The sequence below is a fragment of the Benincasa hispida genome, chromosome 11 (genome assembly GCF_027475165.1).
Source record: "Benincasa hispida cultivar pf3 chromosome 11, pf3_genome.v1.1, whole genome shotgun sequence".
Classification (NCBI taxonomy): Eukaryota; Viridiplantae; Streptophyta; class Magnoliopsida; order Cucurbitales; family Cucurbitaceae; genus Benincasa; species Benincasa hispida.
Genome location: NC_143488.1, coordinates 74,157,433 through 74,229,521, shown reverse-complemented (window position 1 = coordinate 74,229,521; position 72,089 = coordinate 74,157,433). Strand labels below are relative to the sequence as shown.

The 72,089-nt window shown below is 33.7% G+C and overlaps 4 protein-coding genes and 1 non-coding gene across 6 annotated transcripts; 2 read left to right on the top strand and 3 right to left on the bottom strand.

The window, feature by feature from the left end:
• Nucleotides 1-27,076: 27,076 nt before the first annotated feature.
• Nucleotides 27,077-27,157, top strand: TRNAL-CAG (transfer RNA leucine (anticodon CAG)). Its single transcript has one exon. It is a non-coding gene; the product is annotated as a tRNA-Leu (tRNA).
• A 13,596-nt stretch (nt 27,158-40,753) lies between these two features.
• Nucleotides 40,754-41,629, bottom strand: LOC120090817 (zinc finger BED domain-containing protein RICESLEEPER 2-like). Its single transcript, XM_039048524.1, has one exon. The coding sequence runs from the start codon at nt 41,627-41,629 to the stop codon at nt 40,754-40,756; it is 876 nt and encodes a 291-aa protein (XP_038904452.1).
• Nucleotides 41,630-48,079: 6,450 nt separating this feature from the next.
• LOC120090969 (structural maintenance of chromosomes flexible hinge domain protein) lies at nt 48,080-52,205 on the top strand. The gene is made up of 4 exons (XM_039048710.2): nt 48,080-48,781; nt 49,531-49,686; nt 49,790-50,479; nt 50,803-52,205. Exons 1-4 carry the CDS (start codon nt 48,446-48,448, stop codon nt 51,901-51,903), a joined length of 2,283 nt encoding a protein of 760 aa, XP_038904638.1. The 5' UTR covers nt 48,080-48,445; the 3' UTR covers nt 51,904-52,205.
• A 3,831-nt stretch (nt 52,206-56,036) lies between these two features.
• Nucleotides 56,037-57,167, bottom strand: LOC120091784 (Glutaredoxin family protein). Its single transcript, XM_090306524.1, has one exon. The coding sequence runs from the start codon at nt 57,165-57,167 to the stop codon at nt 56,265-56,267; it is 903 nt and encodes a 300-aa protein (XP_090162650.1). The 3' UTR covers nt 56,037-56,264.
• On the bottom strand, nt 56,037-61,802 carry LOC120091785 (uncharacterized). Of its 2 annotated transcripts, XR_016524231.1 has the most exons (5): nt 61,409-61,802; nt 60,216-60,317; nt 58,887-59,047; nt 57,631-58,360; nt 56,037-57,305 (listed from the first exon to the last, which is right to left on the bottom strand). XR_016524231.1 is itself a non-coding variant. In XM_039049905.2 (4 exons), the coding sequence occupies exons 1-4, from the start codon at nt 61,503-61,505 to the stop codon at nt 58,253-58,255; spliced, it is 468 nt and encodes a 155-aa protein (XP_038905833.1). In that variant the 5' UTR covers nt 61,506-61,802; the 3' UTR covers nt 56,037-58,252. The 2 variants fall into 2 exon arrangements, 1 of the variants encoding a protein (XP_038905833.1); XM_039049905.2 differs by having other exon boundaries at nt 56,037-58,360.
• Nucleotides 61,803-72,089: the final 10,287 nt, after the last annotated feature.

The window sequence follows — 72,089 nt, the reverse complement described above, 5'->3', positions numbered from 1 at the left end:
GTAACCTTTTCCAGTAAAAGGTTGTTTGTTCATCTTGCATTCAAGAAATAATTCACATACCGACAAGGAGTTTTCTTCTAAACTCTTTAGAAGTCCACTTTTCACCAACTTCTCAGTCCTATTGAGGTTAATGTGACCTAACCTTAGATGCCAAAGATGGGCGTTTTTCTTAGGAGAAACCTTTGGTTTTTTAGCTGTTGTTGCCGTACTGGACATTTCAGTGTTAAACAAGGCTATTATGACTAACAACCTTAGTACATATAAGTTACTTTTCATTGAACCATAACCTATCTCTGTTCCATTCTTGAAAATAAACACTTTATTCTCAGAAAAGAAGACGGTATACCCTTGTTCAATGAGACAAGAAACTGAGATTAAGGTCCTCTTAATATGAGGAACTACAAAAACATTATCCAGTAACAGATAACGTTTTTTGTCAACAAATAACTTCAGCCTGCCTACAGCAACAGCTGTAACAACTTCACCAGTACCAACTCGTAAAGTCATCTCTCCCTGTGGCAATATTTGCCAAGAACTAAATCCTTGTAAGAGGAACTAACATGATTGGTAGCATTCGAATCTAAGATCCAGGCAGAACCACCATTCTCTACCAAACACGTCTCCAAGACCAATAAATCAAATTTCCTGTCTGGGATCAGTGTTAGAACAACTAACACTACTAGTTTCATCATCCATCCCTTTATTCTCGAAATTTAAAAACTGACATTCAAACAAATCTTGTAGTGAGTCCATGATCTCACGTGCAATGGCCATGTTCTCAACCCTTTTGGCCAAAAAGTTAGGTATGTTAGCCAAAATGTGAAGTGGGGCCAATGAATTAGCCTTCATCCACACCTCATATGCATTATGAATACTTCGTGGTGCATCAAGGGTCAGGACTTGAGGACACTCCTCAACCATAACCCTTTATACAAGTCAAGCTTTGAAGGTCTGTACCTTTCCAACTACATCTCTCTTTCTTTTATAGATCCATTTTCATCCTATGGGTTTTACCCCTTCGAGTGGGTCTACAAGCTCCCGTACTGAATTGGAGTACATAGACTACATTTATAGGTCCATGGCTTTGACCTATTGATCCTTGTCTATGTCATTCATTGCTTGTTTATAAGACAATGGATCCTCAACATCATCGTCTGCCATGACAACCAGAGTTTCAGTTAAACCCAAGTAGCGGTCAGGTTGTATCACAATCCTCCCACTATGTCGAGGCACTCTCAACGATTGAGAAAAATGAGATTGACCTGAAGTGCTGGCTTTTTCATTAATTATTGATGAAAGACCAGCTACATCAACAATCCTTGTTGATTCTCCATTAGCTTCACTTAATACTATTTTTCTTTGTGGTTCACGATCTCTTCAGTGGTCTTCCTAAAAAAATGTAGCATTTGTTGATACAAACACTTTATTTTCTTGAGGGTCATAGAACTGACCACCTCTCGTTTCCTTAGGAAAATAAAAAAAAAAAAATTGATATAATCTTCAACGAGGTTCCAACTTCTTAGGATTTTTCACTCACACATGTGTACGACAACCCGGATTATGAAGTAACATAAACTCGGTTTATGCCCCCTCCATAATGTTGGGTTATATGTTTAAAACTCGTAGTTTGTAAACTTTAAACATACTCCTATTTACAATAAAGTTGTTATTGAATATATAAATTGCATTCATAGATTCCTAAATCCAATAAACTAACGAACTCAAGGCTATAACATGAACACTTAAACTTTATGTAGAGACATAAATGAGGATCAAGTTTGAGTATATAGCCAAAATGTTCCATGAGTATATGGATAGGGTTGGGTACCTTATCCTAGAGACCCTATGGATACGGCCCGCTTTGTATATTGATACAAACGATGTGATCCCAAACTCGTTCATGTGAATGTGAGTGGGGCATCCTATACAAAATATGTTTGCATAAGACCGAACCACAAAATAGTCACTTTTCTTTATAACGATTATTTACTGCTAAAACTTACTATTTCAATTCGATGACCTGGGGTAACCTGATCTTAATCCCGAGCTAACTATGAACTCTTGTTTATTCGAGACTATCCTTTAATCTACATGGGTGAGAGTGGCTCGACATACCTGCTCAATAAGCCTCCCATTTTAAGGGTAATATATGATGGATAGTTGGGGATATAGTTCTGCAAGATGGAATTCACTCTCGTTGGGGTCGATGCCCTAAATCTCGTAGGGTCCTGTAGTTTGTAAACATTTGTATGAACAAACATTCTGTGACTTATAATATATGATATTTTATTCACATTGTCTATGAAATATATGATATTTTAGTTGCATTAACCACAAACCAATAAACTAAGATCCATGGTTACAATTGTAACTTAAACATGTATATGAAGACATACAGGTGGATCGTGTTTAACTGATAACCAAAATGGTCTGTAGTATATGGATAAGGCTTGGTACTTTATCCTGGTGACGCTAAAAGTATGGCCCGCTTTGTAGGTGCTACAAATGTTGTAAAATGCTATAAATGATCTGGTCCTAATCATTAATGTATTAGACATGCGAGCAGGGATATTCTATACAAAGCAGTTTGTATAAGATCAGACCACGAAATGTTTAATCTCGTTATATAATACCGTTCATAATTGAGACTTTCAATTCACTAGGATGACCATAGGTAACATGACTTTAATCCTAAGTGAGTTGTGAACTCATGCCTATAAGGGCGGTCCTTTGGTTGCATGGGTGAAAGTGGCTAGATCGCCGATTCAACAAGCCTACTATTTTGAGGATTCTTCTAATTGGGGAGCTGGGAACTTAGCTACACAAGATGGAATTAACTCCTTCCCCGAAGCGAGGGTAAGTAGATAAATTGTTCCCTTAAAGACTGATTCCGGGTCTTGAACAATGTGGCGCTATACCTTCTCTTGGCCCGAGAAGGGTTTAGTCATTGTGAGACTATGATCTAATATTCATTAAAGGGATCAGTGATACTTAAGAAGTTAGATGTAACTACAGGGGCCAAATGGTAATTTGGCCCAGCTATACTTACGAGCGATTTATGAAAGGATACGTAGTGTTGATTGGTTATGTCCAATGGACACAAAAATATATATCTAGTACGAAGAGTGCAGCTATCAGTCACCAACTTCTCAATACTATTGCGAAGTTCACTTTTCACCAACTTCTCAATCCTATTGAGATTGATGTGACCTAACCTAAGATGCCAAAAATGGGCATTTTCCTTAGGAGAAACCTTTGGTCTTTTAGCTGTTGTTGTCGTATTGAACATTTCAGTGTTAAACATGGCTTTTATGACTAACGGCCTTAGTGCATATAAGTTTCTTTCCATGAACCATAACCAATCTCTGTTCCATTCTTGAAAATAAATACTTTATTCTCAGAAAAGGAGACGGTATACCCTTGTTAAATGAGACAAGAAACCGAGATTAAGGTTCTCTTAATATGAGGAACTACAAAAACATAATCCAGTAACAGATAACATTTCTTGTCAACAAATAACTTCAGCCTGCCTACAGTAACAGCTTTAACAACCTCACCAATACCAACTCGTAGAGTCATCTCTCCCTGTGGCAATGTTTGCCAAGAACTGAATCCTTGTAAGAGAAACTGACATGATTGGTAGCATTCGAATCTAAATCTAGGCAGAATTATCATTCTCTACCAAACACGTCTCCAAGACCAATAAATCAGATTTACTATCTTGTCTCCTCTTTTGGAGAGTAGTGGGATCAGTGTTAGAACAACTGACACTACTGGTTTTGTCATCCATCCCTTTATGCTCAAAAAGTAAGAACTGACGTTCAAATAAATCTTGCAGTGAATCAATGATCTCGCGTGCAATGATCATGTTTTCAACCCTTTTGGCCAAAATATCAGGTATGTTAGCCAAAATGTGAAGTCGGGCCAACAAATTAGCCTTCATCCACACCTCATATGCATTGAGAACACTTCGCAGTGCATCAAGGGTCGGGACTTGAGGACACTTCTCAACCATGACAAAAACGAGGCCGTTTGCCACGAAATACGTTTCACACGATTCTTTCTACTATATGAAGTCAGTCATATTAAAGACACTAAAAGGAAATACTAACGAGTTACTGAAAAGAAAAACACATTGACCTACATTAGGTTTTAAGAAAATACCCGTTGTAAAACAAAACAACATCCAAAAAGGTTTTAGAAAAATTAACATGATCGCGTGTGACATCTAGTTTCGTAATGACGCTTCAAAGATTTAGGACAAAAGTCACCGAAGGGAGGTCAATTATCCCTCCTCTGAATTGAGAAGTTCTCAACCAGTCATTAATACCATAACAACTCTTGCTCCCATAACGACTAGCCATCATTGATTTGGCCAAGAGATCATTAACTTACTTAATAATCTCCCGTAAGTGTGACCCACCATTTTAGGCCCTAGAGATCCACCTCAAAAAGCCAATCCGAAGGGAAAAAATCCAATTGGGGAAAAACCTAAAGCAACCCTATCCATTTCTGGAGTTCACCTTGATCTTGACCAACTGCACAAAATCCATCCAAAGTGGGACGCTCAAAGGCGATGCGAGGGAGTACGGAATGATCTCACGGTGTGAACCAATGACAGAGACTATAGGATGTTTTGACACACACCCTTCACCCACTTACTATAAACACTCTCTCCTTTCATCTTAATATTGACTCATGCAAACACTATCCGAAGGGAGATGCTCCCAAGGCACCACTAGGCCAAGCATGAATCTCACGGTGTGAACATACAGAGAGAAACGTGAGTGGAATCATAGACATATCAGATACATCTCTTCCTCCCACTGAGTATTTTATAACCTAGGGTTTAGCTTACTTAGAAAAAAACATGGTTAAGGATTTTAACTAAGTTACTTTTAGGTTTTCCCAAGAGTAACTTTTACCTTAGATAGTTAAACAACTTTTTGATCATCATCCATTAAATTCTTTAACGGAGTCTTTGACCAAATAGTCGCATGCTTGTTGAAAATCTATCTAATTCACCTTTCCAGGTAGGTTCCCAGGTAGAGGTGTTACGTTTCCATCAACTTAAGAACCCCAGCCTAGCCAGAACCCGCCTTAGACAAAAGGTCCCTTATAGATAGATTTAAAAAAAATTTAGTCTTTTATACCAACCAATTTAATCCAATTAAACTGATTTTAAAAGATTAATCTAGCTTACTAAACTCTTTAGAATCATTTGAACTTAGGTCTACCTCAATCCAATTTTAAAACCCTTTTAAAAAATTTGAGTTCACCCGAAGTCCGCATGCAACTCTTGCTTGTTGATTTTAGGTGTAATTTCCTTTATAACACTTATAAACGGAAACCATAACCATAATGCTAAGCTAACACATGCAAGGCATTCATAATGATTAGAAACAGCCTACGTGTCATGCTCAATGCATTGACCATTCATTACTACTTCTTTTATAAAACACTTATACAAAATAGCAATGAAACAAGCAAAAACATGCTTCCATTCACCCTTATACTATAACGGTTATAATAAAAGGATGATGCATGATAATGCTCACTGCATGCAAAATATAACTCTTATATTTCATGATGCAGGCACATGCTTTCAAGTAATTTCTTCATGCTTGATTATAACAATTATAACACATGATACATGAATAATTACACAACCTAAGGTGGGTTTTAAACTAAATGTCAAACACTTTGTCATATAAGCACCATACATCACATGTATAAAAAATAAATATTGATGAACTGGGTAAAATTTCCTTAAAAGTACAAAATTAAAGCTAACTATTATAAAAACAAGGAGTCTCCAGTTCAAACAGACGAATCGGGTTTTGAACAGTCCGGGCGAAGCAACGCATCTCCAACCATCGTGTACTAAACTCCCAGCAATCGTCTACACGATAAAACAAACACTTTGCTCTATCGTTTACCAATGCTCCCAGAGCTAAACGATCGTTTAACAAATACTACACGATCGTGTACCTTTTACTAAGCGATGAAGCTAGAGGTACACGATCGCTTAGCGCACTCCGCACAATGCCCGACTTCCGCGATCATCTAAACGACTACAATGTCGCAAAGCACCATTGCCTAAGCAATCGCTTAGCCAGCACCTCTGTATCGTATACGCACGATCGTGTAGGTACTAACTAAGCAATGAGGCTTGCTAGCTACACGATCGTCGAGTGCACGCCTTTTACTAAACGATGAGCATCACATGCTCCCACTACGATCGTCTACCTCCAACGCCTAGGCGATCAGGCAACCAACACTACGCAATAGAGTAAACAATTTGCCCCATCGCTTAGCATTAGCTAAATGATCATGTAGTAAATACTACACGATCATATAGAAAAATCTACACGATCGCTTAGATAAATCCCAACGATCATTTACCTTAGGCTACACGATACGACCAATGCTTGGTCTTCTTCTTTGTTGAGAACCGCATCTCCATGCTTCAAAACCTTCATCATGAACGACTCGACTAACTCAAAATCTTTGAATTACAGACTCGAATGAAGGTTAATTACGCCCAAAAACACAAGGGCCCTTACAAATGAACTGTAACACACCGATTTTTTTTTTTAGTGTAATTTCAGTAATTTCTAGTATTAAAGGCATTTTTGGAATTTTTGAAAATTACGTGTAATTTTGGAAATTTATGTTACCCAAATTTAATTTAAAATTAATGCCAAGAATTAATTTCTTTTTAAGGGGATTAGTTAAATTCTTTTATATTTGGAAAAATTGTGAGGGAAAAAGGGTTTAGAAATTTAAGGAAAAGAATAAAATAATATGAGATAAAATATAATAGAATAAAATAAAGTATTTTATTTTATTTTATTATTTTATATATTATTTTTTTCCTTTTTATTTTCTCTCCCTCACCGCCCCCTCACGTTTCCCGAGTCTCTCCCTCACGCTTCCTCCTCCCCGAAACCGCAAACCTCCCAACCGTGCCTCCCAGCCAAAACCTCACAGTGTTCAGCTGCGCCGTCCATCGAATCCAGCTAACTACTCCCTCGTGCCGCCCGACGTCGCTTACCGTTCGTGGGGTACAGTCACACCATCGTGAGTTTCCTAGCCTCGTCAGCCGCCAGATCTAAGTCGAAGCTCCCCTAGCCACACTGCAGCCTTCAGTCGCTGCCCAGATCAAAAGTCGAACGTCTGTCGTGCGCCCCGCCTCTACTTAAACCCAGTTTCTCATGTTCGTGCCATCTTCGTCCGATTCTCCTCAGTCGCATCTCCGACCGTCGAACCCCGATGGTACCGCTCGTCAACCTGCACTGGTCTCCGTGGGTTGCAGGTCATCGCCCAAAGTCTCGAGTTCCATTGTCATTCGTGCCCATATCCAAAGAACCATACCCAGATGGCCACCATTATGCCTCACATTTGGGTCCCTCGCCGTTAGTCACGCAAGGGGTGCTTCGGATCCATCGTTTCTTGTCGTTTATGCTGCCGACAGTAAGGGTCATCGGAACTTGTAGATTTGGGGAAAGTTTATACTATTTTAATTGGATTTATTGGCTAATGGTGTTCTGCTTCAATCTATTGACACACATTTGTTTGGGCTTTAAAATCGAGTTTTGGAGAAGCTTTGAAGTTAAAAGTGTGCTATCAAGAGGCACGGTTGGGAGGTTTGCAGTTTCGGGGAGGAGGAAGCGTGAGGGAGTCAGGAAACGTGAGGGGGCGGTGTGCCTCCCAGCCAAAACCTCACAGTGTCCAGCTGCGCCGTCCATCGAATCCAGCTAACTGCACCCTCGTGCCGCCCGACGTTGCTTACCGTTCGTGGGGTACAGTCACACCATCGTGAGTTGCCTAGCCTCGTCAGCCGCCAGATCTGAGTCGAAGCTCCCCCAGCCACACTGCAGCCTTCAGTCGCTGCCCAGATCAAAAGTCGAACGTCTGTCGTGCGCCCCGCCTCTGCTTAAACCCAGTTTCTCATGTTCGTGCCATCTTCGTCCTATTCTCCTCAGTCGCATCTCCGACCATCGAACCCCGATGGTACCGCTCGTCAACCTGCACTGGTCTCCGTGGGTTGCAGGTTATCGCCCAAAGTCTCGAGTTCCATTGTCATTCGCGCCCATATCCAAATAACCATACCCAGATGGCCACCATTATGCCTCACATTTGGGTCCCTCGCCGTAAGTCACGCAAGGGGTGCTTCGGATCCATCGTTTCTTGTCATTTGTGCTGCCGACAGTAAGGGTCATCGGAACTTGTAGATTTGGGGAAAGTTTATACTATTTTAATTGGATTTATTGGCTAATGGTGTTCTGCTTCAATCTATTGACACACATTTGTTTGGGCTTTAAAATCGAGTTTTGGAGAAGCTTTGAAGTTAAAACTGTGCTGTCAAGAGGATTTGGATGTGGTTTCGACAAGCTTTTGAGTAAGTTTTGGGTCTTTGTTGATCATTTTTTTGATACCCACTAAGTAATGGCTTATTTATTGATTCAGTTGTGATATAAAAGGTTGGAATTGAAAGTTCAAAGCAACTGTCCATCGAGAGTAAAGGTTGCATTTGTGACTAGAGTTGTTGGGTTGTATTGATTTTGTAGCATGGGGTGATGTTCAGACCAACACACTTTGGGTAAGATTATTGGGAATTATTTGGTTAATTTGGTTAATTTGGTTATTGGAACTAAGCTATTTTTATTAATTGTAAATTTGGTTTATGTTTAGGCCTAATTCAAGATTCATCTAAGCTAGGAGGAAGATTATTTTTCTTGTCGCTTAGACATGATTTTGAGTAAGTAATCTTGCTACTGGAACTATCCACAGGTCAGACACTAGATATATGCTAGCATAATAGATGAATATCAGAACAGAACGATAGCATGATAAACGGATAGTATAGTATGACCGATATATGTTATTGTATGGGAATCTGAAAGATTTATTTGTGCACGTAGATACTTGCATGCTAGTAAGAGATGATACTTGATTCACTAAGGTTGTATTTGATATAAAGATATTGAGGCATATATGCATGTTGTATAGCCATGATATTGAGGTATATATGTATGTTATAAGCCATATTGTGATAATTGTGATGTTGAGACTGTGATAGTGTCTTTATTGATTAGTTAGATGTCCACTAGATATTGTATTTCCTTTAGGATACACAATATTGTGTTTCCTTCGGGATTCACCAGATTGTGTTTCCTTCGGGATTCACCAGATTGTGTTTCCTTCGAAATTCACCAGATATTGTGTTTCCTTCGAGATTCACTAGATTGTGTTTCCATCGGGATTCACCAGATATTGTGTTCCTTTCGGGATTCACCAGATTGTGTTTCCTTCGAGATTCACCAGATTGTGTTTCATTCGGGATTCACCAGAGGTAGTGGACATACTTAACTATAGTAGGATAGAAACTAGTTTTTCATGTATGTATGTGTCCCATGAGGACAAAAGCAGTTTTTACATTCCACTAGAGGTAGGCATCTAGAGGACATAGATGCCTAGTCCGACCCCAGTAGTGGGGTTACTTACTGAGTATTTTATATTCATTCTTGATCGAGCCACTGGGACCAGTTTTATGCTTCCGCTCATGAGATTTAGATTTCTTTTCATGTTTTTCTTAACTTCCAGTTTTGATGTTTGAAACTTACTATTAAGAATTGTTTTCAGACTTATTTATTATCATTTATGATTTATGGGTACCCCATTATTTGTTTTTAATATTTGAATTTAATGAAGAACTTTTGAACTTACCTTATTTATTTAGCATTTATTTCACCATAAAAGGGTGTCGTTTTAAGTTCCATGCATGCATGTATTTAGTAACAGCCTAACTTAAGTCCTAGGGGGTCAGATCGTTACATGAACACTTTGTAATTGAAGAAAGCTTTAACTAAAAGGCAATTAAACCCGAACCATTCATCAACTTTATCCATAAATGCACTTAACAATTAAGTACAAATGCAGAAACCCACCGAGACTGTAAAATGAAGTTCAAAACAGACTTGTAATTTGGAATATCAGAACCTAGCTCTGATACCAATTGAAGGAAATCGTACATGAGGATTTCCATGAGCAGCAAAAAGATCATTCCAAATTGCAATCATATATTAAACTTTACAATTACAGTCATAAATAGAAACAAACAATTATGCAATCAGTACAGAAATTATAACAAGAAACTACAAATGATCAAGAAGAAACTCTACACACATTTGTAGACTCATCTCCAGCTTCTTGATCACAAACGCTCAAATAACACGACCGCTACACAGCACGAACACCACGTACTCGAACTTAGCGATTGCCTCGATCACGAACTCCCAAACAGCACGAACGGTCTCCACAAAACCTCAAAGGTGTCGAGTTGAGTATGCCACCACCAAGAAGGCTACCTTGGTATTCTCGGTGTGAGAATCCAGAGGGTGGGCTCTGTGTGGACTTGGTTTGAGGCAGAAGACGAAGGATACAGCAATCGTGTAAACGATTGAGCACGTGGGAAAAGACTGAACCTATCGTATAGGTCGATGCCCAATCGTTTAACAAAAGCTAAGCGATCGTCTAGCAAAATCTAAGTGATTGTTTAGCTCATCGCTTAGTTCCGTGTTTATCGCCTAAAAAACACTACACGATCGTTTAGCTCGCTCCAAGTTGTCATTTAGTAAATCCTATTTACTTGACAACTTTCGTGAGATTTCGAGAGAGAAAAATCTTAAATCATAATTTTTTTTCAACATTAACATTACTAAAATTAGGAAAACAATTTTTCTTTTATCTCACGGTTACCATGAAAAACCACTAATAACCTCCTACTCAATTGGTTATTAGAGAAAAAGATTTAATTATCCAATAATTAATATTATTATAAATATAAATGATAACCAACTTACCATAATATATTGATAACCTATAGTTTTAATATTTCATCTCAAAAACATATAAACCATAGCTCTTTTTCTATTCCATGGCACTTAATATAAATCTATTTCACATTAATTCTCCACTAGATTTATCTCATACATCATACTGATTATATCATATATAATCAAATTACCTCTTGTCAATATGAACATTTCAAATCAACAAGAACTGATCCTCAACTAAATCCATTGAGCTACCAAGGGGACCTTATGAACTTGTAGCTCGAAGCTCCAACGGTACGTGAATAACTGACTAAACTCTTTAGCACGGGATCTACCATCTGTTAACTGCTAGGCACTCTGCTAAAGACCGACAGCTGAACGCTCCTTACTACAAATATATTATGTGTCCATCTTAACCAATCAACAGTGTGACAACCCTTCACAGATCGCTCGTAAGTACAACTCGGCCAATAACCATTATGCCTCTATAGTTACATCTAACTTCTTAATACCACTGGTCCCTCTAATGAACATAAGTCATAGTCCTACTATGATTGAGTCCTCTCTTCTAAAGAGAAGTTGTGGCCACTATGTTCAAGCCCTGGAATCAGCCCTTAAGGGAGCAATCTCTCTACTTATCACTGCTTCAGGAAATGATTGAAATCCATCTTGTGGATTAAGTTCCTAGCTCCCAGATCAGACAAGTTCACAAAAAGGTAGGCATGTTGAGTTAGCAATCTGGCCACTCTCACCCATACTAATCAAAAGACCGCTCTCAAAGACAGAAGTTCCCAAAACACTCAGGATTGAGGTCGTGTCACCTATGGTCGTTTAGGTGAGATGTAAGTCTCTAGTATCAATGGCGTTATATACAGAGTCTAGTCATCTCGTGGTCTGGTCTTATACAAGCTCTTTGTATAGGACACCCCCGGTTGCACGTCTCCACGTGAATGGTCAGGATCTACCATATGTAGTAGTTTACAACATCTGCAAACTTCTACAAAGTGGGCCGTATCCGTAATGTCACCAGGATCAGGTATCCAACCTTAATCCTTATACTATAGACTTATTTAGGTTATCACTTAAGTCATGATCCACTTGTATATCACATATACATGTTTAAGTTCACATAAGATAACCAAGGAGCTTTTTTTATTGAATATGAGTAAATGCCAGAATGAAATAACATTTATTTTATTCATCAAACAATGTGTATCATTACAAACAACGAGACTCCGGGTGAATTAGGACATCAATCCCAACAGAAAACTCCATTAATCCGCACATCCACAAACAATTTAACAATTAAACAGAGAGTAGACATGTTGTACCCACCGAGAATGTATATGCAATTCTTTGCATCAATGAAATTGGAATATCATAACCTGGCTTTGATACTAATTGAAGGAACTCTTAAACAAGAGTACCTATGAGCGGAAGCAGATCTTTCCGATTTCATTGTGACAGAACTTCCACACATACATTCTAACAAACAGATATGCATTGAAAACACTAATTATAGCATGCTTTAGCAATAAATACAAAAGACCAAGAGAACGTACCAGTTGAATACTTTCTTAAATAATACTCGTCCAGCAAGAAATCGCCTAACAGCACCAAGGTCGTCTACATGATCAGCAATGCAAGAACAATAAGTGAATGGGGATGACACCTGTCACACCCCACCCCGAGCTCGCACTCCTGATCCCGAGGTGAGGCATGATATTAACTGATGCTACTTTGGTTAACCTACTAGTTTCTTTCAATAACCTTACTTATAACAGCAGCGGAAAAATATTTCATGCTTTAATTAGAAACTATTTTACAAACTCAAGTTACATTTACATGAAAAACCTTATCCCGACAACCAATCTCATTTAATACTATTTTTAGACTTGTGGTAGACCTTGAACAACACCACAACCTGGACTCGTCAGCTACCTGCAAAAGAAACACAGAGACAAACCATGAGCTTTACAAAGCTCAATGAGTGGTAAAACAAATACAAGTCTTTTACAAGTATTATCACAAGGTTCCTACGTGAACCTCCACCATACCATGAAGCTTCCACAAACCTACCTACACACATGGTAGATGGTTTACATTTGATAACTAAAATATCAACCTATGTGCACATAGTTCTCCCTTTCATGGGCTCAGAAACTAAGCCCGTCGGCCCTCTGACCATCCCATTTCAATGTTTTTCCGTCCTACAGGCTCAGGCACTAGACTTCACGGTCTCCTGACCATTTTGTAAGGATTCATTCTAGGCTCAGGTTCTAGGTCCTTAGACCCCCTGAATATCCCAACGTCATGCACATCTTATAGCATAAACTACAGCATATTAATTCACAATATGCTTAAAAGAGCAAAGGAAGAAACCACTCACAGTGATTTTTTTGAGAACTCTCTTCGCAGTTCACTCGGTTTCCCTTATTCCTCCGCTGGACCCTATTTCAGGTTTAAATTTAAGCTTAGATTACTAATACTTTCAGGCCTTATCTCAAGACATTTCCTTCTTCAAAAATGTGTGAAAATGTCTTAACTATAATACCTTAAAGTTTTGCCTTGAAATTCCTTGGCAAAATTTCCAAGTCTCAAATTTATTCCTCCTGGCCCGACTGTCTCCTCACTGGTGAGCACCTCTCGGTTTTCCTGTCTCCTCACTGGTGACAACCTTAGATTTAGAATTGCATTAAGGCAGCCCTCATACTGAAACTACACTTAATCTAGAAACTTTTAGTCTAAAAATCATCTAATTTTCACGAGTAGTTTGGAAAATATTCTTGTTTGAATTTAACCTATGCGTCTGCCCGTACAACCCTACTCCCTTTGCACCTTTTCTTGCACCTCCGACCGAGCACTTCTTTCCCTTTTTTGAGTATCTCTTATTTTTTCCTTTCTTTGTGGTTTTTAAGTACTTAACTGATGTATGGGTTGAAGTGAGGCATTCTCCCTCTTTTATAGGCGTTCAACCCTTCTTCTTTGCCCGACACCTCTTCCCTTGAGCACATCCAAGTGTTTTCCTTAGCTTCTGCGAACTCCCAGCCTCTTCCACCTCCTGCTTGAGGTGTCTTCACCTCACACTATCAACGCAACCCTTACATCAATGCAATCTTAAGTGTCCTCCTCCTCCATAGCCAACACTTGATGTTTCACTTTGCATGTCTGCTCGTGCATCCACCTCTTTTTCTTAAGGCCTAAAACTCCTTCCTAGCAAGCCACATGTCTAGATGACGTCCTTAGATGCGTCCATCCTTCATATGTGTTCATCCTTCATGTGCGTCCATCCAACTTTATATGCGTTCAACTAGGATAATGACCAACACCCTTTCAATGCATACTACTAGCCTTGTCCTATGCGCCCACATGCCCTCAGATGTCCAATGCATAGCACATCACCAATGCATAGCAACCTTTGGGTCAACTTGGTTCTCAACTCAACACCTCAAGGCATAGCTCACCATCACCTAGGTTCTTGCTAACGCATCTCTTATGACCAACGCAACCCACCTCATGAACCTTGTTACGCAAGCCTTAACAACGCAAGGGCAAATCACTATGCGTCTATCTTAGCTCGTTCCTCGCCTAGCTCACACTTTAGCAAGGCCACCGCATCCATCGTATCCATCGCATGCATCGCCACAGGCCATCGCATACTACAAACCCATTCTTTCGGCCGCATCACGCATACCATAGGCCACATCACCGCATGCCCTCGGTCGCACACTCTCGCGTAGCAAGGCCGCCGCATGCCACCAACGCATAGCACTGCCGTATAACATCAATGCATAGCACCACTGCATGACATTAACACATAGCATTGCCGCATAGCATCGACGCATAGCACTGTCGCATGATGCCAACGCATGGTGTTGCCGATGGATGGCATGTGGCAATGGGACTATGCGTCGATGGTATACGACAGCACCATGCGTTAGCATCATACGACAGTGCTATGTGTCGATGCTATGCGGAAACGCTATGCGTTGATGACATGCGGCAGTGCTATGCGTTGATGTCATGCGACAGTGCTATGCGTTGGTGGTATGCAGCGGCCTTGCTATGAGAGAGTGTGCGGCCGAGGGCATACGATGATGCGGCCTATGGGATGCATATATACGGCCGAAGGAATGCGTTGGTAGTATGCGATGGCCTGCGGCGATGCATGCGATGGATGCACGGCCTTGCTAAGTGTGAGCTAGGCGATGGAACGAGCTAAGGTGGACGCATAGTGATTTACCCTTGCATTGTTAAGGCTTGCGGTAACAAGGTTCATGAGGTGAGTTGCATTGGTCATAAGAGATGCATTAGCAAAAACCTAGGTGATGATGAGCTATGCCTTGAGGTGTTGAGTTGAGAACCAAGTTGACCCAAATGTTGCTATGCGTTGGTGATGTGCTATGCGTTAGACATCCGAGGGCATGTGGATGCATAGGACAAGGCTAGTAGTATGCGTTGAAAGGGTGTTGGTCATTATCCTAGTTGAACGCATATGAAGTTGGATGGACGCACATGAAGGATGAACGCATCTAAGGACGTCATCCAGACATGTGTCTTGCTAGAAATGAGTCTTAGGCCTTAAGAAAAAGAGGTGGATGCACGAGTAGACATGCAAAGTGAAGCCTCAAGTGTTGGCTATGAAGGAGGAGGACACTTAAGATTGTGTTGATGTAAGGGTTGCGTTGATAGTGTGAGGTGAAGAAACCTCAAGCAGAAGGTGGAAGAGGCTGGGAGTCGGCAGAAGCTAAAGAAAACACTTGGATGTGCTCAACGGAAGAGGTGTCGGGCAAAGGAGACGGTTGAACGCCTATAAAAGGGGGAGAATGCCTCACTTCAACCCACACATCAGTTAAGTACTTAAAAACCACAAAGAAAGGAAAAAATAAGAGATACTTGAAGTAGGGAAAGCAATGCTCGGTCGGAGGTGCAAAGGGAGCAGGGTTGTATGGGCAGACGCATAGGTTAATTTCAAACAATAAGCATTTCCAAACTACTCGTGCAAATCAGATGATTTTTAAACCAAAAGTTTCTAAATTAAGTGTAGTTTCAGTGTAAGGGCTGCCTTAACGCAATTCTAAATCTAAGGCCCTCAAATTCAAGAAAAACTAAGAGGTGCTCACTAGTGAGGAGATAGTCGAGCCAGGAGGAATAAACTTGAGACTCGAAACTTTCGCCAAGAAATTTCAAGGAGAAATTTTAAGGTATTATAGTTAAGACATTTTCACACATTTTTGAAGAGGGGAGTGTCTTGAGATAAGACCCAAAAGAAATAGTAATATAAGCTTAAAGTTAAAGCTGAAATAGGGTCCAGAGGAGGAACAAGGAAAACTGAGTAAACTGCGAAGAAAGTTCTCAACAAATCACTGTGAGTGGTTTCTTCCTTTTCTCTTTTAAGCATATTGTAAATTAATATGTTGTAGTTTATGCTATAAGATATGTATGACATTGGGATAGTTGGGGGGTCTAAGGACCTAGAACCTGAGCCTAGAATGAATCCTTATAGGATGGTCAGGGGACCGAGGAGTCTAGTGCCTGAGCTTGTGGGACGGAAAAACCTTGAAATGGGATGGTCAGAGGGCCGACAAGCCTAGCTTCTGAGCCCATGAAAGGGAGAACTATGTGCACATAGGTTGATATTTTTGTTATGAAATGTTAACCATTTACCGTGTGTGTAGGTGGGTTTGTGGAAGCTTCATGGTATGGTGGAGGTTCGCGTGGGAACCTCGTGATAATACTTGTAAAAGACTTGTATTTGTTTTACCACTCACTGAGCTTTGTAAAGCTCATGGTTTGTTTTTGTGTTTCTCTTGCAAGTAGCTGACAAGTCCAGGTTGCGGTGTTGTTCAAGGTCTGCCACAAGTCTAGAAAAAGTATTAAATGAGATTGGTTGTCGAGATAAGGTTTTTCATGTAAATGTAACTTGATTTTGTAAAATATTTTCTAACAAAAGCATGTAATATTTTTTCGCTGCTGTTATAAGTAAGGTTATTGAAAGAAACTAGTAGGTTCACTAAAGTAGCATCAGTTAATATCATGCCTCACCTCGGGCTCAGAAGTGCGGGCTTGGGGCGGAGTGTGTCAACACCACTACTTGAAGCCCTCAGTATTCTCGGAGTGAGAATCCAAATGGTGGACTTTGATAGAAATTGTAGAGGTGAGGAGGAAAAGAGATCGTGTACTACGAACAAGCAAGTGGGAGAAAGAAGAAGACTATCGTATAGTCAGGTGTGCTTGATCGTTTAGAGCGGGGTACACAATCGTGTAGTAAATGCTAAGCGATCGTCTATTAAAAGGTAAGTGATCGTTTAATTACGCTCGGCACGCTAAGCGATCGTCTAGTAAACGGTAAGCGATCATTTAAGAAATCGCGGGTGATCGTTTAGTAAATGCGAGTGTGCGATCGTTTAGGAGGCGAGCACTATCGTATAGGCTCTCAACACTAAGCGATCGAAGGCATTCACACCATGAGCGATTTTCGAATCTCTCGCAAAATGAAAACTATTTTCATTTTTATTCTTCAATTACTAGAACTGAATTCAACTTCCCACTTTTGTACGAATCCGAAGAAAACTTCGGCCAATTATCTCATAACCGCCTAATTAATAAAATAATGAATATAATCATATTACATTTGTAACCTATAGTTTGATATCATATATCAACTATAGTGTTTTCTTCTCTACTTGATATAAATCATATTTACATCCAATTTCCTCCAAAATAATGTATCTTATACATTTAGTCAATCATATCATATATAATTAACCAGTTTAATTATATCATATATAATCGAACTCCCTTTTTTCAATTTGAACATTTCAAACTGACCCAAAAACTGATTCTCAACTTGTATCCAAGCTACCAAAGGGGCCTTATGGACCTATGGCTCGAAGCTCCAACGGTACGTGAATAGCTGACAAAACTCTTTAGTCACGAGATCCACCATCCATTAACTACCAGGAATTCCACTAAAGACCAATAACTGAACTCTTCTTTTCACATATATATTTCTATGTCCATTGGATATAACCAATCATGAGTACGATAACCCTTCACAGATGCTCGTAAGTACAGATGGGCCAATTTACCATTTTGCCTCTGTAGTTACATCTCACTTCTTAACTACCGTTGATCCCTCTAATGAACAATACAACATAGTCCAACTATGTGTGAACACCTCTCGAGCCAAGAGAAGGTGTGTGGCGCCACATCGTTCAAGCCCTGGAATCAGCCCTTAAAAGAGCTATCTATCTATTTACCCTTGCTTTGGGGAATGAGTGAATTCCATCTTGTGTAGCTGAGTTCCCAGCTCCTAAATCAGACGAATCCCCAAAGCGGTAGGTTTGAGTCAGTGGCCTGGCCACTACACCCATGCAAATCAAAAGACCGCCCTCAATGGCAAGAGTTCCCAACTCACTCAGGATTGAGGTCATGTTACCTATAGTCATCCTAGTGAAATGAAATCTCTGTCATGAACGGTGTTATATAACGAGACATTAACACTTCGTGGTCAGGTCTTATACAAACTCTTTGTATAGGATGCCCCCGCTCGCATGTCCCCTAAACGAATTATCAGGATCAGACCATCTGTGATAAGTCACAACACTTCTAACTATTCCACAAAGTGGGTCGCATCCGTAGCGTTACTAGGATAAGGTTTCTCTCCTATACCCATATACTACAGACCATTTTGGTTATCACTTAAGACATGATCCACTTGTATGTTACATAAAGACAACTAGGGATTTAAGTTTATTGGTTTGTGCTAAAGCAAATAAAACATTCAGATGAGCAAATCAAGAAGTGAAGTAAATATCATATATTATACATCACAAGAATTCGTACAAACTGTTTACAAACTACAGGACATGAAATTCCAGACTGATCTGGAAGTTGTTCCAGACAGGTCTAAGCTCATCACCCTTTATTGTGATAATAGTGGTATTATGGTGAATTCCCGTGAGCCTAGGAGTCATAAGCGTGACAAGCACATTGAGCGAAAATACCATTTAATTCGAGAGATTGTGCATCGAGGGGACGTGATTGTCAAGAAGATAGCTTCAGAGCAAAACGTTGTTGATCTGTTTACGAAGGCCCTCACGGTTATAGTCTTTGAGGGTCACCTGTAGAGTATGGGTCTATGGGACAGACCACGGTTGGACTAAGCAAATGGGAGATCTTGTATTGGGCTTATTGTGCCCTAGTTTATTGTTTTGTGTACTTGTAATTTGATTATCTTGTATGTCCCACTAGTTTTAGAACAAGTGGGAGATTGTTGGGGTTGATACTCTAAATCTCGTAGGGTCCTGTAGTTTGTAAACATTTATATGAACAAACATTCTGTGATTTATAATATATGATATTTTATTCACATTGTCTATGAAATATATGATATTTTAGTTGTATTAACCACAAACCAATAAACTAACATCCATGGTTATCATTGTAATTTAAACATGTTTGTGGAGACATACAGGTAGATCATGTTTATGTGATAATCTAAATGGTCTGTAGTATATGGATAAGGCTAGGTACCTTATCTTGGTGATGCTACGAGTATGGCCCGCTTTGTAGGTGTTACAAATGTTGTAAAGTGCTACAAATGGTCTAATCCTGATCATTCATATATTAGACATGCGAGCTGGGATATTCTATACAAAGGAGTTTGTATAAAACCAAACCACGAATCTTTAGTCTCATTATATAATGTCGTTCATAATTGAGACTTTCATTTCACTAGGATGACCATAGGTAACATGACTTTAATCCTGAGTGAGTTGTGAACTCATGCCTATAAGGGCGGTCCTTTGGTTGCATGGGTGAAAGTGGCTAGATCGCCGATTCAACAAGCCTACTATTTTGAGGATTCTTCTAATTGAGGAGCTGGGAACTTAGCTACACAAGATGGAATTAACTCCTTCCCCGAAGCAAGGGTAAGTAGATAAATTGTTCCCTTAAAGGCTGATTCCGGGTCTTGAACAATGTGGCGCCATACCTTCTCTTGGCCCAATAGGGGTTTAGTCATAGTGGGACTATGATCGATTGTGCATTAGAGAGATCAGTGGTACTTAAGAAGTTAGATGTAACTGCAGGGAAAACATGGTAATTTGGCCCAACTATACTTACGAGCGATTTGTGAAGGGTCATCGTACTGTTGATTGGTTATATCCAATAGATAAAGAAATATACTTATAGTGCAAATGGTGCAGTTATTGGTCTTCAGTGGAGTGCCCGCCAGTTAAAGGATGGTGGATAATGCTATTAAAGAGTTTAAACAGTTATTCACGTACCGTTAGAGCTTCAAGCTACAGGTCCATAAGGTCCCCTTGGTAGCTTAATGGATTTAAGTTGAGAAGTTTTTGGGTTAATTTGAAATGTCCAGATTAATAAGAGTGAATTTGAATATATATGATATAATTCAGTTAATTCAATTATATATGATATAATTGATATAATGTATTTGATACATTATTGTTTGATTGAAGGAACTAATATTTGAATATGATTCAAATATATTTTCTATGAATAAGATTCATAGTTATTGAGTTTAATATAAATATGATTTATATTAAATGTCATAAAATAGAGAAAAATGAATATGGTTTATATATTGTATATGATGTAATATTAAAACTATAGGTTATAAATATAATATTATAAGTTAGTTATCATATTTATTTATGATTTATTAATTATTTGATAATTAACTCTTTTTTCTCCATAACCACCCTTAGTGTGGAGTTATTCGGTTGTGTGGTAAAATGGGATAAATGAAAATTGGTTTTAAATTATTCTGGGTGATCGGAATTCACTATCGAAGTAAGCGATCGAGTAACTACACATTGAGAGCCTATGCGACAGACTCGTTTCATTAAACGATCAACAGACTTAGCTATATGATAGCTTGCTTCCTTGATCGTCTTCCTCCTCCAAACTCCAAACTCCCCTTCTAACCAAAATTAGCCAGAGCCCACCATTCCTGGATTCTCACACCGAGAATACCAAAGTCACTAAGTGGTAATGTTCCTATTTGGTTCGAGGATCGAGTTGCTGCTTACTACTATTCGAGGGAGTTCGTGACTTGTTCCACGTTTGTGAACGAGTACGATTGAGAAATTATCTTGAAGAATAATTCTTTAAATGTGTAATCTCTAAACTTTGTTTTTATTTCAAAAGCATGTTGTAATTTAAGTTTTATGCATAATATGTTCATGTATGACTGTAAATGTATGCGTTCAATTGAAATGGGATGGACGATCCGCTTCCGCTCAAAGGTTCTCTGTAAATAGAGTTCCTTCAACTCCTACCCTTTTAAAGGCCAATAGATAGGTTGTTCCCTTAAGTACTGATTCTTGGTCTTGAACAAAGGGGCTCTGCCCTCTCTATGGCTGAGAGGGACTCGATTTATTGGTAGAACCATAAACCAATTGTTCATTAGAGGATTAGTGGAGACTTAAGGAGCAGTATGTACTACAGGAGTAAAACGGTATTTCTAACCTAGTTGTAAATACAAACAACCTGTGAAGGATCGACTTATTGATTATGGTTAAATCAAGTGGACAAAAATATATCTACAGTGAGAAGAGTGCAACTACTGAGCTATAATGAAGTGTCTCGGTAGTTAACGAATATTGATTAATTCGGTTTAAAGAGTTTAACCAATTATTCTCAAATTGTCGGAGTTCATGATTTGTAGGTCCATTAGGTCACTCTACTAGCTCGTGAAAGGATAAAAACCTTAGAATAGTGTGTTGAGAGAATTTGAAATGTTCAAATTCGGTTTAGGGTTTGGATTATTATATTCAATATTATTAATGTTTAATTAACATAATTTTGGAGAGATGAAAATATTTAAATATTAGATATATGAATAAGGATTCATGTTTGGATTAGGTGTTTTATTACTTTAATATTTGATATTAAATTAAATAATTAAATTTGTTTAATCAATTATTTATTTAAAATAACATATTTTAAATAAATTTGAATTTGAAAATTCAAATTTAGAAATTAGGTTTTTTTTATAATTTAATTTGATTTTGAAAATTAAAATTAAATTAAAAGAATTTTTTAATTTAAAATTGGAAAATTGGGGTTTTCCCATTTTTCCCATTTTTCCCATTTCTTCTCCACCTAACCCACTTAATTAGTGGATGTTTAAGTGTCAAACTCTCATTCTCTTAAGATTTGCATGTTTGAATTGAATAAATACATGTTTTTTGAAGTAATTAGAAAAAATTGAAGAGGAAAAATTCTGTTTTTTTTTTCTACTTTTCAACTCTTATAATCCTCCCTGACCTCTTTCAATTTGGATCCCACAATCCAATCCAAGGCCTAAGAATAGTAGATAAGATCCTTGTGGTGGTCAATAACAAGTTGTTGAAGGGAATTCACGGGTAGATTGCATCAATTGGAGGATCATCAAAGGTCGTATTCTACAAACCTCTGATATTTTCTTGAACATGCTTACTAATTCACTAAACCTATTTTAATTAGAGTGTTTAAGATCCAAACCTATTCCGCATGTTGAATGTCAACTCCATCACATAACTCGAAAGGTGTTTCAAAAACACTTTTGGAGAGAACACTGTTCAAGACATGAATTGCAGTATCTACTGCATACCCCCAAAACGAGTTAGGCAATTGAGCATAGCTCATCATATAACAAACCATATCTAATAAGGTTATATTTCTCCTTTCTGATATACCGTTCTGTTGAGGTGTACCAGTTACTAAGAGTTGTGATTGAATTCCATGTTCTATCATTTAGTCCTGAAATGCTAAATCCATGTACTCTTCAGGAGTTACTATTTCGAGGTCAAGTCCTATACAAACTCATTGCATAGAATACCCCTACTCGCATGTCAACTACACGAATGCGTTAGATTATTGCGTTTGTATCGAATACAACATGGGTCGTATCCATAGTGTTACCAAGAGGATAGGTACCCAGTCTTATCCCTATACTATAAATCCTTTAGGCTGTATCTTGAATATTGATCTCTGTATATCTCCAATAAGGCAGCCTTGGATGTTAGTTTATTAGATTTATGGTCATTAAGACAAAAACATACAAACAACACAAACAATAACATTTATTGAATTAACACATATAACTCTTTATTAATGACGATCAATTAATAGCATTTACTATCTACGGGTTTTAGGGAATAAAACCCAACAAACTCCCATTTGAACTAAAACTCTAGTCAATGAGTTGTACACGATATCAGAATCTAAAAAGTGGGATTATTGGAAATAAATACAATAAACTGGGGCATCTATATACCTATTACACATTTCCCACTTGCCCTAGATTATACATGTACATATCTCGTAGATCTAGACTATCTAGATGGCCCCCAAACACTGCTGAGAAAGAGCCTTCGTAAATTGATCAGTAATGACTACTACCCCACTGTTGTCATAATATAAAGTGACGGGCTCCATATTTGGAACCACTTCCAAGTCGCTTGGGAACTTCCTGAACCAAATTTCTTCCTTTGCTGGTTTACAAGCAGCTACATACTCAGCTTCTATAGTGGAATCTGCAATACATCCTTGCTTTAATGCTAAACCATACTACACCTCTCCCGTTTAGGGCAAACACTGATCCTGACGTAGATTTTCTAAAATCCTTGTCAGTTTGAAATCAGAGTCGGTGTATCCATTAAGGATCAAATCCTTTGCTCTATACACCAACTTATAGTCCCTCGTTCTTCTAAAATACTTGAGGATGTTCTTAACTGCAGTCCAATGGTCTAACCCTGGATTGGACTAGTACATGCTGACTATTAATGTCAGTAAGGTACCATACATCATTTCCAATGAGTAGGATATTGTCCACATAAAGTACTAGAAAAATTGTTTTATCGTTGATGATTTTTTTGTAGATACAAGGTTTATCAACATTTTGATTAAAACCAAAAGATTTGATCGTTGTATCAAATCTAATGTTCCAAGATCTGGATTCCTGTTTCAACCCATAAATAGATCGATTCATCTTGCGAACTTTTTGCTCCTAAGCTTGGGTTATGTACCTCTCAGACTGAGACATAAAGATATTCTTTTCAAGATTGTCATTCAGAAAAAAGCAATCTTGACATCTATTTTTTATATCTCATAGTCATAATATATGGCTATGGACAAGAGAATTCTTATAGACTTGAGCATAGCAACAGGGGGAAAAGTTTCCTCATAGTCAACCCCTTCCCTCTGGGTATAACCCTTTGCTATAAGTCTAAATTTGAAGGTCTATACCTTTCTAGCTATATCTCTCTTTCTTTTATAGATCTATTTGCACCCTATGGGTTTTACCCTTTCAGGTGGATTGATTCATTATTTTATGAAGTGGAATTATGGATGAAATGCGATGATGAAAATACGTTGAGCACTCAAGTTTTCTCAGTGAAATCCAAGTGTAAACCCCACTGAGTTTCTTAGTAAGTTCAGGGTCGAACCCAGGGACTTAGGAAAACAATATGCGGTAGTAATTTCTCAGAAGACTTTGCGGTAACCAAATAAATCAAGTAGTTGTTGTGAATGTTGTTTGTGGTAATAAAAATAAACAAATGCGGCGGAGTTTCGAAAAGAGTTGATAAAACGAAAGATGCGATGAGTATGCGGTGAACAGGTTGAGAAGGGTTTTGGCTAACACTTCCTAGGATGCGTTCATGCTATGCGATCATGCAACACACATACAATAGTAAACCATCTCTCGATGTGAATGCTACGGCTTCTAATGCTAGAACGCATGCGATATATGTAATAAGTCTATAGGACCTACACATAAGCCTCTATTCTTATTTTGCACATAAATAAGGCGACCACATAATATCATACCTATCTCTAGGGTACATGCGATGTAGGTTGACAAACAGAGTTTATCTCTAAGTCTCTATCTCTTGTTTAAGCAGTTCTAATCTTGCTCTCTCGAGTCTAGATTCTAACCTAGCTCTCTCAAGTCTTAGGTTCTTTCTTTAGACTCTCTCTCGAGTAGCTCTAAAGGGATGTTGGGCACAGCATAAAATAAGATGTAGAATAAGAACTTCCTAGGTCATGTTAGCTTAGTTCTTCTCACCCATTCGATTAGTTTAGCTATTCATGCATGCTAAGAAAGCGAACAGATGTAGAATAAGAACTTCCTTTGTATAAATATAAAGTTGAAGTACAAAATAACAATGCAAGAAGAGAATAAAGAGTCTGGTAGCAATCTCTTGCTTCCCAGGCTTTTACACTGTCTTTTCTACTCGTATTCAAAAGATAATGTCGCTCTCGCGAGAGTCGGCCCGCTCTCTACTTTCTACGCCTCAGAGTTCTTTCTTGAGTTGCCTTGAGCGATCTTTTGGTGTCTCAGTTCTTCTCTTGCTCTGCCTTCAAATAAAAAAAAAATTATGGACAAGGCTAAACTATGAAGAAAATTATCTAAGTATCTAAACTGTTGAACTAGCTGAACGCCTTTTCTGAAGGATGCCTTCGGTATTTATAAAGCTTTGGGGTGAAAGGTGGCTTCTCTCTTATGATTTCACAAATGAGATGGCTTTAGTTCTCTGACTGATGCGTCGAATATTTGTTACCGAAAAGTTGAATGTACTTGTTATCGTTAGCGGCTTGTCAACTTAATTCGGATTCGACCGTCATTAGCTTTATTTCCCATCGTGATTAATTATGTCTTTCACCCAGATATGTCCACCAAGTTGCGCCGGCTCTATGCGGCAATCCTTCTTGAGCAGATGTTTGCGAGCAAAAATCACCGCAAAGCCTTGCGGTAATGCTGCGCTCGACCGTTGATTTCTTGTGATCGCGCTTCTCGCCTTGCGTCAACGCATATTCTGCATAAAAACACAAAAGTTGACTGTTTCTATGCGATAAACGCATGCGATTGCAATGTTATGAACTTAATACTCTTTGGACGCAATCTAACATATTTTATCAATGCAAGCCAACATTGTTTTAAAACTTAGCACTGTAATAACGTGCATTTCTGCCCGTTATCATGGATCTACAAGCTTCCATACTGAATTAGAGTACATAGACTTCATTTCAAGGTTTGTGGATTTGACCCATTGGTCCTTGTCTACGTCATTAATTACCTGTTTATAAAATAATGGATCATCAACACATCATCTAGCATGAAAACCTGTGTTTCAGTTAAACCCAAGTAGTAGTTAGGTTATATCACAACCTTCTCACTGTGTCGAGGCACTCTCAGCGATTGAGAAAAACGAAACTAACCTGAAGTGTTGGCTTCTTCATTAACTTTTGATAAAGGACCAGCTGCGTTAACAATCCTTGTTGATTCTTCAGTAGTTTCAATTAATACTTTTTTGCTTCGTGGTTTATGATCTATCATGTGGTCTTCCTAAAAAATGTAGCGTTTTTCGATACAAACACTTCATTTTATTGATGATCATAGAACAGACTACCTCTCGTTTCCTTAGGGTAACCAACAAATTGACATGATCTTGAATGATGTTCCAACTTCTTAGGATTTATAACTAACACATGTGCAGGACAACCTAGATTATGAAGTAACGTAAACTCGGTTTACGCCCTCTCCATAATTCAAAAGGTGTTTCGAAAACACTCTTCGACGGAACGTTGTTGAAGATGTGAATTGCAATCTCTACTGCATACCCCCAAAACGAGTTAGACAATGGAGCATAGCTCATCATGGAACGAACTATATCTAATAAGATTATATTTCTCATTTCTGATACACCATTCTATTGAGGTGTACCAGGTATTGAAAGTTAGGATTGAATTTCATGTTTTATCATATAGTCTTGGAATTCTAAATCCATGTACACTCTACCTCAATCAGATCGAAGTGTTTTAATTGCTTTACCTAATTATAATGAAAAGAGAAAAATCGAGGTACCTTTATGACCTATCTTTAGCGAGGAAATCGATAGAAGCTCATGCTAATAACGTGTTGAGAATTTGAAAATCACATTAACACACATTGATAACACAGATATGGAGAAAATATAATATAATATAAATATATAAATATATAAAATAAGTAACAAAAAGTAAATAAAATAACTAAGAATGGATTTCTCCACTTTCTCCAATCTTTTTTTATTTATCACCAATATGTGTGTGTTCTAAAACCCACAAAATGCCACTAGTTATAGGTAACTTGGCAAGTAGGAAATGGATTACATAGACACTTGAATATCATAATATTTATGATAATAATATATTTTAAGTTGTGTTCTTTCAATAGTGTCAAGATGGCCGAGTTGGTCTAAGGCGCCAGTTTCAGGTACTGGTCCGAAAGGGCATGGGTTCGAATCCCATTCTTGACAATTCTTTTTTATTAAACGAAATTTCAATCTGTAGAAAAATCAATAATTTATATTATTTTACAAAAACAAATTATAATTAATTTGAGGCATCTCGTGGAGATTCGAATATATTTAAAGAAAAAATGAATTTGACATAATTATAGAATTATAAAAGGAAATTTTTAAAAATAAAAATGAAGGAAAGTTATTTATCCAAAATAACAAAATTTAATTTTATTTGGTAGAGGTTGTAATATTTTTTAATTTTTCTTATTTCTATAAATAATTTGACATTTTTTTATCCATGAAAAATTTTTAATAAAAAATCATTATCCCATTTTAAAAAAACAATATTATTATATTTATTATTATGATATAGGTATATTTTGAGTAGTACATATTGCTTAATTTTTATTTAAACAATTAAAAGAAAATTAAGGCTTTTTTAAAAAAAAATCCAATAATTTGTGATTAATAATTCATATTGGTAATTTTGGACTAAAAAAATTATTATCCCGTTTAATACTATTATTTTAAAAAAATAAAATTAATGTTTAGGGCGGAAAAAACAAATAATCTGTTCGTAGTAATTTGGTACAAAAAAATTATAAAAATGCCGTTAATTCACAGGCTTTTATTGGGCCTTTGCACACGACGGCTCATCAGAAAAGCCCATTTAAAGGCCCGATTGACGTGGCCCAACTCATCTATGTGAGATTACGTTGATTCTTATAGCATTTTATTGTTAATAAAAGTAACATACGTCATGTTATTATTATAAATTATAAGTAAAATTTTGAACTTCCTACCTCAGAAAAAAGAGAGAATTTAATCGTTGATGTACTTAGTAGTCATATATGATTATAATTATCATCATTATTTACGATCTTTGATAAATAAAAGAATACTACATCGAAATTTTAAAGAAGAAAAAACCAAATGAAAAGTGACTAGGAAAGCCTCGAAGTTTCTATAAAAAAATCGAAACGTCGAAGTGATCTAACATTTTTTTTGTCAAATTATTGGTTTAGTCTTTAAAATTTTAGGTTAGTGTCTAATACATCATCTGATCTTAGAAAAACAAAATATCTAATATGTTAATGTACTTTCAATTTTATATTTGATAAATTTTTTATGTTTCAATTTTGTATCTAATTGACCCTCGACTTATTCATCAAAATTATTAGATCTGAACATAAGTTTTGTGTCCAATAGAATATTAAATTTTCGATCTTGTATCAATTAAAATTCTAAATTTTTAAAAATGTTAGGAAAAATTCAAAGAAATGTTTGGATATAAATTTTTATAATGTGTGTGGCGTTTTAGTGGTATTGGGTTCAGCATTTTGGTGGTTAAAAATTATTCAAATTTACAAGTAATTAAAGAGAAGAAAAAACGGCGACGTTTTTGGATGGGGTAATGGCGTGACAAAAAAGAAAGTTGTGTCCCCAATTTAAAAGGCAAACACTAATTATTTGGATTCCTATCTAAACCCATTTGAGGAACCACAAAATATTCAAAAGTGAAACATTAAAGTTTGTTTGTTACACACATCCACACCACACGAGTAATATGATGGTGGATTCTAAACCTTTCAAATACCTAATTCCCTTGCTATTGCATTACCATTACTTGTGAGCTCGAACATTTGCACGAAATTCAATGAACTAAAGTATTGCTCGAGTTTGAACTCGAAACTTCTTATTTAATATCACTCCAAAATATTTAAATTAAGATTTGAGATGTATTTTGGATAAAATTAGAAATCTTGTATCAACCAAAATAAAATGATAATCAAACACGTAGATTAAACAAAGTATATTTTTAAAATTTTATAACAAAACGAACCTAGAATGTGTTTGGAGTTGATTTCGGGAGGGATTGAAATGATTATAAAAGAACATTTACAATTTTGTGTTTGATAAAACATGTTAGGATAAAATCTATTAAAATCAGCTCTAAAATGCATGTTCATTTCACGACATTTTTAATAACAGTAGCTTTTAGAAAAATATCTATTTTAAATCATTATTTAATTATTATAAATTTAAAAAGATTAAGATCAATTTTAGTTAATATATACCTAAAGCATGATGATTTAGTATTTATTTACCAAACATTGCAATCAATTTGTTCATGTATAAACCTAAAATTTACCGAACACTAATACGCTTCCTATTATATCTAGTTTTACTAAAATAACAGTCGTTAGCAAGATTTTAAAAGTTACAATAATTCCAAATGAAGGCACAAATTATCTCTCTTAAAGTTGAAAGTTCAAATTTTCATATCTACTCACCATCATGAGTCTCTCTAGTGATAAATAGAGGTATATGACATTGATAAAAGGCTAAGAGGTCATAAGTTCAATCTACAGTGACTACCTATCTAAGATCTAATATCGTAGGAGTTTCCTTGACACCTAAATGTTGTAGGAATTGTAAGTTATCCTGTAAAATTAGTCGAAGTAGCATAAGCTGACCTGAATACACACGGAAAAATAAAAAGAATCCCATCTGCCAAAAAAAAAAAAACATGTTTTTTTAGGAATAAAACCAAAAACAAAATTGTATTGTAGTGAACCTAAATGAAACTAATGTGAAAGGTTGTGGAAATAGAGAGAGAGAGAAATGAAATGGGGAATTAAACCACAAACAAAAAGATATATCCAACTTTAGAGGGTCTTCTAGCTTATGCTTATGCCCTGGCATTTAGCTGGCAATTTCATTTGGTCCCCTAGTTTGTCTTCCCCCCTAACATTTCCACAAAATATCTTATTCATCCATTTCATTTTCTTTAAACCCTAATCTTTCTCTATCTCTTTTCTTTAACCAAACTATTTTAAGAAATAATCACAACAATAAACTTGTGGCTATAGAAACTACTCATCTTTTTTAGGTACTATTTTTTAAATTCTTCAAAAGATATCCATCGATTTTTTAAAATGAACAAGTAAGGAAAAAATAAAAAACACGACTCTAATGCTACTGGTAGAATTTGAAATAATTTAAAAGCTCCATTATTTTTTCAATTACTATCAAATGAACTTAGCTCAATAGCCACTATTTGTTTTGGTTACTATTTATAATTACAAAAAGTAAAAATAAAATATTTTTTAACTCACTATTATGTAAAGTAATAGTCTAGACTCCATCAATATATTGAGCTTAAATTATCTTTTAAGTAAGATGAAGGTTATCTGAGTTTAATCTATTTATCTAGATTAAAAAATTGTGAAAATATGAAAATTTGAACCTTTACCAATTATTGCTAGTTATTTATTTTATTAACTTTTCATAATATACATGGTGATGAATAGCAATTTCTTAGAAAAGTTAATAATACAATAGGAGGGATTTTTTTAAAAAAAAAAAACTATAATATTAATTGATGATCTATACAACAATTAAAATATTTTATATCATTCAATTATTATGTAATAATGTATTTGTCAAAGTGATTATAATGATTAGATCATCAATTGTCTAATGACAAATTGGTGTAAAACAGCAAAGTTAGTTGTTATAGTAATTGGCAGACTTCAATTAGTTGTAAATTTATACTTTTTTTTTCTTTTACAAAATATATATAAACATATATGACATAGCATTATAATATATATGAAGAGTTAGATTATTACCAAATTATTTATGACTTAGATTTCTAACCATTACATAGGTCACAAAAAAGACTAGGATAGAGTCTATAGGTTGAAAAAAGTCTATTAGATGGTGCATTATAATTAAGAAGATCCTTTACTTTTAATCTAAGAGATTTACGTGTACTAATTTGTATCATATATATAATCTATGTTTAGGTCATTTGTCACGCTACATTAGCATATTGTCGTGGCTAAATTAATAGAATGTCTAACCCATTGAAATAGACATGAATATTTATTTTTCAGGTTTTATCAGTTAGGTGATGAAAATACACAATATATGCCACGTGATAGTTTTTTTTTTTTTTTTTCTTTTCTAATTATGCATTGTAAAAATATATTTGGTCAAATTATAAACTTAGTTCTTATGGTTTATAAAAAGTTAGAATTTAATCCCTATAATTTATTAAACCTCATAAATAGTCTATACGGTTGGGATTATTTATGAAACTTTTATCAAATCACACGGATCAAGAATTAAAATCTAGTTATAAATCATGGAGGATTAAATTTTAATTTTCTTCATATTAAAGGGATCAAATCTGCAATTTAACTAATATATTATTAACTTTGAATGACGATATCAAGTAAATAGATAAGATAAGTATATAACATCTAAAGTTATTAGGATGAAGTTGACCATTTTATTTACATATTTAATTTAACTCGACTTCTTTTCTTAACATCATCAACAACAATTTTTTAATGGGAAAAAGGCCCACAAGGCAAAATTACACAAATCTTTTATTATTATTATTATTATTTGAGCAATTTGAAAAATCAATAAATATTAAAAGATTATAATTTATAGGTTAAAAATCACTTCTAGTTCTTATATTTTAAAGTTTGTTACATACTAAAGTTAAAGAATTAAATTATTACAAAACTGAAAATGCAGGGTCTAAATCGTTACCAACCAAAATGTAGGAAATAAATTGTTGCTTTTGTAAAAGTTTAGGGACCAAAAATAGTTTTTAACCTAATTTAGGCTTCTTTAGGATTGTTGTAGTTTTTAAAATAATCCCTATCAGTCAGAGTGTATGGTAAATAAATATAAAGGCATCCCATTTTAGATATAACAACCAAAATAAACTTATAATAAACTTTTTTTTTTAATTTTTTTGTAATTTAATATTTTAAATAATTGTTTAGTAAGATAAATTTTGTTTGTTATAGATTAGTTTTTAAATACGAAAGAAAATAGCTTTATTTTTTTAAAAAAATAAATATGGTATACTTTTTTTAAAAATTGTTGAATTTGACTCATGTAAAATTAAAAAAAAAAAAAAAAAGATTTGATTGGATGAAAATAGATAAATATATTAAATAAATATTATTTTTAAAGTATAAACTTGAAAATTAAATATAAGAAAATCTACAAATTGATATTATTCTTAAAGTCAACATGAAATTAACATGTTTTCAAAAGTAATTTTACCAAATTTAATTTGAATCTATTTATCAAACGTAAAGATTGATTAAGATTTTTTTCAAATGACTTTTTGATACAGCTAATCCAATACCGAACATATCCTTAACAAAGATAAATGAAATAGTGTTTAGTCTATATAATGGGGGTTTGAATGTGTGGTAGTGAGTTGGAAGATCGAGGGATGAGTCAACTTCAATAATCCGATGTGGCAACAATGATTAGGCTTTCTCCAATCAGGATTATTTTAAGAACCCTGTACGTGGCAGTCGGTGATTGGTTGGATGACTATACATTGTTCTCTTGTGGACCCCACACGCCCACTTTGTAAAACTCGTGGCCAGCTTTGTCCACGAGTCCCTTTCGTCGGTTCCGTGGGGCCCACCTCACAAGTCTCTTTTTTCTATCTCTGTTCGCCACTAGTTAAATATATATATTTTTTTTTTATATACGTGGTTGCAGAGTCCAAAAAGACTTTTTTTAAAAAAAATAATAACAAGAGTTATTTTTTCATGATGTTTGCTTAAAATAAAAATAAATAAAAGTTTACAAAATTATTTTAGACAAAGTAACAATTTACTCTATAGAAATAGTGTAGTCCTTCTACTCTTAAATTTATTGCAATTTAATTATTAATTTTTAATAAATAATAATTTAATCTATACTCTAGAAGTTATAACAATTTAGTTTCGAAAAAATCTCATTAAAATTAAGTATATCTTTTTCTTACGTAATGACTTGGTTTGTATAGTTTATAAATAAGTTTGATTTCGGATTAGTTTATCAATATATATGTATAATAAACTTCAATGAACTTTAATGATATTGTTTATGATATGGACTAAATTGTTACAAATTGTAGAGTACATAAACTAAATCATTATTTATTAAAGTTCAAGGACTTAGTTGTTATAAATTTGAAAATAAAGGTACTAACTTGTTATCGACTAAAGTTTGAGGACTAAATTGTGATTTCCATGAAAATTTAAAGAACCAGAAGTGTCTTTTTAACCTAAAAAAACTTAACTTACAAACTTGTCATATTGTTATATACTTTTAATCATGAACTTAAAAAAGTATTGCAGGTTTCACTATTAATAAGTTATGTTTTCAAACTTCATTGGGAAAAAAAATACTCTCCCATACTTTTCATGAATTAAAAACCTTTTTTCGGGACATGTATGAAAGTAACAATTTAGTTTACATACTTTAATTGTAATAGTTTAGTTTATGTATTTTTAAATCTGTAGTAATTTAGTTTTTGAACTTTAATTCATAAATAATACATTAAAGCTGAAAGACAGCTTTTTTACAATTTGAAAGTAGATTAAATTGTTACAAACTAAAGTTCAATGACTAAGACTCTTTGATAACTATTTGATTTTAAGAAAACTAAATTTATAAACCCTACTTCCATGGATATTTTTTAAATTTATTATCCATTTTTCACTAGTATTTTCATAATACTTAAAACTTATTGGTAATCATTTAGTATTTGAATAAGAATTCTAGTGTTTCTCTTAAAAAGAATAATGTGGTAACCACGATAGGATTTTTTTTATAAAACAAGCATAAATTTCAAAGACAAAAACTAAAAACAAAATCGTTATTAAACTATACCTAAATTATTGTTTTTTTTTCTTTTAATAAAAAATACCTAAATTGAAAGGAAAAAAAAACTAAATTATTAGGTTCATGAATGTTCAATAACAAAAAGTATATTTTTATCATGATTGTTTTCAAATAAAAGAAAATAAGTCAACTTATTTACAAATATAACAAAATGTTACTATGATATTTTGTTATGTTTACAGATATTTTAAATGCTAGATATTTACCAGTGTTGGTGATAAAAGTTAATCAATTATGAATATATAGTAATATTATTACATTTAAAAATATTTTCAACAACCTTATTATTTAAAACGCTTAGTTTTTATTAAAATTTAAATATAAATTAGAGACGTGTGGGAATGGGAATGACATCATTGAAAGTAAGAAAATAAATTGAACCGACTTGCTGAGATGGAGTTCCAACTTAGAAAAACTGAAAAGCCGGTGGATATTTTTGGAAAATACTTTACTAAAATGTTCAAATAATAATAATAACAATAATAAAGTAAGTTCAATATGAAGATTAATACCCAATATTAACAGCATTTATAAGGGAAAAAAATATTTTTCTATATCAAGTTTCTTTTTTACCTTATTTTGAAAATGCTATATTTATCTTATCATTAAAAAAAAAAAAAAACAAAAGCAAAATAAACTTTGGTTGATTAAATTTGGAACTAATGTCTATTTAATCATTGATATTTCAAAATGGACACTTTACACCATGAAATACGAAAAGTAGTTCTAAATGGTCACTGAGTTAAAGCTGACCGTTAGTCGAGTAATGAAAAATAATATGATATTGCTATGTTGGTAAATTTTAAATGATGTGGCAATATTTATTAAAATTATAATATACATAACGAACAACGTGCCTGGTGTAAAACTTGTTCACGTGTCATAATAAAAAAAATGAATAATTTGATATATACATAGCTATTCAGTCGATCTATCAATACTATAAATTTTATGTCGGTTGAGTTATATGCTCATCTTGCCACTAGATTTGAATAATTGAGAGGGTTGTTTTCAAATATAAAAAAATGAACCAAAATATTTATAAATATAGTAAAATTTCACTTGTATCTGTGATAGACCACAATAAACTACTACCTATATTATGATGAATATAAATAATAGTTTATTTCAGTCTATCATAGATAAATAGTGAAATTTTTGCTATTATTTATAAATATTTTTAGTAATTTTGTCTTTTAAAATAATTTTTCTAATGGGAGAGGTGTGGAAAGGAGTTTAGATTTTTTCTTTGTATATTTATTAAATTATTTATGTATCTAATAGTGGTTAAGCCACGTTAAACATTTCTTTTTCTTATTAAATTGTGTAACCTAACAAATCCTAATATCGTTAGTCTTATGAGCTTTGAGTTAGGTTTTTTTTTTTTTTTTTTTTTTTTTTCATTTTACAATTTACAATTATTTCATAAGCTTATTGATTGGTCCAAGTCATCAACTTAAGATTAACTATGGTGATAAAAAGCTTGATTTGACTTTTCAAAATAAATAATTAATATATTTTTTTAAGCCAATGTGACAATAATTTATTAATGGTCAAGTGATTTTTGATATTTAGACTTTTGTTTTGTGGTATTAAAATTTCTGTTTTATTAAATTATTAATAAAATGTGTATGCCACGCTTGTAAAGTCCACATTTATTTTCTACTCTAAAAGTGGTAATTTAGGTATAAATCCCAATGGTGCATGTATAGAAACTTTAGCATTGTGTCTCCAATAGTTTTAATTAAAGTTGAAAGACTAAAATTTCATATCAAAATAAAAGGTTGTAAAGTCAATAAAACTATAATAAAAGATTAAAAAAAAACCAAAACGTTGATTTAATTTAGGTTAAATTACACATTTAGTCATTGAAAATTTTGAAGATTGTATCGGCTTCTCAACAATTTGAATATTACAAATTTAGTCTCTGACCTTTTGATTTTTTTTTAAAATTTACGAATTTATTAAATACAAAATTGAAGTTTAAGGTTTATTAGATATGAAATTCAAATTTATATTTAATAGACTAATTAATGTGAAATTTATAAATTTGTGGAGATATATAATAGACATTAAATTTAAAATCATATTAAATACATTTAAAAAAACTAAATAAAACACAAAACGGAATAAATTTAGAATTTAACCTTTTAACTTAATCTTCAGAACTTTAAGGGTCAAATAATATTTCAATCTAAAGTGATATATATATATATATACGACTAATTATTTTATATAATTGAATGTTGTAGATCGAAAAATACTTTTATTCTGTTTTCAACTGTATTAATAGTCTTGCAAATTTTTAAATCAATATCCGATTAGATTTCATTGATTTTTTTTTCCCAACAAACCAATTGATTTTCTCGTGCATAATGTTGTAAAATGCAAGATATGGTTCCTCACTAAATTAAAACGTTTGATGATTCAGTTTTAGGGGAAAAAAAACGTTGGATGATTTTATTATTTTTTAAATTAAACTTATAAACATTATTTTAACTGATAACGTTTTGGGATTTAGTTTCTACTCATACTTTAAAAAAATAAGTCAAAATTTTAAAATTAAAAAGATAATCTCTGATTCTTATTTATTTATTCATTTATTTTAAAGAACTTGATTATGAATTCAAATATTTTTTTAACAAAGATGAAAATCATAATTAAAGAAATTGGAGAGGAAACACACATAAATTCAAAAAATATACCATTAAAAGCGAAACCAATTTGTTTTTTTGTTTGTTGTTCTTGTTTTTTTGGTAGCTTTGTCTTCTACTCTCTAAAAGGGTTTTTTTTTTTTTCCAAAACTCAAAGTTAAGTTGTAGAAATTGAAAAAGTAATTTTTAAGCATTTATTTTTCTTTTAAAAATTTAATTAAAATTCACATGAATTTTAAAAGTAGTGAAAATCTAATCAATAACTTGAGTGGAAAAGTTGGTATAATTAAAATTAACCAAAAAAACAAAAAAAACGAAAACATACACACATTACTGTTAATATAAAATTTAAAAATTAAAATAAAGATTAAATTATAAATTTAGTCCATAAATTTTTAAAAGTGACAAATGGGTCCTGAAACCTCATAATTTATAACTTTGTATCTAATAGGTCATTGACAAATATTCATTATTTTTAAAATTTTGGATCTACTAAAAGAATACAGTTTAAAGTTTTATTAGACATACATTTCAATATAATATCTAACATATCAGTTATTTTTAAAAACTTTTAAGTATATCAAAGATTTATTAGAAAAGAAAAACATCGAAATTTAAGAACTTAATTATTAGTCAATAATTGTTAAATAAAATCTAATAATAAAATAAATACAAACTTAATATAAACATCAAACAATAAAATTTAAAATGAGAGATACCATCCCCACCTATGAAGTATAGATACTTCATGTGAGGCAAAAATATCAGACACGTATCGGATATCGATACTTCCAGATACTATTTCTCAGATACGTATCTGACACGCGATTTGACGTATCTATAATACTTTTCATTTCTATGCGTACTTTCTTTTAAATATAAAATACTAGTAACTCATCTAATTTTTCATAATTTGAGTCCAAAACTAAAAGAAAAACTAAATAAATAACGGACCAAACTCTAGACTAGAATCATCTAATCTCTCAGAGTTCTCACAAAATCCACCAAAATATAAACCATTTGGATATATTCAACAATAAATTATTCATTTATCTTCATTATTCTCTCTCTAATCTTCTTCTTCTTCTTTCTTTGCAATATGAGTCACTTTTCTATGGCATTTTATTAACTATTGTACTTCAACATCTTAGATGTTGCTTTTTTTATATTATATTTCATATTTTGTGCTAATGTTATTAACTTATATGCTAAATTTATCTATGTTCTATATTTTTTTAAAGAAAAAAAATGTATCTTCAACGTATCAGTATCCTCATTTTTTTTTAGAAATATATATATTAAAAAAAGATATAAAAAATGGCGTATCCTTAGACATATTCGTATCTTAGTTTTTTAGAAATTGATGAATCACCGTATCCGATCGTATCCGTATCTGTGTCTGTACTTCATAGATTCCCAGGATTTGAAGTAAAATAACTTTAATTATACATTTAATAATAGCCATCCAATTGAATGTTTCCACTTCTCCAAAATGCCACTATAATGCTTTTTTAAACTACCAAAATAATAAAGAGTAAAATTTAGGTAAACTTAATTATTTTATTCACTTGATTAAAAAAAAGAAAATAAAGGAAAAAAATTGCTGCTTTAATGGCATGAGGACAATAAGAAATATGGGAACCATTAAAATCATTGAATATGATGTGTTTGGATGGACACACCACACATCATGATCATGCAAATGCCTTTCATGCCTTTTTGACCATTTTGAATTGCAAAATAAAAATGTGGTCTATTTTTCAATTAATAATAATAATTATTATTGTTCAATTTTCTTTTTTGTTTTTTCACACTATGAAGATTCCCTTAAAATTTATTATAACTCAATTTACAAAGTCAATCACATTAAAGCCTTTCATTTTTAATATAATCACTTTTTTCTTATTTTTTTCCTTATATTTTAATTTCTAAAGTCTCTAACATTATAAATTATAAACAATAGTTTTTTCTTTTATAGACCGAAAAATCACTCGTCACTGTCAACTTTTTTTCTTTTTACAAAATATATTTGTTTACTTTTATGTTTTATGTATTCTTTTAATACATTGCACAATATCGAATATCTAAAAGAACACTGAGATTTATCTAATATTTTAAAACTCTAATATTAAAGATTGGTGAACAAAAATATTTTTTAAACGATAAAAATTCAAAAATAAAAAGAACAACAAATATGTTGAGAAATATTATATAGATATGATAGAAGAGAATGTGTGTCTAATCAACTTTGTTAGTATAATTTGAGGGAAAATTTGGTATATTAAGATTTGAAAATGAAATATCATTTTTTAAAAAATTGTCTTTTCATAGAGCATTAAATGTTTAAATTTTAATTGATAAATTTTCCAAAAAAGGAAATAGAGAAAAAGATGGCATTTGATTTAATGAAAGTAAAAACATATAGAGAAAAATGGTGATTGTCTACGAATAGTAACAGAGAAGGGATTAGTATAAGCTGATTGATTTGGTCGGTTAATCGAACGGTATCTCTTTAAGTTTATCCATAAAATGGACCCTACAATTTTAGTTATATATATATATATATATATATTAACTAAATTGGTCAATTTATTATTTAACTCGTGAGTTGTGACCGCCCATTTTGCTAGTGTGACGCGCACACTTTAAAAATATTTGTTTGATTTATTTTTAAAAACATATTTGTTATTAAAAAGAAATAAAAACGATATTTTACTTCCTGTACTTTAGAGTTTGTTCTATTTTAGCCTCAATACTTTTAATGATCAAATTGTAGTCTCTATATTTTTAATAAATCTTAAATTTAATTTATGCTAGTTTATTATTATTATTTTTTTTAGTATAATTAGAGATAGAGGGATCCAAACCACATACATCGTCATTTCTAGCATAATTGAACTAGGGTTGTACATCGGTCGGTCGGTGTCGTTTTTAGAGGAAATCGAATTGTAGGAATTCTGCTTTGAAAATCGGTCGTCGGTTGGTCAATTTGTTTTTTTTTTTTCTCCTTCTTTTTTCCTTCCTCCTTCCTCCTCTCCTATCCAAATTATAATGATTTTGTTTTGTTCAAAATTTGTTGAAAACTGACAAGCATACTTGGTGTTGTCATTTGATAGGAACTTCGAATTTGGACCAAATCTTCTTTATTTTGTTAGATGTGGATCACAACTAGGGATGCACATCTAACCTAGGCTGCCAAGTACCATTGGAAGTTATTTTAAAATTAACAAAAATATTGGAAATGAATCATACATATTACATATTACGTAAGTCATAGACTTGTATAAATACATCTTAAGTCATGTTCTTAATTTTTTTCTCTCATACATATTACATAAATCAAAGTCTGAAAGATATAACATCTAGCCACCAAACAAGATAGGAAATACATTACATACTACATATTAGATATTACATAACATAAGTCCAAAATAACATAAGAAATACACACCATGATACCACATAACATAAGTCCAAATGAAAAAAAGGAAATACATAACAAGTCCAAAATAAAAAGGAAAATTACATAACAAGTCCAAATTAAAATTCAATCTAAGAAGTCAAAGTCTTCAATGTCTTTTTCTTCATCCATGATAATTATGAATCCTACAAAATTAGCAAATGTACAAAATAATAATAATAAGTCAATATCGTTTATGATTTCTCAATTTTTATCTTAATAATTGTTAAAAAAAAATGTAAATCAATACAATACCTTCTTCAACCGTTGAATCTTCCTCGAATTGTTTGTAAAGATCAATATCTATCGATTTAGAACTGAGCCAATTTTGAGTACTTATATGAGCCTCGACCGTTCTAGGAGCGAATGAAGAACATGATGAGTCAAACTATACGTCCTTCAGTACTAAAAGCAGACTCAGATGCTACCGTCGATATTAGGATTGCCAATATATTTTTACTTAATGCATTAAGAATCTCAAACCGATGACTATTATGCTTCCACCAATTAAGTATGTCAAAGGCTAGATCATTCTTAACAAGAGCTTCAAGCAAATACACATCAAGTTCATTCGTCTTATCAAAATGGGTTGCGTCAACATTTGAGAATCTTGAATTAAATCCATACTTTTCCTCTACACTCATTGTTTGAACCGGAACTCCATCCCTAACCATATTAGCAAACGCATTATCATTCCCATTCTCACAAAAAGAAGGCGAACTATATGCATCGAAGAGCCTTCTCAAAACATCCTCCACTTTATTTGTCATATTTTTAGCTTCAGATGGCTCTAACAACTTGTTGAAACAAATATGATAAAAGCCTTAACTTATATCGCGGATCTAACACAACAGCAACATACAATAGCAAATTGGTCTTCTCATTATTTCCCCAATATTTATCAAACTTAGCCTCCATGCTCTTAACCACATTCACAAAAATTAGATTTTCATTATCCATGGAATTTTCTTGTATGCAATTATGAGTGGTGCTAATTTGGCGGAAAATCACATTGGAAGTACTATACAAAGAGCCTGAAACTTTTAAAGTGACATTGTAAAATACTTCCAAAAACCTAAATAACAACCGATCATTCTCCCAATAATTTTTGGTAGGTTGGCATTCACTCGCAAAAGTGGGTTCTTCATCCTCCAATCTATCAAATGTTTTTTCAAACTTGGTAGCCGCATCAAGCATCATATATGTAAAGTTCCATCTGGTGCTAATGTCAAGGCACACTAAACTCTTACAAGAAATCTTTTCAATTTTAATACACTTTTTAAATTTCATAGCTCGTGCAGGAGAAGACCTCACAAATCTAACGGCATTGCGAATTCTACTAATGCAGTCATAATGCTCCTTAAATGCATCACAAACAATAAAATTCAATATATGGGCACAACATCTAATATGCAAAAATTCACCTTTCAATAACAACCCACTACTAAATCTCTTAACAAGATAAGTCATAGTTGTATCATTTGAGCTTGCATTGTCAACAGTCAAAGTCATAACTTTATCAATACCCGAACTCTTTAAATTCTTTTCAATGGTCTTATCTATGGTTTCACCTCTATGATTTTCAACGGTAGTAAAGCTAAGAATCCTCTTATGTAAATTCCACTTTGAATCAATAAAATTGGCAGTTAACGCCATATAATTCATGTTTTATCTAGAAGTCTAACAGTCAGTAGTGAGAGAAATCCTACATTGTTGTGTCTTAAACATATCCTTCAACTTTTTTTTCACTAACATAAATCTTAAGCACATCCCTAGCCATGGTTACTCGTGATGGAATAAGAAACTTAGGTTCATACAAAGCAATCGATTTGTTTATGAATCTTCGAAAACCAATGCCCTCCACAAACCTAAAAGGTAATTCATTTAAAATCTCTATCTCAGCAAGGGCTTTCCGAAAACTCTCCAAACTAAAAGACTCACAAACAAGTTTCGAATCAGACTCACCAATAGTTTCTTTAGGTTTGAATACCAATTGTGCTTGTCCTAGTTCTCTCTTTCTCTGATATGGATGTTTTTTACAACTTGATAAATGGTTTTTCAAGGTTCCAGTCCCATTTCGTTTAGAATGAAAAGCATACTTTATCCCACAATATTTACATTTAGCGTAAAGGTCATCAAGATCACAGTCATTAATTTTTTCAAAATGGTCCCAGACAATAGAGGTTTTAGTATTCTTACGCTTCTTTATTGGACTACTTACTGTTGCTTTGATTGTGACTGGAATCTCTGTTAGATCCCAATCCTGAACTGTTGCTGAATTTTCTAGTATATCCATATCTACCCTATAAAACAAACATTTTCAGATTTTCTTAGAAAAATACAACATTAAAATTGCAACATTAGAACTAAAACAGTAAGCTCTAAAATAGAGACTAGAGAGAATGAAATGAATTGTACTCTTCGGAAGAATCCAACTTAAAGTTGCAAATGAACATTGTTAGTGGTCACGGAACACTGGAAGCACACTGTTAAAAATAGGTCGGACACTCGACAGTGGACAATGGAAGCATGAACATCGGAAGCAAGCAAGAATGAACTCTCCAACTCCGGAAGCACGAATGCCGGACCGGAAGCAGTGAAGCACGAACGTCGGAATTGGAAGCACAAATGCCGGGTTGGAAGCAGTGAAGCATGAACATCATAACAGATAACAGTCGCACGAACCTGAAGAGTGGTGACTATCGGTTGGTCATGAAACACTGAAATGAAGAATTAGAATGAAGATTGAAGGAGAAGAAATGAAAAGTTAGGGGTTTGTTTTCCTTTATATGCGAGTGTGGACAAATTAAGGTTTTTTTTTTTTTTTTTTTTTTTTTTTTTTTTTTTTTTTTTTTTTTGGTGTTATGCTTGTGAAAAGGGACAAATGGTAGAATGGGATGGGCTATTTTTAATAATAGTGATAATAAAGCATAATTTAAAGTTATATTTCGGTCGGTCAGTCGACTTTGTTAGATTTTATGAAATCGACCAACCGACCGATGAAAAATTACTACAAGAAACCGACAACCGACCAACTACATTAAAATTTTGGCCGACTGCCCTCAAAACGGTCGATTTCAGCCAATCGAATTGGTTTGGTGATCTTGTGTACACCGCTAAATTGAACTATGTTTGGTTTAGCTCTAGTTTATTATTGTTGATTTTTCTAAAAAATGGTTCTATTAAATTTTTATTATAAATTTTAAAAACGTATTCACGTATTGTAATTATTTACATGAAATCTATTATTGGTAGTTAACCAATATTTATTAAAATTAACTGAGATTAAATTTAATATTCATTAAAAGTATATGAACTACAAGTGGACAACTGAAAGTATAAGGACTAAAATTGAACAAACTTTAAAGTATGAAGACTATAATAGTATTTTTCTTTAAAAAAAAAGATAAAACTTAGATCTTATTTAGTTTGTGATCTAAAAATTTATTATTGAAAATAGAGAAGTTTATAGAAAACTATAACAATTTTCTTATTTTTACCATATCTGAAAACATAAACTTTAAACTCAAATTCAAATTCAGAATTTGAAAATGGTATTTGCTTGTGAATTTGAAAATGTAAAAAGATTGATAAGTGTTTGGTAAAATATATTTGTTAAGAGAAAAACAATTGAAAATAATTAATAATGAAGTGTGATTTATCTAATTAAAACTTTTTTTAAAGGTTATATCCTGTGTTTTCTAAATTATGAAAACAAAATTTTAAAACAATGGAAAATACATCTTATTGTTTTTCGAAATATGTCACTTTTAGGATGGTTTTTTTTCAAAATAAGTATACCATCACTTTTCTTTGCATATTTTATGTAAAAAACAACAACAACAACAAAATTTGTAGATAAATGATAATTGATACTTTATCCATTAATTATAAAATAATAATTGATATCTTACCCATTAAATTATGCTGAAATTGATTAATAATCTTACGAATTGGAATGATGATACTAAAAAAAAAAAAAATTAAACTAAATCTAAATTATGAAATCGATGGTCGATTGCTGCTGTCGGCTACCTATGCCTGCCCGCTTCTTGCTCGACCATCTCTCTACGTTCTTTCGAATTCCTATTTTCATCCTTCATCCCATTAGAATCCAACAGAAAATGTTCGAAGAATCAACTGTCTCTTCTCTGACATTACAAGTGTATATCATCATATTGTCCGATCTCTCCCTATAGTTAAGAAGCTAGATCCAAAACTTTTGAAAAGTCTAAACAAATTTAGTATAACTTTATACATTTTAATCCTCAAATTTCAAAATTTGTGAAGCAAATCACCACTTCACAACCATTTCTATTTCACCAATTGAGTTTTTTTTTTCTCTCTAAATTATTATATTATTATTTTCACAAAATTGTACCGAGCACGATAATTTTGGATTGAGGAAATATTATAACTTGCTCAACTTTGAAGGCACTCAAAAAAGGAAAAGGGAAAAAAGAAAAAGCCAAGCTGTAAAAAGCTCAAAGGGCAATAAGGGCAAAGAGTAGTCCCACATGGGAAGGAAGGAAGAGGCAAAACACTTTTGAAAAGTCTTCTTTGATTCCAAACCATTCCTTTTGAACGAATACTCACGTGCTATTACATGTCCCGCACGTGTGCAGTCAAAATATTTCCACATATACCCCACTAAACTTTGCAAAATTCCCTCAAAAACCAGAATAAAAAAATATTATTATTATTAATAGACAAACAAGAAGGACTTAATATTTAATAATTTCTATTTTTATTTTATTTTTACCCAATTGCTGACTCAGAAAGGAAAACCAACCATTTGAATGAGGCAGCAAGAGACATGAAACACAATACACCCACCTAAATTCATTTGACATTGGAACACACAAAAACAGATATTTTAAATAAATAAATAAATAAACCCTAAGTTCAAAGGGATGATTTATGGCATCCAATGACTACAGTTTCTTTTTTCCTAACAAAATTAACAACCCTTTTATAAAAATGGTGGAGGGACAAATTTGTCAAAATTATGGATTTTTTTAATCAATAAATTTTGGGGGAGATTAGAAATCAACTTTAGAGAACTTGAAAGTGTAGTAGAGGACTCCTGTGTCAAACTAGGTTTGTTACCTCTCAAATTCTTGATTATGGTTTTCACCTTTATCAAATTAGGTTTGATTTTTTTTTTTTAATATTAGTGAAAAGTAAAAGAGAACATATAGAAATTTATGAGTGGAAGCAATATTTTTAAGTGTTTATTTAACTGAAAACCGTAATTTAAAAACCGAGACAAAAAAACCATAAATTTCAAAACAAAATTGTTACTCAATAAGATTTAAGATATGTTTGAAATGTATTTTCAAGTGTTTAATTCAAAAAACAAGTCATTTAAAAAATTGAAGTGTGGTAACCACTCAAAAGTTATTTTAAGTATATTTTCAATCATTTTTGTCAAAAGTATTTAAGTAAAAACAAATTTTCTGAAAAATGTTTTTTTTCTCACATCAATCCAAATGGGTTCTTAAAGAAATTGGTATTATCTATGTTTTTTTAAATTTGGTTAAATTATATTGAGAAAATGTTATTAAAGCAAACACCATTTTAAAAAGCACTCAACTAATTCGATCCTCGATATATTTTACATACTACCTTTTTTATCCTTACATTTTCAAAACTAATTTCCAAACCTCAATTCGTTTTGAGCAGATATTTTACTCGAACTTGATTATTTTAGTTCATTTACTTCTGATAAATCTTTGTTGATTTTTCTTAAGAAAACGTTTCACATGAATCATTTTCCAATCAATTTGGGAATATATATATGAACATTATTATTACTATTATCTAATCAAGTTCAATGTAAATTAATGTTGAAGGACTAAATTAAATATTTACGTACATTTAGAAATACGACTAAAATTGAACCAATTCTAAAACAATGGAAACCAAACAATTTAACCTAAAAATTTGTTTAAAGTATCCAAACATAGTCACATGAAGTTTTAAATTCAATTAGTTGATTATATGTGGTAAGGTTTTTGAGAGTTGTCTCTTTCTCCTTTTGCCATTCTGTTAGAAATCAAGTTGTTCGTCGTGTTATCTATCACGCTATCAGTATTTCAATTTTTTTCTTTATGTTTCTTCCAATTCGAAAAATTTAAGAATAAGTTAGGTATCTAATGAGCTTGATTGGTATGCAACTCATATTATGTTTTATGTTTTCAAATTCAGAAAGTTCAACAAATATGTGTTTGGTTGGAGTTTCGATTATGTTTTCAGATTTTGCGATTCAAATAGTGTAAATTCTGAAAATAACTTTTTTATGTTTTTAGTGTATCCAGAATTTGAATTCAAAATTTTAAAATATAGAAACATATTAAAAACGATAAAAATAATAGTAATTATACTATTTTAGGTTATAAACTCAATTATTTTTGTTATGATATTACAAAATAAAAATTATATATAAATGTTAACATAAAACAAATTCATAAATTAATTAGCAATTGTCTATATTCAACCTAATATTTGGTGAATAACTAAACATATATTCAATCACATTTTGAAAATTTGTTTAAATTGAAATTAATTTTTGAATCTGTATAATTGAAAACATGAAATACACCTCTTTATTTTCATTGAATCTCTTATTTCCAAGTTTCTATTTTCACATTGCTTACCAAACACGTCCTATTTCTCTCTACTCGATTCGTGAGGTCATTAATATCGATTTTTTTTTCGTGCCTACTTAATGGAGGCTTTTCTTTGCGTTAAAAAGAAAGAAAGAAAGAAAGAAATATATATTTCATTAAAAAGAAAGATTTAAACACCATCATATTATCATAAATACTTAGTTAAAAATTTTCAATAAGATTAAAAAAAGAAAAAAGAAAAGGGAAAAAAAAAAGAAGAGGAACAAGTCAACCATCTCATTACTACGCCGTTGGTTAAGATTAAGAAAGATACCTCTTATCCCAAATAAATCCCCTCCCCCCATATATACCAATCTAACCGGAAACCACTCAAACCGGTAATTATTTTATTTTATTTTTACAATTGAGATATGACATTTTTAACAAATTATTATTTCAATCGAGCTATGTTTAGCTTCACGTTAAGAAATTTTATGGATCAATTTTATTTATTAATTTATATTTTTTTAAGAAGAGTTTTCAAAAATGTAAAAAAATAAGGGAAACTATTTACACAAAACAACCAAATTTAATCATTGAGTTATCATTCATTACATGTGATAGATAAAATCCATCCTTATCTATCCTTGTGTGTTTTTTTTTTACTATTTTTATAAATAGTTTTGACATTTTTTTACTGGTAAAAATTTTAGCTTTTTTCGGTCTAAATTCTTTAAGAAATATAAAACCTTTTTCTCTTTAGAATATTACTTTACAAATGTGGATTAGTATCTATGAGCAATTTCTTTATAGATTATATTTGGATCTTCATTCTTGATTTGAATGGTAATATTCGAAAGAACCCTAAAGTTATTGATTAATAAGTCTTCCGTCCATAGCATTGACTGCACAACGAACAAAATTTTACACCAATTTTATTATCATATATATATATATATATATATATATATTAAAAGATTTTCATATTTTTTTTAATTTTAGTTGGCCAAAAAAAAAAAGTTTTTTTTTTCAAAATAGTAATAAAAATTTTCTTTCAAGAAAATACACAATATTGATGCATTTTAAAAGTTTGTACAAAGAAGGTTAATGAAGACTATTTGTTTCTTTTTTTGAAAAAGTTAACCATTTTATTTTCAAAGAAAGACCAAAACAATAAATTATACATGGTAAGGACCAAAATAGATGATTGTCAACCTAGACATCTACCCATAACAAAATGAAATTAATTTATTTGGTAAAAAAATGAAGAAAAATATAAACCAATATTTATCTACATAGCTATAGATATCTACCCACAAGAACAAGATAAGATTTTTACCAAAATGAAACAAGCACCTTATTCACAAAAAATTCAAACAGTCAAAATGGTGATTTATTTTTTCCTCAAATAAATAAAAAGGAAAAAAATAATAAAAAAATGGTGAATTTTGTAATTTTTTTAAATAAAAAAAAAACATATCCAAACAATTTCTCTGTTCCTCTCTTTTTCTCCATAAAATGACTTCCACTGCCCTTCTTCCCTACCTTTGTCTCTGTCTCTCTAATTTTCATCTCAAAGCCAAAGCGAAAGCCAACGGCATATTCTTCTTCGTCTTTCTTTCTCTCAATTTCTTTTCCCTTTCTTCCTAACATCACAAACCCACAAGTTTTTTTTGCCCAATTTTCGTTTAATCGACCTGGGATTTCGCTAACTGTTTCTTCGAAGATCTTGCAGGACCTTGGGGCTGATTTTTCTTCCAATTTTCTGAGCCCCCTTTTGTTGTTTCTTTATTTTCTGTTGGGGTTCAATAGAGTCAGGTTCTTTTGTTCTTTTTCGTTTGATTTCTTCGTGCATTAAGCGATGGTGGTGAAGATGATGAAGTGGCGGCCCTGGCCGCCGCTTGTTTCGAGGAAGTATGAGGTTAGGCTGGTGGTGAAGAGGCTCGAAGGGCTTGATCCGCCTCGAGATGGCAAGGGGGTCGATAAATTGACGGTCGAGGTCAAATGGAAGGGTCCGAAAATGGCTTTGAGCCCATTGAGGAGAACGGCTGTGAAGAGAAATTACACGAAGGAGGCCGATGGGTTGGATCAGAACGGGGTTACTCAGTGGGATGAGGAGTTTCAAAGCGTTTGTACTCTCTCTGCTTACAAGGAGAATGTGTTTCATCCATGGGAGATCGTTTTCTCTGCCTTCAATGTGAGTTTAATTTTGTGTCTTTTTGTTGTATTTTGTTCCTCGATTGAATCTTTGGGTACTTTTTGTGGTTTACAATACTGGGTTTTCCTGGATTTTAACTGTTCATCCTCGATGTTTGGATTGAAGCAGGAACATCTTTTAGCTTTTCCTATGAAACTGGTTTTTTGTTTTTCTTGTGATTATAATATTCACTTTTTGGGTATTTTCTTCCTTAAGATTTGTACTGGAATGGAAACAGTAATGGATGATATTTCTCTAATTCAGATAGTTTGTGAGTTGTCATATTTTTGTTTTTCCTAATTTTTTTGAATCTGGGCCTCTCAGTTCTTTGGTGATGAATTTTAATCTTTAGTATGGTCTTTGAAGAAACTGTAGCTGAGAGTCTGAGATAAAGATTTGGCCCTTTCTTCTGGGCAGTTGAATTCATTTAAGGGAGTTGACTTTTGTAGCTTTTTGATTTTGTGGGTTTTCTGAATTTTGTTCTTTGTATTCTTTTGAATGTTTTATGTTGAAAATCTTGTCAAGGCAAATAGTGGGTTTCTAACAGATTTGTTAGCATCTGATGGATGCTAATTTTTCTTTTTTATTAGATTATATGCTTTCACATGACTGTTGTTTGATTTTGTTCTTGACATCAGATTTACATGGATGAACTTGATGTATTCCCATTCTTTATCTTTGCCGTGAGAAATTATTGGTAATGATCGATAGTGAACCTGAATATTTATTTTCTTTCCCTTTCTACCCAGGGCTTAAATCAAGGATCAAAAAACAAAGTTCAGGTTGTTGGCTCAGCATCTCTTAATCTGTCTGAATATGTTTCTGTGGCTGAACAAAAAGAGCTTGAATTGAAGATACCCCTCAATCCATCTACAAATGCTACCGAGGCCAGCCACGTTCTCTGGGTCCGTATCTTCCCGTTTCCTCAAAATATTTGAATTTATTTTTCCATCACTCAAATTGTTATAATCTTGCATACTTTTTTCTTACGGTTCCTGAATTGTGCAGATATCGTTGAACTTATTGGAGCTAAGAACTGCTCAAGTTGTATCACAACCTGTACAAAGATCAATAGCACCAGCTCCATCTCCACCCTGGCCAGGAGAAAATGTCCCAGCAGAAAAAGATGAGCTCTCTGCTCTTAAAGCTGGCCTCAGGAAAGTAAAAATTTTCACGGAGTTTGTGTCAACCCGAAAGGCAAAAAAAGAAGCTTGCCATGAAGAAGAGGGAAGTGAGGGCAGGTGCTCTGCCAAGAGTGAGGATGGTGAGTCTTGCTACCCATTTGACTCTGATTCCTTTGATGACATTGAGGAAGGGGAAACAGATGAAGGGAAGGAGGATACTAACATTAGGAAGTCCTTTAGTTATGGCACTCTGGCCTATGCGAATTATGCTGGAGGATCGTATTACTCTGATATGAAGATCAACGGTGATGACGAAAATTTAGTTTACTATAGTAATCGAAAATCAGATGTGGGCTGCTCGAGCATGGAGGATTCAACTGCATCAGCCTCTGAGCAACCTTTGCCACAGAGTTCAAAGCGTGGTCTGTTGCCGTGGAGGAAGAGAAAACTAAGTTTTAGATCTCCCAAGGCAAAAGGAGAGCCATTGTTGAAGAAGGCCTATGGCGAAGAAGGTGGTGATGACATTGATCATGATCGAAGGCAACTCAGCTCTGATGAATCTCTTGGAATTGGGGTAAGATTTCTGAAATCATATAAAAATTACTTGTCATTTCAGTTAGCGATATTGAGGAATGTATGTTAATTTTGTATATATTATTCTTGAATAATTTGCTTGAGTTCAATACAATGAAAATAGAGAATAAACAGACACCAAGAGACCCTAATTATGGAAAGAAACATAAAAGGAAAAAAATGCAGGAAAGGAAAAAATACAGGAAAATAATAATTTAGAATAAACCCTAATTATCTTTAACAATGTACACCAATCTTTTAGTAAATATCTTGACAATCTGTTCCATTTATACAATCCTTGCTAAGTTAAGTTGGTTATTGCAGTGGCAAAAAACCGAAGAGGATTCAAGTGCAAATGGATCATCAGTTTCTGAATTTGGGGATGACAATTTTGCAATTGGCACTTGGGAGCAAAAAGAAATTGTAAGTCGTGATGGACATATGAAGCTACAAACACAGGTCTTCTTTGCTTCTATTGATCAACGTAGTGAGCGGGCAGCTGGTGAAAGTGCATGCACTGCTCTTGTAGCTGTTATTGCCGATTGGTTTCACAACAGCCAAAATCTCATGCCTATAAAATCTCAATTTGATAGTTTGATCAGGGATGGCTCGTTAGAGTGGAGGAAACTCTGTGAAAATAATATATATCGGGAAAAATTTCCTGACAAGCATTTTGATTTAGAAACTGTCATTCAAGCCAAAATTCGACCCCTTTCGGTGGTTCCAAGGAAGTCTTTTATTGGGTTTTTCCACCCAGAAGGCATAAATGAGGCGAGGTTTGAATTTTTGCATGGTGCAATGTCTTTTGATAACATGTGGGATGAGATTAGCCGTACTGGGTCAGAATGTCCGGATGACAATGAACCACAAGTTTATGTTGTCAGTTGGAATGACCATTTTTTTATTCTTAAGGTCGAATCTGACGCGTACTACATCATCGACACTTTAGGGGAGAGGCTTTATGAAGGATGCAATCAGGCCTACATCTTGAAATTTGACAACAACACTACAATCTGTAAAATGCCCGAGACTAGCCAGTCAGCGGGTGAAAAGACATCCAATGATCAGCCGACTGTTGCAGCAGTAGTTGAGGCCAGCGGAAAGGAAGAGAGTTTGACACTGGCACACATAACCTCACAGCCTGAAGAACCAATGAAGGAGAAAGACGAAATCTTGTGCCGTGGGAAGGAATCCTGCAAAGAATACATCAAGAGCTTCTTGGCTGCTATCCCAATTCGGGAACTACAAGCCGATATCAAGAAGGGTCTAATGGCATCAACCCCGATTCACCACCGTTTACAGATTGAATTACACTACACCCAGATTTTGCAACCTTCCCCTGACTCTCAGGCGCCAGAAGATCCAAAAGCCACACCACAAAGTCCCGACACCACACTAGCAGACATTGCTGCTACATCTACATAGGTTTAATGTAAATCGTAGGATGCTTGGTTAATCTAACTAGTTTTTTATATTTCCAAGTGACTGAAAGCTTAACAAAGAGAAGTTTATAGAGAAGGCTTTCCAGTTGCATTAGAAGGGGGAATGGAGATGCACTATAGTATAGTATGCAGCAGCAGCAGCATGTTAAGAGGCAACTGTCTGTGTGTTTTTTGCTTGCTTTTTGGTGTCTAATCTCCCTTTTGATTTGTCTAATCATCTTTCATGGATATGGACCTTACTTTTGGACATAAATGAGTAGTCATTCCTGTGAATTATTTCATCAACTCTCTCGTTTCTGCTATCTTCTCTGACTTTTGCTATAAATTTCAACAGACCCTCCCTCTCTTCTGGTGCTTTTCTGGTTTCAATTCCAGGTCTGATGTGGTTGAGGATGAAATGTTTTGTTGTTGATTTGTGGTTCATAAGAGTTTATCACAATTATTTGTTGCTCCATTATCATTTATGGTATCCTATCAGCAGAGCTGGTAAAGGCTGGTGGGAAGGCTATGTTGAGTTGTTGTTGGGTTCTTGCCTAGTGCCATCATGAAAGTATCTTTAGCCAGTTAAGCTCTCCCACTTGTTTTAGTTATATTGTTCTCTCACTACAATTATTATACCATATCCAAATAACAAGGAATCATGGTGGGAGATAGTATATGGCAGCAGTTTCCAATTAGTTCTCTATTTTTTGTGTTCAGAACAATTTTATAGAACAGTTAGGATTATTGTGTATGTGCAATCACATACTCTGTTTTATGATCTTGAAAGTAAATTTGACTATATTTATTTCAGAAGATGGTCTATGAGAAAAATGAAGGTCGAAACTAAACAAATGATTTCTCAATTGTTCATACTTTACTTCTAGTATTTATTTATGTAGGTATTCATCTGGAAGATAACATTAGAAGATTTGTTGAATTAAGCTTGTGTTAGACACTTATCATGAAACATGTTTTTAATCCTTTAAAATTAATTTTGATGATGTGAAAATTGCATCTAAAAGTATAAAATTTAATATTAAATAAATTTTGAGTGATTAAAAACGTGTTTTAAAGTGATTTTAATAATTTTAAAACCACATGACACCAAATAGGAAATTTAATGAAAAAAAAATAAAAGAAAGGGGGTATTTTTAATGAAAAGAAAAAAATAATTGGAGGAAGAAAAAGGGATGAAAATGAAAATAACCTAAAGCATATAATAATTAGAGAAGGCATTAATTTTATGGTCAAAAGAAAAAACTTTTCTTTGATTAAAACTGAAGGGAAATCAGTTTATTACTTTCAATCAAAGGGAAACTTTTAAAGCTTTTGAATGTCAACCATACCACTAAACATGCCATGATTTTAGTTTAATTGCATAGGATTCTTGTCCTTGTTTGTAGGGTTCAAGTGGATGCTTTTTTTTTTTTGCTCCTTTCATTTGAATTTTCATTTTAGGGGTTGGGAAGGTCATTCCTAAATTGTAATAAAGATTAAGAATTGTGATTGATTGTGAAAATCTCCTCAAACTCACTAAGTGAAAAACATCGATCAAACTAAAAAATGTTACAAAAAATTAGTTATAATATCGTTATATAACATTGAAAGCACCTCAGAGTACTTTTTTGGTTTTAAAAAAGTTTCGATTTTCATGATCGTAACAATTTAGTCTTGTACTTTAAAAATTAAGGTCCCGTTTCATTTAGATCCCGTTTGGTAACCATTTTGTTTTTTAAAATCAAGCATATTAACATTATTTCCACCTTCAATTTTTTTTTCTTTTTATCTACTTTTCACTCATGGTTTAAAAAATCAAATAAAATTTTTGAAAACTAAAAAAAGGTAGCTTTCAAAAATTGTTTTTGTTTTTAAATTTTGGCTAAGAATTCAGCCATTGTACTTAAAAAAAGATGCAAATTATTGTAAGAAATGTGAATGAAATAGACTTAAGTTTAAAAAACAAAAACAATAAACCAAATGGTTATCAAACAGGGTCCTAGTTTTTTTTTTTGTTTTTTTTTTGTTTTTGTTTTTTTTTTTTTTTGAAAAATAAGCCTATAAACATTACTTCCATCTCCAAATTTCTTCTTTAGTTATCTATGTTTTACCAATAGTTTAAAAAATCAAGCCAAAATTTGAAAAATAAAAAAAGTAGCTTTTAAAAACTTGTTTTTGTTTTTAGAATTTGGTTAAGAATTCAACCATTGTACTTGACAAATATACAAATCATTATAAAAAATGGTAGAAAATAGGCTTAGTTTTAAAAAACAAAAACAAAAACAAAAAACGAAATGGTTACTAAAGTGGGTCTAAGCTTTTTTTTTTAAATATCAATTATTATTATGCAATAACTTGGTTTTTTTTAATAAACATATTTGGTCTCTAACTAGTTTACAAATTTACATACGTAATTTACATATGTAAAAATTCGATTGAATCATAACAACATATTTCATGATAGGGACCAAATCGTTACAAAATTTAAGGTACGTTAATTCATCACATACGAGTAAATATTGAATATTTTTTTTTCAAAAGAGAATATATGGTGAAAAAAACAAAAATGTACATATTATAAGGAGGTAGTTGAAATGAATTGAAATGATTTTGGTTCAAAATTTCTTAGAAAAAGCATGTTGATTGACTTCTTTTAGTGTGTAGGTACAGTTGTTAGAAACCCTAATCCAACTTCTAATGATTTTCAGCTTATTGATTTCTTTTAAATATTTAGTAAAAGCATATGCCTATTATAGCAATGATGGAGACTTCATGATAATTGTTGATTAAAAGCAAAATTGACCAACTTCCCCATTTTTAACCTACCTTCAAAATCTCTATACCATATTTAATTTACTCTGTTTTGTTAATTTATGGTCCTTTTTTAATGTAAAAAACATTTATTTTTGAAGTTTCAAATTAGTCAATTTAGTCCAAATTTTTTTAATAATTAGTTTAAAAGATCCATTCATTAACGAAATTGTTTAAATTAACAGATTTGTTCAAGTAGATTTTTTATTTGTTGAGGTGAGGTGGTTTACCGACCAAGTTGAAGATTAAATTTATATTTAACTTTTCTTGAAAGAAAGAAGAAAAATAAAAATCTAATTGGAGCCCTAAAAAAGCCTAACAACACAAACACAAAGTCCATGAGAAAAAAGAAGAAATTTGTTGAGATTCTTGACGCCGAAGGAATTGAAATCTCTACAATGATCCAAATAGGAATTGGGATCAAAATGTGGACAGAGAAATTTGTTAATTTAAATAGTCTTTTAAATCTATTATTAAAAATTTAGAGACTAATTTAGCTAATTCGATGTATCAGGAACCAAACGCATCTATTTCATAAAACTCCGAGACTCATTTTCCCCTTGTTTTAATTTTAAAAATGGTTCTATTAGCATTTTTTTAAAAATAGAAATATATTCACATAATTTTTTTGGGCATGAAAATAAAACTAAAAATGATCATCAAATATATATATTTTTTCTCTCTAGAAAAGTGGTACACGAGAAACAAAGAACAAAAAATATATCTATACAAAAAAAAAAAAGAAGCTAATTTCATCTCACTTATCCACTCAAAAAATTAATGGCAAATAATATTTTCATATTAAAACCATTTTTGTCAATAAGAGCGTAGCTCAACTTTTCAAACCTTGAGGTCTGAAATGACATGCCTAAAATACCATCAATTAAACATGTTACTTTTGTAATATTACTATTTTGGGTTAGTAATTGAATTTTTAATCTATTTGACCTGCAAGATTGATGATACTTTTTAGTTTTTAGTTTCCCCCCATCTTTTTCTTGCCAAACTAAAAGGAGAATGATAAAAGACAGAAATGAAAAGAAAAACAAGGAGAAAAAGCTGTGTTTGCCCTTTAACATAAAGTTTTTGTAATCCTAACACTTCACTTTCCTTCCCCAAACTTTTGATATCAATCAATCAATGACTTTTTCTAGCCTTTTATCAAAGCAGCCATGTGCTTGTCCTCCTCTTCCCATCATCATTCTCAATCATCTTGATACAAAAATACAATTATTTGGATGATAATGCCTCTTTGCCCCTTATTGAAATTTTCTTCACTCAGAAACCCACAAGTAAATTCATCTCCAAGAACTGACTTTCAAGATATAGGATCAAATGTAGCTTTGGTAGCTAGAAATTCATTGATTTGCAGGAATACAAATGGTCTACTAGGAAAAACTACATAAAAACTACAACGGCGGTTGAGACTTCGAACATAGCACGGCCGTCGAGTTCTAAAAGCTAGCTAATAAACAGAAAATTTTAAGAGAGAAGATATTGACTTACATAGAAGTAGACAGTGAGTGTTGTTACATGAGGAAGATTATAGTGTTTTCAGCAGCAAATGGGGCATTTGGCTAACCCATTCTCATTGCAATCAGTACATCTATTATACAAGTCGATGTTGATGTTGTTGTAGTTGATGTCATCTTTAAGAACCTTGCAACTGCCATTGCAGCTTGGGCACACTAGAAACCTGGTGTTTGCACAGCAAGAGCAAGGTGAATTTGCCAAGTCCAATGGCATGCCTTCCAGCAATTTCCTTAGTTTTCCTTGCTCATGCAGGCCTACCACTTCGTCTGCTCCTCCGATGTACCTTCCCTTAATAAAAAGTCGTGGCGGGATCACCCTGCCCCCCAAGACTTCCCACAGCTCCTCCCTGAATTCCAAGTGCATCGATACATCTCTCTCGAAGAACAGCACTTTGAAGCTTTCGAGTAGGAACCGAATACTGTTGCATTCTTCGAACGTTTTCCTAATACTTCTCAAGCTTGTCGAATAAAATATAACAGATTCACTTCCTCCTGGTGGGCATCTCTCTTCAAAGTCTAACAAAGATGAATGTTCTTGACGATTGCCCACTTTCACTTGGTGCCCACCATTTGGTTCCATGGTAATCATGTCTGATAGGCATGGAGGCTCTGTATTATGTTTAGCAGCCAATATTTCTTCAGACTTTATGAAGGGAACGAGATGGTTTTGGTTGCTGACACTAATTTCGAGTTCACCTTCTGTATCTTTTAGATCTCTAATATGTTGGGATATGATGCAACATTCTACTACTGGCAGGGACACCCTGAAGTTGCTGCTCTTGGAAATTTGTTCTTCTAAAACTGGTGGGGTTTCACATATTTGGCTACAAGTGTTCTCAGTGGGGTCAGACAGAAGAGAGAGGCCTTGTTTTAAAGAGCTAATGGAAGGAAAGAGTTTCATCTTCTTCAGCAATCTTCCCTTCATTTTCTTGATCTATCTCTTCTTGTTATCTCATCATTAAATAGCAAATGGATGACATTCGACATCTTATGATCACCAAAGGTAGAAGAAAGGGATGAACTCACATTTCACTTCTGGATTCCAATAGCTAGAAAGTGGAGGCTGGAAGGGAAAAAAAAGCTGTTTGTTAGTTTGCTTTCAGAAGTCTGCATAAATTTATGACTTTAGCAGAGTGGGGCTTGGGTTGCCATTGAATAGAGAGGCAACTATTTCTAACTCACAATCTGACCCATCACCAACAATGGTCCATCAATCATGTTATGACACACTAATCAAATAAAGAAGGGAAAAAAAAAAAGATGAAGAAGAAGAAAGAACCAGACCCCACCCATTTGGTATGATGCTCATGAGAAAAAGCAGCAAATTGAAAAGAGTGAATGCCAGAGGCTAAACCACACCATCATGATTTGGTATAAGGGAAACGAACCTTCTATGCTTTAACTCGTGTGCTTTTTCGACAAGCTTCATGATTCATCGGGGGACAATGCATGCCTATACTGTCTATAAACTTTGGTGGATTACCAAAGTCCCCGTCTAATCAATTGTACTGTACTATCTACAATCCTCAGTCCAGTGAAGAAAAATACTTTTTAAGGTAATTATGCATATATGAGACTAGAAAATATCAATCCTAAAACGTGTATCAATATCAAGTACAAGGATTCAAACATCTACCGTAAGAAACTTCTTTACATTAATGACCACATTAAAACAAGAATGAAGTAAAAGCTTGAATCTTTCCTCAAATGGTAAAACTAATTTTAATTAATTGTCATGCGGAGCAAAGTACTTAATTGTCTCTCTTTCCACTCTGTATCTACAAAGTACAAAGTAAACTGTGTGACACGTGATGATAAGTAGTAGTAAAATGCTCTTATAACACAACTTTTTTTTCCTTGATTTTCACCACCTCCTGAATTAGTTCTTCAAATAGTCACAGAACAGAAGTTGTCTGCCCAAGGAACAGACAAAGATTTAAAGACGCCAAAGCTCTAGAAGGGTTCATATGTACAAAGATCAATAGCTGAATAATCAATAAATAAAAGCCCTTAGCTATCTCCAAATAGTGATGCAATCACCAATTCATAATCAAAACGAAAGCATGTAAGTTTATTATCATCTCCATCAACAATGGTTATCTGCATATGATATGAACCCTGCAAGGAAAAGGAAATAGTTAGAATACATAATAGTTAAAGGAAAAAGCAATCGATGATTGTGTGTATATATATGTCTAAGATATTTCATCCTGAAATCCTAGTTCCTTTGGCTAGTAAGATCACCATGAACCTCTTTAGATGAGATTCTTGTTTTCAATAATCAGAATTGTGCCAAGTATAACTCCTAATAATTTATAACCGGGAGTCGGAGGGTTGCCCTCCAGACCTGAGGGCACCGTGCCTGCCCCAAGGCCAACTAGAACTCCTATTAGGTTCTAGTGAAATGGATAATACTAAAAGAACACATTAAAATAAGCGAGCCCATCCAGTTTTAAGGTGAGATCTGAAGTAGAAAATGAAAACTAGAGCAATGCTTCATATCCTTTCAAGATGCAACATGACTTTAGTAGATCAATTGAGCCAGGATAAAACCTTCTTCCTTTTAACTTATTTTAGGGGGAAACCAGAAACTAAAAGCAAAAGACAAACACAAGTGGTAAACATGAAAATAGTAGTCACTTACAGGTAAAAAGAATGCCAGAGGTGTTCGCGATGGAGGGAGTGCAAAATCACCAAACGAGTAAGGGCAGGACGTCTCAACACAAATGTCATGGCTCTCACTATATATGTGCCATCCAAAATATGAAATATCAACTACCATTTTTCCTGCAATGATTGGCTTACCTGTGCCACGTGTACAAGGTGGTTGTCATTAACTAAAAGTTTGAACCAAAGTTCAAAAGACAATATATGAGTAGAAAGGCTCGAGCTCGATCAACTATGGAGTTGTAGGAGAGGGTACACCTTTCTCTCTCAAGGGTTAAATAAAGACCGAAGGGCAGTTGATAATTCAATGTAAAACAAAGTGATAGGGAAGTATCCTCTAATCCTGCTTATCCATAAAAGGATGAAAAATCTAAAGGTTAACAGTGCTAAGCAAAGTCAACTTTAAAAAAATTCGTCATCTTTTGGCTGAACCTCATTATCGGTCCAATGGAAACACAGACGTGGGTATATGACCATTTAAAGATTCAGACGCTCATAAGTAAGCTTTCAACTCCTTATTCTAGAAAATAGCTAACTACACATACATGTTTGACCCATGCAACAGTATTCAATTTTCACCTTTGCATGACATGATTCTCATTAACACTTCAGTTTGAAGCTGATCTTTTAGCCCAAGCATATGAAGTAACCCCAATCGAACTCATCAACTCATTATTCTCCATAGAAGAAAAGAAAGGTAGTAGGCCCTGATGAATAGATTTTTTTTTCTTTCTTTCTTTCTTTTTTTTTTTTAAAGAAAACAACTCTCATTGAGAAAAAATAAATGAATACACAGACATCCAAAAAACCAAGCCCACAAAAGAAAGGGGGCTCCCACTACAAGAAGGGACCCCCAACTATGCAAAATTAAGTCTAAAGGATAGATGTTGTTAAAGCAGATGTCAGCCCTGTAACTAGGAAAAGAAGTTCAGTGCTTGTATTATTGAAATCTTCAGGTAAATTTTTTGAATTTTCTAAATTTCTCTCCTTTTTACCTCCCACTTCAGTGAGGCTAATATGCTTTGTTTTTAGAAGAAAAATACACAAGTCAAATTTTAATTTAGAAAAAAACACATTAAAATGGAGTGAAATGATGTATTTTTTATGTTAAGTACCCACTAAATTTGCCCTTCAAAAATTATTTTAGTTTAATGTAAATATGAACAAATTTGCATCAAACTTTTGATAAAGGGATTCATAGTTAATTTCAGCATGTATTTGTCAAAAAAAAAATGGAACGTCAAAATAAATAATAATAAAAACACTAAAGATGATAAAAAAGGCCAGGTGCAATATTAAGAAGTACCTATAATTAGATTGAAGGTCATATTTGTTGGATGACCCCTAACTATGGGGCTGGGAGATATCTCTACTCCTTTCACCGTGACATCATACTTAGCTGTCTCGTCTGCATCAGTTACAGAAAAGATTCAATTATATTTACCTCAACACAAAACTCCATTCCATTACAGAAAAGTTCAATCAAATTAGAGAACAAAGGTCAAACTTCCAAAGAGCCCAAGGGGTGCCAGTGAGAAGGACTTGAGAAGTTTAGAGTTACAAGATCTTAGGCTCAAATTCTTAAGTTAGTGAGGTGGGTATCATAAGTATAATGTAGGAAGTGATTCCTGACCCCATTATTTAAAAAATATGGTGATTTGACTTCCATAGGTTATTTAGTTCTCGTTTACAATCAAATTATGTTACATATCCACCATCGGTTCATCCTTCAAACATATAACACTCACTGAGATGCAATAAATTGATCCATTATGTATCTTTTGGTCTTTCTGAGAGAAATCCTGCGGTGCTTCAACTATTATTTGGTCTTCCCAAATGACCCTCTCACTTTACTTAATTCACTTCTTATTGGCCACCCATTCAAAGCAAAGAGGGAGATTTCGTGGACCTTCATTATCAAAGTTTACTTATGGCTCATAGAATGAAATAATTGAGTCTTTGAAGATAGACTGACGAATTTCACTTGCTTCTTTGATCATCTTTTATATATTGCTCACTTGGTGTAAACTCACCCCATTTTTTTGTGATTGCAGTCTTACATCTCTTATTTTACAGCAAAATACTATTATGTAATCTCACACGACATCTTGACTTTTTGTAATTTCATACCATCAATGAAATTATTTCGGACTGTTTCTCATTAAAAAAAAACGTGAAAAATTGAAGGGTGCCAGAAGTGTTACAAAATGAAGCTCTATAATAATATGGGTTATATAACAGATACTTAACAGTACCAGAAATGCAACTATGAATAGAAAATGATAAGAATGATGTTCAAAGTAAAAGTATTGTACACTGACATTGACTTCTAAGCATAAACAAGTGGATTAACAGTGAAATATAACATAAAATACAAAATCTAAGATTACAAAACAGAATCGGAAACTATTTAATCGAACCCACAAGACCAAAATTCAGAAAGGAAAGCAAAAATTCTCGAAAAATGGAACAAAAGCATCGAAATCCGAGACCACAAACCGCAGAGTTGGACTTGAGTGGCGAAGGAGAACTGTGGAACAAAGCACAACCAAAGAAGAATTGGGAAAATCAGCTTCATCTGAAAAGTGGGTTCCATGGAAAAGCTCTTTTTCGAGCTCCGTAACAACAAATTTGAGGAAAAACTTGACAATTTCTAATAATGAAGCTCTGGGGTTGCGAGAAAAACGGGGTTTTCGGTGGAGTAAAATGCGAGAAACTGAAAGATACGATTGCCATTTTTGAGTGAGATGAATCCCTTCTTCGTCGGGGTTTAGCAAATGGGGTGAAGAGAAAATTTCAAAAAAAGGAAAAAAAAAAAAAAAAGAAAAAAGAAAAAAAAGAAAGAAGAGAAGTTAAGAAGAAGCGAAGTAAACCGTTGACCTGGAATATTGCAGTTCTATGAACGCTCCCCATTATATTTATCTGTTAAATTAAATATATAAAAATATTTTTATCAATTTAGTCAACTTTTAATAAGTGACTCGAATAATTGATCATCAAGGTTTGATTATATAAAGTCTTAATCGCTTTGAGTATTTTGTAAAGTTGATTCGGAGTAAATTGGTTAAAATCACTTTTTAATTATACGTTAATTCTCACCCTTTTTAAATTATGTTAGTCTCTTAACTTTCAAGAATCATACTTCTAACAAATTTTCAATTTCATTCTTTATGAATAAAAAATGATTTTGTTGTTTAGTTCACACCAATTTCTATATATATATATATATATATTTAATTTATTAGTTCATTTCCACCCATTTTTTCTTTATTTAATGTCATATTTTTTATTAGAAAAATTGCACAATTTTTAATATTTAACAAATAACCTAGAGCAAATAAATTTTAAATTTAAGTTGAAAGTCTTGATGGCAAAATCCACACACGAAGATTCATCAACACTGGCATGGTGCTTGCCACAAGAAGTGAAAACACCGGTATGATGCTTGCAATAGGACCTCCAGTGCTTAAGTCAGTATTCAACAAAGGGCCAGCACAAGCTAGAAGGAAGTAAAAGAACTTACCTTGGTTGTTACCTATGGCCCATTATTTTATAGTGGGATGGACTTAAGGTTTCAAATCTAGGAGGGATAAAGGAATATAAATTTGGGCCAGATGAGGGGGCTTATTTATAGTGGGATGGACTTAAGGTTCCAAATCCAAGAGGGATAAAGGAATATAAATTTGGGCCGGATGAGGGGGCTTGGATCATGGCCTATGAGAAGCAAGCCTTCAGGGATGGAAAATGACTCGCCTCGACCTCTGAGGGCGAGGTGGGCAAGTTAGACCAAATGGCTCAACTTGCCTTGGCCTTAGTCAAGGAGGGCAAGTTGGGCCTTTTGGCATTGGCCTCTCATTTCCCTATTTTCTTCCTCTAGGGTGTACACGGATTGGGTTGGGTTGGGGATACTTTTTGAACCAACTCAAAAATTCGGGTTGGTTACCCAAATGACCCAATCAAGATCTCCAAACCCAACCCAACCCAAGCTTTAAAATTCAGGTTGGGTTGGATTGGGTTTTCGAGTTGGGAGAATAAAAAAAAAAAGAAAAAAAGATAGTGAGATAAATACAATGAAATCAATTGTACAACAAAGAGAGATATAACTTCTAAAATTTGATGTTTAGATTCAACTCACCACTAAAAATGAAAATCAGTGCCAACAGAGAGAGTCGAAGTAGATGATGGTGAGTCCATGATGTGCAAAGGAGGGAGAGGCAACAACAACGACTGTGTAACATTTGTGTATTTTCTTTGAAACAGTGGATGGTGTCTGTGTAATGATGGTAACAAAATCGATTGTGGTTGTAGAAGGAGATGATGAACCGTGCAACAACGATGACATTGAGAGAGATGAAAGAGAGACGATGGTCAGAAGGCGAGAAGAGGAAGAAATTGGACGAGGGTTGAAAGAAAATGAGAGGAATCGAGAGAGAGGCCGAGAAGGTTAGCGAGTTGCAGAAGATTCGCGCAAAAGAGAGAGGAAAAGGTTGGCGGCTACAAGTCTTGAAAATAAAAAATCCTAATTAAAATTTGTATATATAATAATAACAATAATAATAAGAATAAGAATAATATCACTAAGTCAGTTGGGTTTTGATCAACTCAGATTTTCTAAAAATGCAATCCGAACCCAACCCAATCCAAGAAAAATAATAAAAAAAGTTTCAACCATGGTTTAGATTTTATCCTCAACGACTTGTCTCTATGAGCTCGTGATTCTTAGTCCTAAAATTATGATATAACACTTTAAAAATATAAATCATAAACAAAAATTAATAATGCAAAATTTGATAGAAAGGTCTATGAAGTAATTTTTGTCAATCACGACAATTTAGAACCATTTACCAAATACTAGTTAAAGCTAAAGCTTAAAAATTGCGTATAAGTTTTTCTAGAAGCATAATTGCCAATTCCAAACTAAGTTCAAATTTCGTTTTCGTTTTGTTTCGTTTTGTTTTTTTTCCCCAAGAACCAAGTTAAAGTCTTCTTAGTTCAAATGATATATAATAAGTGTTAACAATTAAGAGGTTTGTAGTGCGAATTTTTCTATTTTAAATGTAGTAAAAAAAAACTTTATTTCAATTATATTTTATGGAATATATTGTTAATATTGAAGACTATTTTATAAATGTTTTTTTTTTGTTTTTTTTTTTTTAATTTTCTATGTTTGAAAACTAAGTTTGTTTTTGAGTTTTTTTATACGAATGACCTCCTCCGTGGGCCAAATGAAGAATTAGTATCTTTTAAAAATGAATGAAAAGTGGCATTCTGCTTATGTTAGAACCCTATGAATTTAACCATTTGACCCCGAAAACCACTCATGCACTATGATTCATAAGTATTTTTTATACTTGATACTTGATCCTCGCTCCTCGATCCTCGATATTTGATACCCGATGCTTGATGCTCTACACTCTATGCTCTATGTTATATGCTCTATGCTATATACTAGCTACATGCTACTAGATCTTCGATCCTCGATCTTCAATCCTTGATACTTGATACTCAATACTCGATGCTTGATGCTTTTTGTTCTATGTTATATGTTATATGCTCTATGCTACATACTGGCTACATGCTACTTGATATTCTACGCTCTATATTGTATGTTTTATACTCGATTCAGAAGTTCACTTGATGCTCAATACTCTAAAGAAGAAGAAGAAGAAACGCAGAAAAAAATAGAAGAAATGCAAGAAAAAATAGAAGAAAAATGCACAAAAATACAGAAAAATAATTGCAGGAAAAAAAAGATGGAAGAAGAAGAAAGTAAAAAAAAAAAGGAAAAAAAAAAGCCACAAAATGAAGAAAATAGAAATTTAGGGTTAAAGTGGTAATTTCATACCGTGATGACATAAATATAAGGTCAAAATTCATTGGTTTTCAAAAGAGTACCAATTTTTCATTTTTGTCATTTATTATGGGTCATCTATGCCATTTTCCATTTTTTTTTTCGTTTTGACATTCTTAAAATACATTTGAATTATAAATTAATTTTTTTAAAAAATATGCAAGAGTTCCCCCTCCCCCCCCTCGAAATTTGATTTAGAATTTTTTTAGGAACTTTTATGGATAGAGTGGGATAGTCGACTCTTTTTATCTCTTTACTTTTTCGAGAAACGAAAATTTGTGTGTGTTTTCATTTTTGTAAAAATTGTATGTGTGTTTTATTTTTCGTAAAAATGTTTTTTTTTTCTTAAATAATCAAAGTTATAGTTTTATACACACAAAGTACATAGGAATTAGCAATCAAATGAAATTGGAGAAAGAATCCCAATTTTGCTCCTTGTTTCACTCCATCGATGGAAGAGATGCTCCCATGAATTCTTCCAATGCCATTATTGGTATTTGAATTTATCAAATGAATTCTGATATTAATAAAAATAATAAATATGAAAAAAAAAGTTTAAGAGGAGACCGATATCAAATAGAAATGTTTATAGGGTGAGATAAGGTTGAGGATGACATCTCTGTTTTCGTTGTTATTGAATGAAAATTTTGGACCAATAACAAATTATCACGTCATTTCTCAACTTAATGCCAAAATTATAAATAATTGAATTTGGGACTAATTAGAAAGTTGAGATGTGTTCGGAATTGAAATTGAAGACATAAATTGGAAAATTTCGATGATACCATGGGTTTTCTATATGACCATTGGCTTGAATAAAATTAGTTTGGTCAAATTTGGTATTATAATTTGAGTTAAAGTCTAATTGAACCCAAACAAACAAGTTTAACTTGGCTCAAAATGCCAAATCCCAAATCCAATTAATTGAGCCCAGGGGCCAAGTCCATGGACTAAACAAGCCCAAGCCCACAAAACCCATCTAAGAACTCTATAAATAGAGGAGTTCTCTTCATTTGTGGGGAGAGCAATTCTCTCCAGAGAGCATAGAGAGAATTCTTTGCATTCAGAAGACTCATTGACTTTTGAAGACTGAACCACTCCATGAAGCCTAAATTCTGAAGATACAAAAATTCTTCCAAGACTTCAACTTTAAGAACATCACGTGCTCTGTTTCCCCAAGTCAAACGTACACATTCAATGGAGAGAGAATCAGAAGATCAAGCACTAGAGAGAGAACCACATCGCTTCAAAGTTAATAATCACTTAGTAAAAATGATTAGCCGTTTTTTTCTAAGTTAAATAATCCTAGGTAAAATACTTAGTGGGAGGAAAATGGGGTATATGATACTTCAATTTTCCTATCACGTTTCTCTCTAACAGTTCACACCGTGAGACCTATACTTGGTCTTGAGGTATCTTTGCTTGTGTCCCCCTACGAGTGATGTTTGTATAGGTCAATAGCAAGCTGAATGAAAAGTGTGTTTATAATGAGTGGGAGCGAGATGTGGTTCAATACACCCCACAGTCTCTTTTATTAATTTGTAGTAAACTTTCATGCTCAGCCTCGAGACACCTTTGCTTGTGTCCCCCTTGAAGGAAATCAGATTCGTGATTTCCATGAGCAGCGGAAGAAAGATAATTCCAAATTACAATCATGAATAAATAATACATTTATAGTCGACTTAAAAAAAACAATTATATAATTCATACATAAATTACAGCATGAAAAACTCAAATGAACAGAGAGCAAACTCTACGCACATTTGAAGATGCGTCTCCACACTCCATTGTGCGACCGCTCGAACAACAACAACCTCGAACGTTTGATCTACACGACCACAACATAGCACGAACACTTCGCGCTCGTCCTCAACGATCGCCTCGATCACGAACTCCTCAGCAACAACACAAACAACCTTCAGAAAACCTCGACGGTGTCGAGTTGAGTATGACACTACCAACAAAGCTACCTTGGTATTCTCGGTGTAAGAATCCAGAGAGTGGACTCTGTTCAAACTTGGAATAAGGCAGCCGAAGGAGGAAACACTGATCGTGTACACGATTGGGCAAGTGGGAGATGGCGGAGACCTATCGTATAGGTCAATGCCCAATCGTTTAGATAAAGCTAAACGATCATCTAGCAAAAGCTATGCGATCGTTTAACTCATCGTTTAGCTCGATCTGTCGCCTACAGGCTCTACACAATCGTTTACTTTGGGTAAGCGATTGTAACGACCGGATCCTTACACATTATGATCTGACCGTTACGACATGCATACTTAGACTTTTCTATCATGAGATGAGTTTTGGTGAAAATTTCAAAGAACATATCTAAATTTTATTAATTAGATAGAAAAGCTATATAAAAAGTTTATTTATCAAAACACCAGGATCCATAAGACATTAGCGTGATGGTACAAAATGCATATGCTATAATAGTGAGTTTGATGGTTGGCCATTTGAGCGACGTCCAATTCTGCCATCTATGCTGTGTCCTTACCTACAAAGTCTGTAAAAATATAGGATGAGTATATAATATACCCAGTAAGTAGTTCTCACGTAGGGTAGTGACCAAATGCACAATCACAAGCAACATGTCATAAAAACATATGGTTGGGACCGAAAACGTATAATAACATGTGGTGGTCGGTTATGCTTCCAACATAAATCTCTCCGCCCTGATAGGAAGATGAGAACCTAAGCGAAAACTAACTCATCTGATGATTAGCGGGTCATGCAGTCAGTAGGGCCAGAGTCGCATCCAACATCAACCATTAGCATAAACGTAATATTGAACTAGAGGGGTGCAACCATACATACCCTGCTAGTCCCTAGCATAAATATAACGTAAGATTAGGCCTGGAGGGGTGCAACCATACATGCCCTGCCAGCCCTGGAAGCATAAATTTCTCCACCCTGATAGAAAGATGAGGACTTAAGCGGAAACTAACCCATTTGATGATTAGCGGGTCATGCAGTCAGTAGGGCCAGAGTCGCATCCAACATCAACCATTAACATAAACGTAAGATTAGACTGGAAGCATAACTTACACCTAATTAAAACTTGATTTTAACGTAATTGTGAACAAACATAATGCATGGGGTCCCTTGTAGAGAAACGTGTTTTAAACATGTAATGCAATATAACAATTAACATAATCATGCAACATAATAAAGGTACACTACCATAGAACATTTAAAGAGAGGGTGAGATAAACTACTTACCGTGATCTAGTTATTCCTTATTATTCTTTATGATTTGATCAGTAGAGCTTTCCCTTTTTAAACTAGAAGGAAATTTGGGCAGAAATTTGGGCAGCACCTTACCCGAGCTTTTCTCTTTTAACCTCACAAAACTTCCTCACTCACACTTACTCTTTCACACGATTCTTTGTTACTGCGATTTATTTGAGAATGGGTTAAATCTTTAGGCAAAGGGTTCTATTTATAGTAGTTTTCAGCTTTTCTCAGTGTGACAAATCATCGTACAGGTGGCTTCTTTAAAATTACTTAGGGTTTAAGGATTCCTCTCAATAAGACACCTAATCTTGGCTAACGTTTGCCCTTACGTCATCATTCTTTGTTTGTATTCAATTTTAGGGTTTTTCTATGTATAATCTATAATATCGTGGCCAAATTCAACGCATAACTCGCGCTTCTGTCCAAATCTCGCTCACTCTGCTCTCAGAATCTTGCTCTCTCCAGTTTTTTCACTAGGAATTCACTCTGTCCACTCTCTCTTTATCCAAATCTCGTTCCGTCCAAATCTCGCTCTCCCTGCTCTTAGAATCTCACTCTCTCCAGCTTTCTCGCTGGTTTTCTCTCGTGACTCTCGCTGTTACTGTCGCTGGTCCCGCTTCCGCTCCCGCTCTCGCTCCCGCTCCCGCTCTCGCTCTCGCTCTCACTCCCGCTCTCGCTCTCGTTCCCGCTCCCGCTCTCGCTCTCGTTCCCGCTCCACTCTCGCTCTCGTTCCCGCACCGCTCTCGCTCTCGCTCTCGTTCCCGCTCTCGCTCTCGCTCTCGTTCCCGCTCCGCTCTCGCTCTCGTTCCCGCTCCGCTCTCGCTCTCGTTCCCGCTCCGCTCTCGCTCTCGCTCCCGCTCTCGCTCTCGCTCCCGCTCTCGCTCTCGCTCTCGCTCTTGCTACCGCTCCCGCTCTCTCCACTGTCTCGCTGAGAATCTCGCTCTCTTGACTCTTGCTCTCTCCAATGTTCTCTCCAATCTCGCTAGTTTTCACGCGTGGTTGCCTTCACTGCTTGTGGACTCCACTTCCTCTTTTTAACTCTTTCAAATTTTAAGAGTATATGGGCAATTAATTCACCTCCAATTCTTCCAATGAGCAGTGCCCAAACAAAAAGTTATCTACTACCCGTTGTCTCCTGAATTAGCTAACGTCCAACTTCTAATTAATCCTCCCTAATTCTGCTCCTTTATTCATTATTTTTTGGATAATGAATAAATTTCCAATTAATCCAATAAATTTCCAATTTCCAATTATTCATTTTTTTTTCTAAATTTCCACCCCTTTAAATAAAATTTCGTCCTGCTTATTATTTGACATTTAATTTCCTGTATGCGTACAAATCTGGGTCATTACGACGATCGTCTAAAAAAAACTATGTGATTGTTTATTAAATACTGCATGATCGTTTAGCTCGCCACTTCACGATTGTTTAGCTCGTCCAATCGTCGTTTAATAAATCCATATTTACTAGACGACTACGTGAGTTTCTTTTGCACGATAGAGAAATTTTTTTTTTTCAATCGTTTGTAAATCATCATTTTCAAAATAGGAAAACCACTTTTCTTTTAAACTCATGGTTACCATGAATCCAATAACCACCCATTCATTTGGTTATTTAAAAAAAACGAACTAATTATCCAATAATTAATATTATTATAAATATAAATGATAACCAACTTATCATACTATATTTATAACCTATAGTTTAATATTTCATCTCATGAAACACATAAACCATAGTTCTTTTTCTATTCCATGGTACTTAATGTAAATCTCATTTACATCAATCCTTCACTAGATGTATCTCATATATTAAACCAATTATATCATATATAATAAAAATACCTCTTGTCAATTTGAACATTTCAAATCAACACCAAGAATTGATCCTCAACTGAATCCATTAAGCTATCAAGGGGACCTCATGGACCTGTAGCTCAAAGCTCTATCGGTACGTGAATAACTGACTAAATCTTTAGTCATGGGATCCACCATCAGTTAACTGCCAGACACTCCACTAAAGACTGACAGCTGAACTCTCTTTACCACAGATATATTATGTATCCATCTTAACCAATCAGCAGTGCGACAACCCTTAACAGATCGCTCGTAAGTACAGTTGGGCCAATAACCATTATGCCCCTGTAGTTACATCTGTGTCCTTAAGTACCACCGATCCCTCTAATGAACATCAGTCATAGTGGATCCTTCGGTTTGATTAATATTTCGATCAAAGACTTTATTTCTTAAAATGATTTAATCCTTTACCTCTCGATGAAAGATTCGAGGAAAAATATAAATTCTCGTGATTTGTATCCAAAAATCAGTTCGAAATTGAAAAAATTGGATCATGAAATTACGAAACATAATTTTCTTGAATTGGATCAATACTTCCAATTGAAGGAATAAGGGATCCATGGATAAAGGTGGAATTTTTTCTAATCGTAACTAAATCTTCAATTTTTTCTTTGTATAAGGGAGATTGAAGCAAAACAAAATAGCTATTAAACAATGTCTTTGGTTTACTAGAGACGTCGACATCGTTTTTTAGCTCGGCGGAAACAAAATACTTTTCCTAAGGATTATTTTAAATAGAAATAGGGAATGAAATAAATACCTGGAAAGATTGTTATAATCTTCTCTTGTATAGGGATCATCTATAAAGCGGGTCCTTTTGAATGCATTCAGACGGAAAGGCTGACATAGATGTTATGGGTGGCATTTTTTTTTGTTTACATCTTACATTTGGGAATTTATCCATCTTCCATAAAGAAGCCGAATGAAACCAAAGTTTCACGTTCGATTTTGAATTAGAGACGTTCAAAATGATGAATCAACGTCAACTATAACCCGTAGTCTTCCGTGGGTTCGATTCCCGCTATCCGCTTATCTTATTCTTATGATTGATATTTAATAATATATATTATAAATATAATAAATTATTTATTAATATTATATTAATGTATTAATGAATTTCATTTATATTTATAAATTCATAATGTAATTACTCAAATCAAAATTTGCAATTTACTTAATTTTAAGTAATGTATTAGTTAATGTAATGCATCATTGAATTGAATACGCAATTTCCGGAATTCTCACACTTTTTTTTTTACGAACAAGAGAGGTGAAAATACGAAAAAATAAAATTGGAATAAAAAGCGTCCATTGTCTAATGGATAGAATAGAGGTCTTCTAAACCTTTGGTATAAGTCATAGTCCTACTATGACCGAGTCTTCTCTTCCAAAGAGAAGCTGTGACCACTATGTTCAAGCCCGGAATCAGCCCTTAAGGGAACAATCTCTCTACTTATCCTTACTTCGAGAAATAATTGAATTCCATCTTGTGGATTGAGTTCTTAGCTCCCATATCAGACAAATCCCCAAAAAGGTAGGCATGTTAAGTTGGTAATCTGGGCACTCTTACCCATACTAATCAAAGGACCGCTTTCAAAGGCAGGAGTTCCCAAAACACTCAGGATTGAGGTCGTGTCACCTATGGTCATTTAGATGAGATGCAAGTCTCTAGTATCAACGACTTTATATACAGAGTCTAGTCATCTCGCGGTCTAGGTCTTATACAAACTCTTTGTATAGGACACCCCCGCTTGCACGTCTCCACATGAATAGTCAGGATCAACCATCTATAGTAGTTTACAACACTTGCAAACTTCTACAAAGCGGGCCGTATCGGTAGTGTCACCAGGATCAGGTATCCCACCTTAATCCTTATACTATAGACCTATTTAGGTTATCACTTAAGACATGATCCACTTGTATATCACATATACATACTTAAGTTCACAAAAGATAACCAAGGAGCTTTGTTTATTGAATATGAGTAAATGCCAGAATTAAATAACACTTATTTTATTCATTAAACAATGTGTATCTTTACAAAACAACAAGACTCCGGGATAATTAGGACATCAATCCCAAAAATCTCCCACTTGTCCTAATGACTCGGGAGATTAATGTACAATATATAATAAACTAGGTCATACCCCAGTATCATCTCCCACTTGCCCTAGACAAGATGCCATATGTCTTGTAGACCTAGACTCTCCAGGTGGCCTTCGTACACTTTAG

Excerpts from the sequence above, each read along its gene's own strand:
- LOC120090817 (XM_039048524.1), bottom strand. The coding sequence starts at position 41,629 with ATGGCGTTAACTGCCAATTTTATTGATTCAAAGTGGAATTTACATAAG.
- LOC120090969 (XM_039048710.2), top strand. The coding sequence starts at position 48,446 with ATGGTGGTGAAGATGATGAAGTGGCGGCCCTGGCCGCCGCTTGTTTCG. Across the intron at positions 48,782-49,530 it reads TCGTTTTCTCTGCCTTCAAT|GGCTTAAATCAAGGATCAAA; the intron begins GTGAGTTTAATT and ends CTTTCTACCCAG. Across the intron at positions 50,480-50,802 it reads ATGAATCTCTTGGAATTGGG|TGGCAAAAAACCGAAGAGGA; the intron begins GTAAGATTTCTG and ends TGGTTATTGCAG.
- LOC120091784 (XM_090306524.1), bottom strand. The coding sequence starts at position 57,167 with ATGAAGGGAAGATTGCTGAAGAAGATGAAACTCTTTCCTTCCATTAGC.
- LOC120091785 (XM_039049905.2), bottom strand. The coding sequence starts at position 61,505 with ATGGAACCCACTTTTCAGATGAAGCTGATTTTCCCAATTCTTCTTTGG. Across the intron at positions 59,048-60,215 it reads GACCTTCAATCTAATTATAG|GTAAGCCAATCATTGCAGGA; the intron begins GTACTTCTTAAT and ends CACGTGGCACAG. Across the intron at positions 58,361-58,886 it reads CTCTGGCATTCTTTTTACCT|GGTTCATATCATATGCAGAT; the intron begins GTAAGTGACTAC and ends TTTTCCTTGCAG.